The 72,089-nt window shown below is 34.7% G+C and overlaps 3 protein-coding genes across 3 annotated transcripts in view; 2 read left to right on the top strand and 1 right to left on the bottom strand.

Annotated features, from left to right (window-relative positions):
- The window catches only part of LOC123660454 (protein jim lovell), a 24,761-nt gene extending 161 nt beyond the window's left edge, over positions 1-24,600 (top strand). Inside the window, exons 1-4 of the mRNA XM_045595533.1 lie at positions 1-563; positions 11,384-11,398; positions 22,166-22,294; positions 23,875-24,600. The exon at positions 1-563 is cut by the window's left edge and continues 161 nt beyond it. Of these exons, the coding sequence (XP_045451489.1) occupies positions 1-563; positions 11,384-11,398; positions 22,166-22,294; positions 23,875-24,527 (1,360 nt within the window). The 3' untranslated portion in view covers positions 24,528-24,600. The remainder of the gene's footprint in view (positions 564-11,383; positions 11,399-22,165; positions 22,295-23,874) is intronic.
- A 10,142-nt stretch (positions 24,601-34,742) lies between these two features.
- Positions 34,743-64,125, bottom strand: LOC123660175 (ATPase family AAA domain-containing protein 2-like). The gene is made up of 28 exons (XM_045595277.1): positions 63,657-64,125; positions 62,762-62,847; positions 62,161-62,238; positions 57,795-57,922; positions 57,234-57,403; positions 56,753-56,839; positions 55,757-55,904; positions 53,495-53,650; positions 52,312-52,422; positions 51,132-51,212; positions 50,961-51,054; positions 50,396-50,489; positions 49,703-49,981; positions 49,329-49,465; positions 47,863-48,074; positions 47,166-47,272; positions 43,034-43,212; positions 42,066-42,237; positions 41,095-41,277; positions 39,849-40,005; positions 39,283-39,449; positions 38,766-38,913; positions 38,226-38,256; positions 37,048-37,264; positions 36,629-36,769; positions 36,316-36,503; positions 35,677-35,753; positions 34,743-35,244 (listed from the first exon to the last, which is right to left on the bottom strand). The coding sequence occupies exons 1-28, from the start codon at positions 63,747-63,749 to the stop codon at positions 35,030-35,032; spliced, it is 3,936 nt and encodes a 1,311-aa protein (XP_045451233.1). The 5' UTR covers positions 63,750-64,125; the 3' UTR covers positions 34,743-35,029.
- A 549-nt stretch (positions 64,126-64,674) lies between these two features.
- On the top strand, positions 64,675-65,647 carry LOC123660174 (BLOC-1-related complex subunit 6). The gene has a single exon (XM_045595276.1). It carries the CDS (start codon positions 64,675-64,677, stop codon positions 65,416-65,418), a length of 744 nt encoding a protein of 247 aa, XP_045451232.1. The 3' UTR covers positions 65,419-65,647.
- The last annotated feature ends 6,442 nt before the right edge of the window (positions 65,648-72,089 follow it).

Below are 72,089 nucleotides of genomic sequence, written 5' to 3'. Positions count from 1 at the left end.
GCTCGGAGCCTGCAGCCCGCTATTTAGACAAATATTCAGCGACAATCCGTGCAAACACCCGGTGATCGTACTCAAAGACTTTCAGGGATGGGAGGTGCAAGCCGTCGTGGACTTTATGTATCGCGGGGAGGTGTCTGTGGCCCAGGAACAGCTGGGCTCGGTGATCCGAGCGGGAGAGTCCCTGCAAGTCCGCGGATTGGCTGACCAGGAGGTGACAGATTGCGGCGAGTCGGAGCGCTCCCCTGCCGGCAGCCCGCCGGCTGGCGGCGCGACGGCGTCCCCGCCGGTGAGCCCGCACAGCCCACAGCCGCGAAGGAAGCAGGCGCGGCCCCGGCGCTGCTCGGGGGAGTCGGATACACCAGAAAACTTGTCAATGCGACGATCGCCCACCGGGCTGAAAGCAGTGCGAATGGCTCGCGGCCGCTCGCCTCAGAAACAGGAGTCCGAGGAGCCGGAGGCGGAGGCGCCGCCGCCTCAACGTATGTTCCAGCCTCACCAGGAGATGTTCCCGCCAGTACCACCGCAAGCTGTCTCTGCATTGTCACTAACGCCGCCTCATCACAGTAAGTACTATTATTTTTTACCACATATTCTTACGTCATTTGGTGTCACACTTGTGTATAACATAACAACAAATAGGCAAAATGGTAGATTCCATGTCTTAGTTAATACTAATTAGAACGTAGTAAAGGAACTTCAGAAAGCTGCATTACATATTGCATTAGCATGATTAATTAAGTGATAAGAAATGAAGGTAGCTTTACATTTACAGCATTACTCCGCTGATTGCTTAGAGGCAATTAGATTTTGCGCAAATAAAAAATGATCGTGGACATAACATTAGGATATAATTTAGAAAAACTTAAGGTCACCAACAATGTCGTCGTGGATGAATAATTGAAAAATGATAAATAAAATAATACCTAACAAAAACTGACCTCGCACACTCATTGTCAAATTATCTTTTACATTTAGTGAATGCTAAATATTTTAAAGACTGTATGCACAGAATAAAAAAAATAATTACACATTAATAATTTATTATTTTCTCTAAATATTTATAAAGCTCAAAGTCAATCACTTAAAAACAAAATAATAAATAAAAATTAAAACAAATGTAAAAAGTAAAAGTCGCAGTAACATTTATAAACCACTTGAACTTAATGGAAACTTATCGATATATTAAATCGCATGTAGGTTTAATGATTCGATTAGCGATCGACACAGAGTGTTAACCGGAACCTTTCACAGATAAATTAAGATCACCCATTCATGTGTCGATTTCTTATCTGCTTTATCCAAAGAGGTTTTAGCTGTATACGGTGTATTAACTCGCATATCGCGGTAGCTCTGTGTAAAATATAATTTCGAATGGCGTTCTATTCCATCCTTGCTTGCATTCCATAATCGTGTGTCAGAATAAATTTCGCTCTTCGATAATTGCTCGAGCTAACCTGGCTCGTGAAAGAGGAAGCAATCAGAGCAGACTTATTTTACGATCCCTTTTCGATTTCTAAACATGTTTATTGAGAAAATGACAGTAATTGTACTCGTCTCGTATGCATTCGTCGGGTAATTTATGTGAACAATACAATAAAGACTGTATATTTATATGAACAATGGGACTTTACAACCGTATTAGAAAAGTTTATAGGAATACCATAAGAAACAAAAAAAAATAACCATCAATTACCATATATTTATAAGCAACAAAATTTAGAAAAATACGTATATTTTAATAAAAAATACTAAATAACTTAAAACTCGATAATACAGAACTTTCGATTTTATACATCCCTGTCACTGTTTCCTCGTTTTCGTATGTGTACTGAGAGCTTGATTACGTCATAACAGTACCCTGTAATGAAGGGTAACACACACTTCGCTCACTGACGTGCGTGGGGAAAATAAATAAGGGGACTTTCTGTTCCTGCACTTGTCATTTTGCGAACTAAAAAACAAAGTCGTACATTCAGAAACGTCTTTCTAAAGACACTTACATTTTTAAACACATTCTATTTTCAAATTACGATTTTTTTTTTTAAATCTTTCGTCGAGTAATTTAAATGAGTGTTCATTTTATTGTTTTCTCCATCTCCGTGTGTGATGAGAGGTTGATTATGCTTAATGGTTATGCGTAAATGTAATGTGGGGTTGGCGGTGACTGGCAATCAAAGAGTTTCCTGATTGTGCCCACTCGGGAGCCGTCAAATTATTCGAAATTTGATTTTCCCGCTAATTTTTTTTAATTTACTATTTACGACACTAATTTACTTCTGTAAATTAGTGTCATTAAACCGTGAAGGCTGTAAAAATTAAAATGTACTAATAGTTCTTAAACCATTGCAGAAAATTATTTGTAGCAATAAAATTCTCTCGTCGTGTGTGGCTTGGGATACTTCGTGTTGTTTTAAAATAATTACAGTGCTGCTGAATAATAGTTACAGTTTAAAACTTAGACATAATACTACACTATCTTAACCACTGTTAAGCTTCCATCGTTCCGTTTTAATAGGTATAATTATTATTTTGACTACAAATATTCGACGGTTTTTTTTTTATGTTCTTCAGTCGAACATTTTATCTTTTAGCTTATCTTGCTATAACAAACTAATAATTAATTATTAATTTATAGGTATTAGGTAATGAAAGGTCTAATATGTACATTGCTTATTAGTCTGTAAGTGTCGAGTCACGCCAGTTACTATTTTGAAATACTTTAAAAAAATAGTCAGTCAGTTATGACTAAAAAAGATACAATACATATAAATGCCCTTACAGATAGTACAACTCATTTATAAACTATATGTATTTATTACCTATACACTTTATTATTTATTCATCAATGTTTTATTGCACAATATTGTTGAATTTGAGATACAAAAGACGCCATCAATTCTAAAAGCATTCTCTGCCAACATTAGGACGTAAGTACAAAAGAGTTTCTAAGCATAGCAACTTATCCTGTTAAAAAGAAACAATATCGTCTTGAACGTAGTCCCCATTCAAAAAAAAATCGTTTTGCTTACCCACTAACCGCTACTTTTTTACCTAAATTTAACAGTTCTTAACCAAAACAAATAAAACTATTGAAGGATTTAACTTGTCCCGTTAATACGAAAACAATATTGTATAGGAACCCCGTTCCCTTATACAGAGAAAAAAAAATCGCTTAGCTTACAAACAGTTATTTTTTTACCTAAATTTGACAGTTCTTAACCAAAACGATCAAAGCTAAAGGGGTTTTTACTTGTCCTGTTAAAACCATGACGTCGTTATGCCCAGTTGCCATATACAAAAAATCATTTTACCGAAATTTAACAGTCCATAACCAAAACGAATCTTTTTATATAGGAACCGGTCGTTAATCAATATACAAAAATAATTCATCGTTCAACAATGGTTAACATAAATACACAAGCAAGGTAATGCCATCGGGTACAAAGCCTTGAAGGGTGGCAGAAAAAACTTAGGCACGACATTGGCACGATTGTGCGCACGCAAGGGTGAGTAGGAGCGCCATGCGCGTGCGCGGTACATTTGAGTAAGCTATGTTTTTGTGTGAGAATTTTATGTAACTAATTCAAAAAAGGACTGAAGGTACCCAGAATAGCACGAGCTGAGCACGTGGCGTGTAAGGATACCATGCGCCAGCGCAGGACTTTTGAAACGAATGATTTGCCATTTTTTTCACAAGTAATACATTTAGATTATAGTAATATTTATAGCAAATGTTTTTGTTTTATTTATTTTTTTAATACTTAATGAATAGAGATAAACAACTCATAAATACAGAAAAAACGCATACAATGATGCCAAGTAGCACCATGCATTCACAATATTCTCGACTCATTGATAGAAATAAATTGTTATGAGAAAATAATTCTTGTAGGAATAATGAATTAGAATAAAACAAGAACAAGTCCAATTTTATTTTATTTATACATGTTTTACAACTAGAACTATTTGAAATTAATTCTTGTTTAATATAAAAAGTATACCAAATATAACATTGATTCAAATATTAAAAATAAATACCCAAGAACTCATGCGCACCCTAATCGAGGATGACAGCGAACGCAGCGCTCGCGCATTTACATTCAATTGACACTTCGGCCGGTGACCCACTTGACTACCATCGTGTAAGCTGCCCTTTGTCAATGACGTACCTTGACAAAATATAAATATAAATAAAATAAATTAAGTAAATAAAAAAAATGAGTGTGCTTTAGACTACGTGACAGAAGTAAATCTTCAGCACAACAGGCATGTACTGTGTCTTAGATATACGAAACGTATCTGACTATGAGAGAAATAGAAAAAGAAAATGTGTGCTTGCACCTCTCTCTCTCTCTCTCTCTCTTGCTACGTTCGCCGCACCCGATCACACTTTTCGTAACGCTCTCGTCACGCATTCACCAGCTTACTTCCCAAGTCCAGGGCGTCAAGAAGTTTTACTTCAAAAACAACTTTATTTTCTAGAGGATGTAGATGAAAGATGAAACCGACACCATTTCTACTATTTCTAGCCTTCTTCTTCTAGCTACAATCTGCTAACTGCATCTTATTTCGGGCAGCAGGTCTTACGTGGGGCAACACACACATACAGATCGACTGACAAGAAGGCTAGCAATTATTGTTTTGGCACTTATTGCTCTAATAAAGACCCCTATAAAATTGGATCTCGATTCAGCCTGCAATATCCCACTGCTGGGTGCCTCTTTCTCCATGTAGAAGAAGCATCAGAGTTTAGTCCACCACGCCGCTTCTCTGTAGGTTGGTGGATATATTCCCTACTATGAGTAACGATCGCTATCTGGTTTGTATGGTAACTACCGGGAGCCACAGCTTAACGCTTTCGAGGCACGGTTGGAGACCTATAAGGACAGACATGCAAACAGGAAAGAAATATGAGTAGAAATACAAATATGCAATACCGAGCGGGAATCGAACCCGCAAACCAAGCGATTTTAAGCTCCTAAAATTCTCTTATTCTTTATCTCAATTTACTTTTCTTATAAATTTCTCTCATAGACATACGTCAGCCAGTTACAATCTTATTGTATGTATAGTTATGTAATACGTATTCTAATTGTGCTAGATTACATACCAATAACTGTATTGATTGCCGATAATTGTTTCATTATACTTATGACATTACTTGCGCAACCCCGTAAATGATAATAAGACTCATATGAATTACGTTAGCTTAATTTGTTTTTAATTATATGTGGTAATAAAAAGTATTTATGACAGCAACTAAACAAGAATGTTGTCGGCCAGAACTTTTTTTTTAATTCTTAGTAAGAATATGTTGACAAATATTTAATTCTTTTATTTCTCTACGTTCTAATACAGATCAGGAATTTGACACTAGGTACACTATTTGAAATAAATGTATGAACTATACAATTATATAATGATAAATGGCACATCATAAGCGTTCTCTGTAGTCAGTCATCCAGTTTAATTTGTGTAAACAAGAACTATTAATTATTAATTATTATTAATTAATTTTATTCGCTTTCAAATACAATCAACAGTTTACCAAACTAAATCTTATATCCGAGAAATATTTGCTTAATTTTTAAGTCACGCAAATACCGATTGACTTTTCTAACTACAATTGTTACTAATGCCCGGTTGCTATTTCCAAAAAACGTTTCCTTTTGGTTACGATCGTTCGAGTAGGTTACGTTAAAGGCAGAGCTCTTGTTAGCATAATCAACTGTTCTCTAAATATAAATATTACAATCTTTTAAGACTTACATTACTAATATAAATTTGATATTGTAGTTTTGTTAATTCCGACTATTATTATTATTAATTAACTATTATACCTTAGTCCTATTTTCTAACATTTAATACTATTACACTTAATACCTTATGATTCATCATCGTAACAATAAAAACATTACCGTTTAAACTCTTCTTATCTTTTTTACAAAAGATAAACTTTTCTTTTGAACAAAGAGATGTTCCTAATAGGTTTGATTTCATATGATACCGGTTAGAAATATTTTTAAATGTTTATTCTATGATAAATTTTACCACATGAATCACTCTGCAACAATGAATTCGCTTAAAATAAATTCATTTAAATGATTCTTCAGCTAGTTAGTATTGTAGTACATGATTAACTAATAAGGTAGTTTTAATATAGTTGTGGACCTTTTGCAGGTATTTTGATGTTTGTAACATTGTTTTAGTCATCATCATTGGCCTTAGTCCGTCTATTGCAGACGATTTAGACAGTGTCAGACAGACACTACTGCCTAGGACACTCTTCAAAAAGCGCAGACTTCTCTAAACTCTGCGCCACCCTCTCGACCTTACTGGCTAGGCCCACAGAAACGACGAGTCGATACGTGTGGAGCCAGTTCGGCTGCAGGAGTCTTTCGCATTTTAGAGCTATGCCACGAATGCTTGACGGAGACCCAATACTGGGTTTCAAATGAAGTTTTCCTTCTCCAGGACACTGATGCTTTTGAGCCAGGTTTATCCCTCGGTCGCCTTTTACGACCCCCACGGAAAGAAATGGGGGATGCTATTCTACTCGGCCGACACCACGCGGCATACATTGTTTTAGTATGACACTACTTATTATACTATCGGTTAAGTTTATTTATATTAGTAGTTTATTGTTATGATTTGTAAAGATTTAATAAGTAATTTTAATTAATAATGCTTTTATATGATAGAAATAAGGAATTAAAAATGTTTTTGATAAAAAACTAACTATCATGTCATGAATTAACTAATTATAAAAAAGTAAGAAAGAATTTAAAAAAAACGTTTAACTTGGTTTAACACCGGGCTGGACCAGTGGTATCACGGCACTTACTGTTACGATAGCTGTTGCAGTTGCTAGTTGCATATTTATGCATACATAGATTTGTCGTGGTCTATTCGTTTTAAGTCACAATATTTAAAATAAAATTGTTCGTCTGAACTATTTCGAGACCCCGACACACACAAATCCATATTAAAAGGTTATATATTATTAAAATAAATATTACGAAAGCGCGTATTAAAGAAAAAAAAGTTTAAATTAACGGTATTAAAATAATTACACAACTAAAGTGATTTAAAAAAGTACACACAAGATAATAATGTTATTAATTAATGCATACATCTCGTGTTTGAGTTAATTACTGCGCCGTCCATCTATTGTCTTATAGACATTACATGTTATTGCGGCGCTTAGACAAGTGTAATTACAGATGTGGGGTTACTTGTCAATAACTAACATATTAACGTTAAAAAACAATTTTAAATTAACAAGAATACTTTTTTTTTTAATTCAAAGGTGAATAATTACCTGAAGAAACTACTCTGCCTAAATGTATAAAATTTAAATGCAATATTCAGTTCAGTATAAAACCAAAAAAATAACATCAAACAAATTAAAATATTTACATTTATTCGCATAAAAAACAAAAAAATTAGGTAGAATATTTATTTTTTACTTTGATATATTATTAACCATGTTAAATTACGATACAAAAATAAAAAGGCTAAATAATAACGAACTAATACCTCGTATCTAAATCTCATCTTGAATTATCATCGTACACCTCAATCTAGTTTAAGAACGTAATATAATTTAATCATTTTTTAAGTCAAACGTAACAGTAAAATTAATAACAAGCAACTTTAATACAAATAGAACAAACGCCATGTGAAGGTTTCCTTATAAGTTTCCTTATAAGTATTGGAGAGTAAATTGTAAATAATTTATAAATCAATTATTGTGAATGATTAACATCTCCTTCTCATGCAATTCTAATCTTCATTTTATTATGCATTACATTAATATTAGCACTATTCAATTTAGGCGGGTATGTTGCAAAAACCCATAATGATTTATTGTATTGAGACTATGAAAAACTATGTTATTAAAAGTCTAAAACTCTGTGCCATTAAATATAAAAAAATCTATATATATACTCATAATAAATTAAATGTATATTATTAATATAATACAAAATAATATTGCAAAGTAACAAAAAATCGTCGGAATAGGTCAAGCGGTTCTCAAATGATTATCCTGAATGGTATATGCGGAAATTAATTTTCATTTATTTTCATAAGGTCGACACATTAATAATTCAGTTAAAAAATTACAAAAAATACTTCCTAAAGTTTATAATCATTAACTGTTTTTCTAATCGTATTGTTCGTATATATTCAATCTACTCTTCGCTCTTACACGTATAAAAACACGAAATTACGTTAATTCAAGAGTTTCATAGATGAGTACTTTAGAAAGATATTTAAAACTTTATCCCTATAAGTTTATGTGCGTAAATCGGTCGAATTGTTTCAGTAGGTAGGTACTGTTGCATTTCGTAAATACCGAACGATTTAGCTATCATTATCAAGACACGAGATTTCTATATATCAGATTTTGGTTGTTTATTTTACAATAACTGAAACATTACAAGACTCGTCAACGGGAATAACCAAATGCCACTTTTATTATAAATGATTATATGGCCAGTGGAGATATAATAAACTATCCAATCAAATCGACTCCACATCGATACAAGATGTAAGAACGAAAGACCGATATCAATCGTCTGATATTGGAGATAACCAGTGACATAAATAGGTCCCTACACATAGGAAGCTGTAGGCGTTTCGCATTACGGTAGTGTTACTATAATTTATTGTGAACATTTCTGCCGGCTATTTATTTAACAGGTGACTTGTGAAAGGGGGTGAAACCAGAGTTGCGCGAATAGGCTTATATATTACATACAAGGTTTCATGTTTAGAAAAGACATGTCGATATCGGTAGGAATTTAATTAATTTAAAATAACTTCAATTCAGTAAAATGGAATTGATAAAAAATAACAAAGATGAAAAGTTTTATTCTATGAATGTGGCCCTTTCTCCAAAGATTTGCGTTTAGTTGTTGGTATGAAAACATTAGACTTTCAAATATAATTTTTTTGCCTTATTCTGACAAGTACGAAAACCAGCTTTTTATAAGTAGACGACGAGTGACCAGCGTCTGTAGTGTTCGGTGAAAATTTTAATGCTCACGATCATTACACTTGAATAAAATATTCATGACGGTCTCAAAGCTACGTCAATTACGTAAATAACGCCTATTGTCAACTAGAATTATATTTCGCTTACGTACTTTGAATTCGAAATGTGAGAATGTGGCTTTTAAACTAATATTATCTCGGCTGTAATGATAGCTGTAGAAAATCATAACCGAACTCCGTACGGGAGTTCCTGGTTAATTGCATGAAAATGTGCACGTGCACCGCCGTGTCCCGGTCTCTGCCATAAGTTATACGCTTTACGACGGCCCTTGGCTATCAATAATATCTCCGCATTGAAAGCAACCTAAATATCAATTTCAATATAGGACAGTCAGTTGAGCGATTTAAGATCGACTCGTCCCGCAGACGACGAACACCGGTTTAATGTAAACAAATGCCAATTTACGACATTACGCAGTCACATCATCTCCGTCGATCCCATAAAGAACAGTTAACCGCCATTCCCATCACGCAACCGGAACTAGAATCACACATTATATTTAATTTTATACGAATTTAATAACAAGCGCGATGCTCAGCCGACTATTGTCTGCCGTGACCATGTGAAACCCGATTTTTTGTCGATGATAAAGAGGTGCCGACACACAATCCCGAGCGAGATTGATGTGCACGCATGATCGTATCGGGCGCTGCGAGCTGCGCGCCACACGGAATAATTAATATTCCATAATCCATTCATCCTTAATATGCCCGCGATACGTTCCCTTTCACTCGGCTAATGCCAGCTCGCCCGCGTCACCGGTAGCGATGTGTCGTCGTCGGACGACGCCCGAAATCGATTTCGCCCGTTTAATTTGAATGAGCGTCCCGTGAATGGGAACATAAATAAGATCACGAACCGTGCGCATTCAGACGGATCGTGGGCTCTCGCCGGCAAATGACCGCGACCGGCCAGATCTCTCTCTGCGATAAACGTAAAAAACGCAACGAAAAAATTACATGTCATGAATCTACGTGTGCTAGTTGATTTCACGGCGGCCGTCGTGGGAATCGAGCGACGAATGGACTTTAGAAAGCAATTAAAATCCGTGCAGATGAAAAGCCCTATCGAAAAGCGCCAGCGACACATAATCAGTTATCAGTGAGCGATTTTTTAATGTTCGAGATGTATTTAAACGATCATTCGATGCCCACCGCTTAATTCTTAGAAGCGACTAAATGATTTTGACAAAAACGCCGCACTGCAGAGCAGTGACAAGAGCTCGAGCGACGATAAAAACTGTTTTATGCTTGCGTTTAATAAGTATGTTTTTAATAAGTCTTGTGGCGTCTAGAGACTCTTTCTATTGTTCAAACCTCGCTTCTTACGTTTTACTCGTAACAACCGAGTCTCGTCACAAAGTTTAATGATGCAATAATTATAAAAGTGCATTAGGATTTTAAACCCATTTTATTGAACTAAACGGCGTAATTTAAAAATTGAATACTAAAGCTCTTTCCTTATTTGCCGTGTAATTACGGCAATGAAGATTATTGTACGGGAAATTAATAAAACTAACTTAAAACAGCATTATAAGTATATAAATCTGTTAAACGTTACCAGAACTGAAACATCGCTTTGTAGAAACCATTCGTAACTTATAATCTCCAGTAAGTTTTCCTGATGTGGTGTGTAACAAAGGGAAAGAAGAAAGGGGTGGGACCTTACTTTACTTTTTTACGTTCACAAAAAGCTGAGTAAGAAATCGAAATCAGATTATGTACCCTGAGAACACAAAGTTTGGAAACAGATCAAAGCGCGGGAAACCACAACTTCGTTCCGAAAATACGTCCTTAACCACATTCGTTACACGTATTATTTATTATCATAATAACTAAAATTCATTGTAAAGGAAAATCTTTAGTCATTTAATTTGCGTATAGTTTGTATCCTTCCATTCAGAAATAGTATATGACATATCCGTCTATAAGGCGCAATCATGTATGTACTGTACCGAGAATTTGGTCCATGTCATATAGATGTTCTCAGTAATTTATTAACAAACACATTATAAATCGTATCAAATATGTGAGTCAGGACATGAGTCAGTAGCGCCAGTTGCCGGAGGAAATCACATTTGTGGCCAACCACACACGTAAACAGCAATTTGGAATCAATCTAAACTTTTTTGTAATGCTCGCCTCGGTATCAATAGACTTTCGAAGCTATGTATAGTTAGGGATGTCGGAACATCATTTTTATTTTTTTATATCTTTAATTTGTTTATAAAAAAATTTGATGAAAGTATTATAAGATTATATCTGCGTAATTATTCTATCGTGTAGTAGATAAGAGACATTATGCGTATTACACATAATGAAGTATTTGTGGTGCTACGTAAGGCTACAATGGTTTCCTTAGTATTTCACTGATTCACAATTACCTACAATGATACGCCAAGTATGGTACTATGTAATACCGATGCCAATTGTATTACAGCAGCTTAAGTTAGCCTTTTGGAAATACGTCAAGTGTACAATAAAGTATTTAAACAATCGGATTATGCTTTACTACCTCATAAGATCAGTCTTCTCATATAAGAAAACTGTAAATGCTTTTTATTTTTAAGGCAGTAAATTACTTATTTATTATACAACAATAATATTATTTATTTATAGTTTTTAAAATAAAGAAATCGAACATTATTTTAATACAGATTACATTTATTTTTAAATTAAAAAATATTATTTAAATTTTATAGTTCGTCATAGACAACCCTGACCCGTGTTTGATATTGCGACATGTTATATATATTTTTTCGGTTAATGAAACTGTAATTACAATGTAATGCGTATTGTCATAACAAAAGGCAGTTAATGTGCAATTACACGTCACTCTCTATTTCATTATCGTGACGTAATGTATGATAAGAATGACCACACTCACACGTAACAGGTACAAGTGTACGACCTACGTAATAATCATTTTACTTTTTGGTAGTTCTGTTGATTATCTGTATAATTACAAATCAACATCAAACGATTGTTTTTTTTATCTAAACGTTTAATACTTTTTACATTTTAAAAATAGAAAAATTACAAGTCGAAAAATAAAGAACTAAATTTTTTTTACAAATATGCTATAAATGATGCTACATTTTTTTAAAATGAACAGCCTATTAAGTGGCCATTTTGTCAAACACTTAAACTCGAGACGTATGAAACCGCACGACAACTCTTGCCATTGAAATACCATTAACGGAAGTACAAAGTACCAACCGTACTAAAAGAATAAAAACAAGAAGTCTCGTCTTTATATTCAATATGTCCAATAAGTCATAGAAATCAACAATAACTCATTCAAGGTGCATTTACAACAATTAAAAATTAACCTAATTCACAAAACACGTTTAATATCGACAACAAATCTAATTTCACATCCTTAAATAGAAAGTGCAGACATAATAATTCGAAACGAGTACAATAAACATTGTACATCGCATTATGTTTATCAAGCGACCGTCAAAAGGAAATAAGTTTTTAATCTTAAATACAGTTACACTAATTTCACACATCGAAATGCGCCAAATTGTTTACTTTACGCGGAGAAAGTACAACTAAAGAATAGTGATCGTATCGATTTTTATTTATTCGTATCATTGTTCGAATTTAAATCGATTCTCGAGGAACCGCAAACGATTTATGTACTTCTTATTTCACATGATAGATTACATACGGAGCGGAAGTTACGGATTGGTTCGCGACCACAGAATATGTCTGCGGTAGTTTTTTCCCTATTCCCATATATTCTTATTACTGACTATTTACCTGTTATTGAAGCGAGGAGGAATTAAGCTTAAAATACGCAAAAAATATAGGTAAATTTAAACTATCAAAAACACATTTTGTATTTCGATCGCTATTTTTTATATTAGAAGTCCTATAATCGCAATTGAGATTTGAGTAACTTACTGCAAACTAATAAAAGAAACTAAATTAAATTAAACATCGATTTCAAACCGATCGATAGACGGATGAAAATAATAAAAAGTCAGCAGTTTTTCAACAATAGCCAATTTCGGGTGTGAACGTCGTGGGCTCAATAGGAATAAATCGAGCATCGAAAAAAAAAATTAGATGTCAGATATTAAAACCTCCTTTCTTTGTAGGGCATAGACAATTGTTCGACCTCTTTAGTCTCTCAGAAACAATGGCTCACACGGGATGGGTAATATCTATAGAGAGTAACGAAAACACATTACGAAAGCTCGGAATCAAATTGGTTGAATAAAAATTAACACGTTACCCGCAATTCATTTGTATGAATTCTCCCAGGCTTGTGCGTGTGTGATCCGACTAATGTGATATTTCTGCTCAGGGCTACCGATATACTTGTCCGTGAGTGATTACTTTACTTTTGTTTTTCTTTCACTTTTACTAAAGTTATCTTACCTTTATATCTGTTTATTCATCAAATTTTAAGTATAATTAATTAAATTAGAATGTAAAACAAAACACTCATATGAGTGTAGTTACATAAACTATGGTGAGTAATAAATTTTACTCTCATCTTGATATCATGATAAGAAATCCTCACATAACTATTCATTTAGTGTAACGCAGTGATGGTACTTAGAGTCAGCAAGCCTTACCATGAATATGCTAAGCATCATCGACTTATCGAGAACATATAATATTACGTTTAACAGATTTTTATCTAAAAATTAAAAATCATGTCGTCTTTATTGTACCTAGTCCAGAAATCAAAAATAAAAAAATACAAAAAAAGGAGATATCTTTTTTCAAAAAAAAAATGGCGAAAATAGTGGCAAATAACAAATACAGATGTTCATTTATTCTTTGTATTTACCAAAAAGTATTAATAAAGCATTCAATTACCTTTTTTATTAATCGTTAACAATGTAAAAAGATCCAGTTTGACAGCCCTATTAATACCAATGGAGAACTTTAATTCAACAGACATGTAAGTAAAGTTATTAAGAAAGCAATGAAATAAGCTGACAATTACTGTTTTAAGAGAAAGATTAATAAACGGGTCATGCCAGTCGTTTATTTTTGAAACGTTACATTTACGAGTGGCGGTGCAAAGGTAAAAATTATTACCCTACTATAAATCAGATCTTCAATAAAACAGAAAACAATTCGGACGTATGAGAGTTCGTTACGACAAATTATAAAACCACTAAATCTTAAGTTTTCGGTAATGTTAATAGTAAACAAAATCATACGAAATTAAAGAAAATAATACGAAATTGTTTATAAAATGAACAATTCTCCATTTTATCATTTATGTTGACATACAGAATAGTTTACAAAATTTACGTTAGGTTAATACGAGTCTATCGAGTAGATTAGGTGTATTAACTCATTAAAAATTAAACCAATACCAGATATGTTAATATCGTTTTAAAATTGACGAAGACATAACGAAATATGTATGACAGAATGTACAGACTAATTTACTTTATCTACTATCTTTTTTGAAGCAAATAATTTTATTACATTTAGTTTCGATTATGATAAACAGAAAACTAAAAAAAAATTGATTTCCAATTTTGCTTTATTAACTAATTATTAATCTATATTCAATGTCCTCAGACCAAAGTAATTAAGTACGCATTAGTGCATTAGTCCATTAGTAATTTCGATTACTTTGAATACGGAATCCAACGCACACATTTCATAATAATTACACATTTTTAGTTAAAAGTCAAGAATTAAAACGAATGATTGTATTTCAAGATTGACAAAAAACCTTTTATAATCTGTTTTATACCTTATTTATATAACCTTTCGTCAAAGTCGTTTTTATTGCAGAATACCGTATATGACTGCAGTTTTTTATCGTTACAGAAACGAGAAAACGTTTTTATTTCGAATGTAATCACGAAATTCATTATAAAAACATCGTGCATACAGATGCTTGGTTTTTTCTCGCGCGATCGACTAGTCAAGGTGGACAGGTCTGATAAATGGCAGGTCTCCTTCATGAGTGTTCACCGGTATATCCACCCTTCATGATTTATGTAATGAGGACTTACACTGGACACGCGATCATTCCGAACAGAACAATGCAAGGATAGGCACCTCGCGATGACCTAGACTTCTTTATTTAATTATTCCCCACATCGATTTCTATGTATTTTTCAGAGACAATAGATTAACCCAGTTCGCTGCATATTGTAAGATAAGTCGCAACATTCGTCCCGCTTTATTACTTTCGTGTCCTTGGCGTGCGCCGCTATCTATCATGTGATCTATTGTACGCGAAGTCGACATCGGCCCTAAGATTAGAGTGATAATTAATGCTGATTCCATACGACCTAGATTCAGGTCCATTCGATAAAGTTAATTTACAGTTATAGTTGTAAATCTGGTTGCAAAATAAACGTCGAGCACGCGCGGCCTGACCATAGACAACACGCGGCGACTCCCACACGAGCTCAGTCGCACACCGCCGTCCCGCGCTCGCACCCCGCCGTGTGTGACCCATGAATGAGCGCCGGGAACCCCTTCCCGACCTAGCACCACGTCACTTGCGATGTGCGTATAACCCGACCTCGAAATATATCATCCCACCGCAAACCCCTTCCGTTCACGACGGCGACTCGTTTCCTCGCCGGGTTGTAGAGGATTACGCATGTGAGCCGAGCGAGACACAACAACACATGTGCGTGACCCTGAGAGGGAGAGAGAGGGTGCGTTAACTTTTATCTGAATGAACGGGGTGAACTTTGACAAGTCGTGTTATGAGCGCGAAAGGGTTGAGCCGAGTTTCGAAGTTTGTGAGCACTTTCGATTTCGATGTGATGCATATGGGGCGGCGGCTATCGATCGTAAACTAAGTTTGTTGTCTACTATGCCTACGTTACAATTTCGCTAAGCCATTCCGCTCAATACGAATTATCGCTCCTCCGTCGTATTACAAACTGCATAGATTCGTAAAAGTTGTTGCTAAAGTTTGATAAAAAAAATGTCCGAGTGCACACTAACGTATTGCGTTCGATCAGTGGCGTGTTTCGTAAATCATTGTTTATGGTCGAATAGTTTTGTGAGGTGTCTCAAAGACTAGAATTAGAAAGCGTCAAGTGAGCCGACGCCGGCACGACTAATTGACCGCAAGGTTTACGCTATTCTGCTAGAAATTTTACTCGTTAAAAAAACAATTTCAATAATAACAAGAAAATAAATGCGAAACGTACACGTTATGTCCATTGGTACAGTTTTCACCGTCACGACAATTTGCAATTTGCGATACATTCATATTTTCCTTAAGGTCTTTGGAACTATATAGTTTTTTGAAGCGGAGCTAATAATCAAATTTACGAGATTACAAAGGTAGCAATTACGCAACATGTCGCGTCTAACAAAACCGAACGTAAGTATACGATTAAATCCAATTGCCGACGATGCGAGTGTGTATTGATTGCGGGTAATTATGCAAATAACGAGCACCTATCTGCACCAGCCTTAACGAGTGATAGGAATTAACGGTTCGTTAGCTCGGGGGCCATAAAACTCGGGAATTGATCCAAAGACAGTATATCCACATGTCTACTTGCGCTGCCACTAGATTTACATAGAGTTACCGCTGCCACTAAAATTCTATCTTCTATTTTCGAAATTCCCTATACATGCATTGAAAAATAGTTTTTATACAATGATGTTCTAGTAATTCTTGTGTCGGTTACACCAGCCCTCGTACTGCAATATTGGATGTCGGCCAAGTTAAAGAAGAATAAACGAATACAAAAATACGGAACTAGAACACATATTATTATAATACGAGTTATTACATGGTACTCATTTTTTTTACTATTTTCTTAGTGTACTAGTAATACGAATTACTAATAAATTAATATACGCACTATAAAAAACCTTTTAAACTGCTAAATTTAGGTACATCATTGTATTAAAATTGGAAGTAAAAGCCTAGAAATATGTTTAATATGTAAACTTTAAAGAAATAAAATCTCAAGAGCTCAAAAAAAAACCTACGGGTAGCTACAACCGGTTCGGAATTCAAAATAATAGGAAATGATTAATTATGTTATTGCCGGACAACGCGACACCAATAAAAGTTCGTGCAATTTTTGTGCGAAATAAACTTGTAAACATCAAGTTTGAAGATCGCTCTTTTACCGTATTTATACCTATGTTATAACGAAATATCCTTGTAAATAAAATAGTTTTGTTTTACTCAAAGTAGGTATTATTAGCAGGTATTAGTAGGCATTATCTAGAAGCCTGTGAACCGTGCTAGCCCGTGCGTAAAAGCTGTGTTACAGGCCACAGTGTGTTCCCCAAAAATTGTATATTGTTACAAAATCAGACCGCGTTCCGATAGCAAAAACTTAAATGCAACTAATCTGCATCCAAAGATGACAACAACATAATAATAAAACGAAAAGAGTATAAACACTAATTTGAAAAAAAGGGCGACAATTATTAAATTACGGATAAAAAATTGTATTTCGTAAAGGCTGATTTATATTTGACTGACGTGTGTGTGTATGTGTGTGTGTGTGTGTGTGTGTGTGTGTGTGTGTGTGTGTGTGTGTGTGTGTGTGTGTGGGTATGTATATGCGTGTCTGCGTTTTGCTGTTATTTGGAGTGTTTGAACTATTATTTTGCTGGTACGAATAGATTTTCAATATCCTCATAGTTTTGTGCTTTAAGCCAATTAGTTTCTATGATTTTAAATCACGGGATCTTAATTCTTTAATTTTATTTTTTATTTACAAGTATAATGTTAAATAATTAAGGGTCATTATAATCGATATGTATTTTGGCAAACTGAGTTTTAAAAGGTGGCAATTGAAATATTGTAATGCTTTTGTTGTTGTCTAAATGCGTGGTTATGTGTTATGTGTTAGGGTGATATCTAGGCAAGGATTGTAAAATTTATAATTTTCTTACAGTAAGTACTCCACGTTTCTTCTACAATTCTGCTGTCGAAAATCTGTATGGTAGAACTTTTATGACCCCACATGCACCCCACGAGCTGATACAGTACATAATTAAACTTTCTGCAAGTGCCTTGTATATACGTATGGGGTTTTCGTGCACATTATCTCTCAAGTTCTTAAACACATATATTAATTTCCTTATTTTGTTTAAAAGATTAGATATTTGTAATTTCCAAGTTAACTTCTAATCCTATTATTCCAAGGTATTTAATATTATCATCACTCTTTGACAAATGTGGACTGTTACATAACTTTGACTTTAGTAAATCTCTACTCCAAGGGTAAGTGATTATTTTCAACTTAAGATAAATATATTATTGAAGATGCAGTGGCGCAGCGGTCACAGCACTTGTTGTTGCGCTTGCGGTCGCGGGTTCGATCCTCGCTCACGACAGACATTTGTATTTTCCATATAGATGTTTGTCGTTGTTTGGGTGTTTGCGCATGAGTACCTATTAGGGATTACCTAAAATCCTACTGAGTGTGAAGTGTTTATTATTATTACTTTTAGTCGTTTTTTAACCGATTTCACAAAAGGAGGAGGTAATTGAAGTCGGTTTTTCTTCGTTTGCCTGCAAATATGTTTCTCGTGATCAGGGCGTTTGTGATTGTGTATTTTGTGTGTTTCCGGACGAAAATCCTACTGGGAGCCGATGAATGTGAAGTGAATGAATGTTATTTATTTATTTACCAAATCAGTAACTATAACTATGTAAATAAATACTTAATACTTAAAATGACAAAACTTAAGTATTGACACATTAAGTTATTACACTTTACTGGATGTATATTGTTAGATATTTATATCTCAGTAGTAAAATTTTGTGCGAAACACGAAGCTAGTTACGCCTTTATTTATGTATAAAATAAAACATAATATATTACGTACTAGTAACTTAACATGTTAATACTTTCACGTCCGTGAAACTGGTATTACAATAAAACAATTCACAATTATTTATCGACACTAAAACAATGAAATTTTAAGGCGCCATATAAACTTGTTTATAACCACGTCAAAATAATAATGTGGACGTACAATTAACTTATCAAAAAATAATAATGCCTTAATTTAACGCATTTTTAAATGGGACGAAGATATTTTTATTGTAAATATTAATTTTATATCGTTATTATATTTGCATTGATTGTTTATTTGAACTTCATGACTATTTAGTCCTTCTTAAAAATTTATATTTAAGTAAATTATTTTTGACACGGATGCAAATTTTTAAACATGATAGAATATAACTTGTTTTAGTTCTAGACAATTTTCGACGTAAAGAAAAACATAATTTCAGACACTAAATTCAACTTGTCACTTTGCTGAAACGTAAACCTAAATGTAAAACTAAATATTATATATTTTAAGAATTTTATTGAATACTATACCGTATCTTTGTAAGTTAGTAATGGCTTCCAATAGTGCCATACGATACATTTATTTGTGAGTATGTAGTATTAGATAAAGGTACTTTTGCATTTATAAAAATTCCCTCACTTCAACAAAACTTTATAATTAAATGTAACGATCGCTCATATAAATAAAAAGTTTCCACGTGTAAAATATAATAAAAACCGTAAAAATGAAAGTAAAGATTACATCACACGAACCTAAATAATTATAAATGTGCTGATCCAAAGCCAACTAGTCAAGGAATATGGAGATACAAACCTCTGTCGTTCATCGTTAATTGTATGTTATTATTAGTGAAGTAGCAAGCACATAAGCCTTCCTTGGTACACGCTATGATTACACAGAAGCGGGAAACATTTCATAACACATATTAATTATATGGAATATTAGATTCGTAACATATGTTTTAATATTACGAAATGTAAAGACTGACAATCCAATAAATATAGAGCTTTAAAACAAGATAACTCTAAAATTCTTACCTCATTGTTCTATGTATAACACTTCAATTATTAGACCTTTATAGACAATTTCAACTAAAATTAGTAGATTGTTTGAGCGCGTTAGTTTTAGGTTTCGCGATTTGAAAATGATATTTTGTGTATAATCAGTTTATTGAGAACATTATTGCAGATTTTCTTAAGTGTTATAATGTCAGTAGTGTAACAAGTAAACGATCAGTAATAAAACTAAAAATCGGAATAACAAAAGCACGGGCACTAATAAGCTTGTGGACATAACTTTATATATATATAAAAGTATTATAATGTAACATGCTTATCATATTCGTAGCAAAATATATGAAAATTCAATCGCACATGTAGCGAAATACCTATTCTATAAAAGAAACAAAGATTACATAATTTAGTTACAATAATGATTAACTAATTCCCTAGTGCAACTAAAAAGTTAATTTCTGAAGTTAAAAAAATACCGTATACTGTATTGCATTCCACGTTTAATATATTTATTATTTAATTATAATTTAATAGTTTTGGTTCGATTGCAATGGATAACCTGCCTAATAATTTGCCAAGCTGTGGTTAGGTTTGACGCGGGCGTAACCGCGTGCAAAACTAGTAAATTATAACCTGCCAATGAGAGGATATATAGGCAATGCGGATTGTAGGTGTTGGGTTCACTTTTACTGTTACAACGTTGATTTTACTTGCAACCTTCAAAACTACACATTTAATATATACTTACGTACTGAGATAAATAAATATATTTTCATTTATCGACATTTTGAAGTAAATTACATTACTTTGTAATTACGAAACTGATTTATGATAGAATAAATTTTTGTAGGCGCACGAATTAAGTTATGTATGTTTAAATTACACTACGATTAACGTCTTGTTTTATTCATAGTCATTCTCGAAAAGTGTCATTACGTTATGTATGTATTGTATATTCGCTTTTTGAGAATCTAATATTTTAAATATGTATAATATTCTCTTTATTTTCTTTCTGGTAGCATTAACAAATTTAATCAAATAAATTCAGATTTTGCAAATTCGGCAATATTTCTTTCCATTTAAATTTTACATATCATTCACTACTCTTCACATTGAAAAACCATTGGACATACATGAAAATTACCTAACCTATCTAAATATATATCAAAGTTGTCAATAAACATTATTGAAATAACTAAAAATATAATAAAATAAAAACACACAAAGATAAGAATAGAAATCGGAATAAGAAATAAGATAGCAATAAAGCAGCGGTATCGATTAGTCGTTTGGTTCAACGGACGACACCTCGCCCTGTCGCTTATTTACATCCACATCCACGGACCGACGTAATCCGCCATTTATTATTACGATGAGAAACACCGCTCGAAGCTCCTCAGACTCTGGCGAATACCTTTGTATATACATCTCATTTAGCTCACTCGAAAATACTCATTTTGTATCATACAATATTGCACATACCTTCTGTATTTTAGTAAAGGTTTTGTGAATACACTGCTGTGTTGCTTTAAAAAATATTTAAAATATAATAATTACTATTTTCTTTTTAATAACCATTGTCAGAGAAATCTGTTGCTCGAGTTTATCCTTACGTTAGAAACTTCTAGCGCCATCTAGCATCGAATAGCAAAACTAAGCATGTCGAAGTTACTTTCTAAAGCTTAAATTGTTTTATATCGTAGTGTTATATATACCGCTTTATATTTCGTTATAATTTCGGAGTATAGATAAATTGTAAATAGTTAATTTTTATACGTAACATATTGTTTTTTAGTTTTTTTTTATTTTTTATTTTTTATTATTTATTATTTTGTGCAATTTGTAACAACTTAAGCAATCAACGGAGTATTGAAGTTCTAGGTATATCTTATCTATCTTACTTCACATGCTAGCCGTTTTCATGCAAACAGATTTTTAAAGTCCTTAAAAAAATTTAATGTAAATTTTAGTCGTAAATTCGGTGCTTAATTTACTAGAGCTTATAGCTAAAAAAAGTTTAGCTTAAAGGATTAAAAGTAAAATTGATCGATTTCCTCACATAACTGATATTTTTAAATTTTACGAAAACGAGTGACCACACGACTGAAGTAAAACTTCCGAAACGTAACTCTCCCTCTCTCTCTTTCTATCTTCACCAACTTATATCTCCCTCTCAATGTCTGTTCGCCTCGCCCGATCACAATTTTTGTAACGTTTTCGTCACGCATTCACCCCAAGTCAAGCGTGTGTAAAGAAGTTTTACTTCAATAATGTATTAATGAGTTTTGTGTTTGTTGCAGTGTTTGGTATGGAATCGCCGCTCGGACTGTTTCCGCCTGCCATTGACCACAAGCTCTACCCGCTCATGGACGTCGAACACCGCGGACCATCTCTAGACGCACAACTTTTCACAAACGCTAAGAAGAAATGTATGTAGTACAAGAATATTTTTTTTTTTACATTTATTTTGATATACATGTTATAGACAGCAGAAATCATCATCATCATTACAGCCTATACAGTCCACTGCTGGACATAGGCCTCCACAAGTTGACGCCAAAAATAACGTGAACTCATGTGTTTTGCCCATAGTCACCACGCTGGGCAGGCGGGTTGGTGACCGCAGTACTGGCTTTGTCACACCGAAGACGCTGCTGCCCGTCTTCGGCCTGTGTATTTCAAAGCCAGCAGTTGGATGGTTATCAGCAGAAATATATGTTAAAAAATCAGACAAGTTAAGATGTTGCTCCGTTAATTCTTGATGAAAACATTTTGGTTCAAGAAACTTTTTGTATTGTTATTTGTTGTTGAATTTACTACGTTTCAACGAAACTTTAATGTACTGTTTAATAATATTTTAAAAGAGCACATTTTTAAAAAATACGCTTATTTATAAAATAAGTTGATTTCGAATATTATTTAACAATAATGAATTATCTAAACAAAACTTTATTTTGAAGTTTAAATAGTTTCAATAATCTTTAAATAGAAAAGATATATTTTAACAATTCAAAGACGTATAATTTTTATATTTGTTACATCAATTAAGCGATTGCTATAAATTAATATACAAAACTTTATATAAAATATCCATCTATTAAAACATTTTAACTTAAATAAAATCGTAGTAACAATAGAACGAGTCAATATTAGCAGAACGCAGATAGCAACTGCATCCCATCACACATCTAACTCAAAGCTGCAATCGCATCGCGCAATGTTAAACGGCCATTGTTTCCCGGCGAATGTTTATTAAGAAGATCTGATAGCGTATCTCATAGGGGAACGACGGCGAGTCTAACGTGTGCTTTCAATGCACCTCCCGCGCTGGACCGCACGCCGCTCGGTGTCGCACACAATAGTCCCGATCGATTAGCGCCCATCGATCGAGACGCCGTTACATGCATGCTGATGTTTTCTTGTAAAATACTAACGAGCTTGAACACTAAATGGAAACGTCTTTAATTTCCGCGATGCGGCCGAGCTCGCGTGATCCGCGATGACTATTAAAAGAAAAACTAATTTCCATAATAAAATATCATTCCGGCCGTAATCCGAAACGTTCCTCGAATTATCTGATCGGAATCGAGTTAACGTGATCCGTCGAAATTATAAAACTGTAAAGTTACGTAGGGCGACGTCGCCGGCATATGCACGTCCGCTTTTCTTTTTGACAAAACCGCCTTAATAGTCGCGTGTCCGCGTCGAATTAATGACAAATCCCGGCGTGTCGCCGTAACCCGCTCATTTCGCCGTGTGTCGACTGTCGCTACCGAGTTATTGCTTCGCCGAAACACGGTTATTAGATAGTTGTGCATTCGGTAATGTCGTGGCGAGGGGCGGCGGAGTGAATGCTCACGGCACATGTCGTGCGCTGCCGTACACCAACTGCTTGCATTTCCTTTCGCTCACTCGTAAATCACCAAACACGACCTCCTTTATATAATTATATTATTACATGTTCTAAATTTCAAGTCATTAAACTCATTAATTATCCTTTTTTCTGCAGGGCGACCGAAGGGGCAACATAGCGCACCGCGCGGCGGCCCACCTCGATCATGGACAAACGCAGAACTAACGGAAGCCCTACAACACGTCTGGAACAAAAAAATGACAACAAGCCAAGCTTCAAGAATATTCGGTATCCCGTACAATTCATTACTTATGTATGTGAGGGGAAAATATGGCAAGAGTTTAAAGTTGGAACAGTTAAGAAAAGATTGCATCGGAGGGCCGCTGGAAGTGCTAAACTTAAATTCTGGCAATAATAACAACAATCACTCATCAAGCAAACAACACGAGAAAGACGATCAACACCAAAACGCGAGCCAGAGACCGTCGAGTTCAGAACCTGATATAACGTCAAATCAAATGTACGCCCCATTTCCGCCAGGAGGGTACTTTCCAGAATTTCCTCCCGGGTTTCCGATGCATCTGAGTATGTTGCACCTTTTACCACCAAATGATAAAACGAGAGAGATGTACCAGTCTGGACCGATGGCTTTAGATGCTCTCTCTGGAATGACGAAAGAAGAGGACTGTAAAAGCGATCGGTCAAAGGAAAATTCGGCGGACGAGGAGGGCGACACGTATCGCGCGCCCACGCGGCCGCCGCTGCCGCCCGACAGCCGTACGCTGCTGCACCACAACGGACAAGATTAATAAAGCAGCTTCTTCCAATAAATTAGTTAAAATTGTTTAAGAAATCCCCTTAAATATAATTCGTCTTTCTGTATCCGCTGAAGTTTTTAGGTCTAAAATACCTACCCTAGTATTTACCAATATTCGACGCCGGCGTACCGGAAAATGTTTATAGGAGTGCACGACTGAATCGGATTCCTTATAATTTTTGGACGTAAAATAATTGCGTTGGAGTCATGCTCGGGTACAGTATGATCAAAGACGAAACAATTTTTTTTTTAGTATTTACCTATATACAGAAAAAAAAAAACAATAATCTTATCTTGTGTTACACTCTTCGATCTTACTTCGATTCTACTTCTTCGATCTTATTCGATCTTACTTGTTTGTCGTGAAATACTAAGCGATACTAAAAGACTTTCAATTTCATCAGGAGAAATATCAGACACCGTAGCGTGTTGGACACCTCTACAGCACTAGTGAGCGACGTCCACTCTTAAAAAATAGAAAAATTTATATTAAAAGATGTGTTAATATTGTAAATGTATATTTAAATCGTTTATAAGTTGTAGACGAAATGTGTTCGAGGGAGTGCAATAAGTGTGAAAGACAATGTGATTGTTAACGTCAAGTCGTATCATTCCGCACGGCGACGTATTATTGACATTCCATGAGTACATTTAACAATATTATTTTAACGTTTCTTATCATTATAGTTACTGAATACCATTATTAAAATCGATTAATTCTTGCCTATAAATCCTATGTTAATACTAAACTAGATATTATTACGTTATACATGCGAGTTGACTTCTGCATTTCACCAAAGTTTGTAAAATATGTCTTAATGATAATTTATTCGAAGATAAACAATTTTAAATGTAAATATGTAATGTAATATTTTAATGAAGACCGCTCTGGTATAACAGTGCGTGTGTCTTGTCGGCAGCGCCTAAACACGCCGTAACCCGCGCGGTAAACGACGCGAGTCACAGGTTCGATTCCCTCTTGAAGTGGATATTTGTGTATATACAAATATTGATTTCTTTGTCTGGTTGTCTGTCCTTGTGGGTCTCCCCACCGTGCCTCGGCGAGCACGTTAAGCTAAGCGGTCCCGGTTGTTATCATATACACCTGATAGCGATCGTTACTCATAGTATAAGGAATAAATCCGCCAACCCGCAGTGGAGCAGCGTGGTGGATTAAGGTCCGATTCTTCTCCTACATGGAGAAAGAGGCCTATAGCTGAGGGATATTACTGGCTGGATCGTCAAATGTAAATAGTTATTATAAATATTTGGTATATTAATTTGAATTAACCATTAATTAAGAAGACATTTCGTGTCTGAAATGGTAAATATTAGCGTATTTGTAATTGTTGTAGAATTAGTGAAGTGATTCCGTGAATTGTTGACTATCGACGTCTCGAAATGTCATACGAAGGTCCGCGACGCACTAGTCACATTACATTCAGAAACAGAAGAACCCAAAAATTATAATTAAAAATTGTACCGATACTTTCATTATCCGAACGGCCCTATCAAAATTAAAACACTGAAAAAAGAAAAAAGAAAACGAGACATGTTAACCATAAAGTTTAGCATGACACGTAGATATATCACGAGCTTCGGAGCGCGCTGCGGAATTCGTGATCCGAGCTCGGGCGAACCCGCGACCGTTCGGGTGGTCCGAATAGCATCGTGACGTCAGCAATTTTGTGATTACAAAGATTTCATTATCAATGACCACGCAATAGCGACAGTGCGCGCCAGGTTTAGACAAACAAAGTATCTGCACTCAATGTTCAAATAAAAAGGAGCTTTCAAAATTTTTAGTAAATAATATGAAAGTTAGAATAAATCGAGGTTCAACACTACCTGGCTTTAGATAATTTATATACAATTATTTCGTATCGAATTAGTGATACGAGACCGCGTGACGCGATATCACAAAACGTAGGATATTGACTTAACCGTGTAAATACGATTTAGTTATACCATACTACTTTATAGCTGTGTTAAAAGTATAATGTTTTCATTAACGGTCTATGAACATTCTCAAATATCTTTAATAGTATTTATAGTTACTCGTTTTGTAGACGTCTATTTCAGAATCATTACACTTATCTATGCGATTGCCGCAAATGGATAGTAAAACACGTAGGTATCAAAAACATAGAGGTATCTACTGATTGGATTAATTGTAGTCGTCGATACACATTACGAAACTGCATAACTCTTAACAGAAGACTGAAAACTATTTTCGACTATATTTTGTATAAATTAATAACACATAATCACAGTACCTACTCAGCAACGAGCGGTCGCATAACACGCCGTAGTTAACACAATAGTGTCACGTCATTATACAATATATCATTACAGGGATTTTATATATTAACGAATTGTATAATTGAATATGTACTTATAGTTTAACAGATTGTGTAATTATATTGCTTTTTTAAGCCCATATTCGTTTTCACCTTCTGTTGCTTTTCTTGAGACAATCAGTTAAGCTCTAGTCAAAATCCAGTATGTACCCTATTAATACAATTGTTAAATTATCCAATGCTTTTAAATAGTATCTTAATTAGCGAAATCGCTGGCATATTAAGTGGTTGTTGCCTACTTTTACTTGAGTAAAAAAAAAACACATGTGCCAAATCAAAGTAATCATATCGGCAAAAATCGTTGTACTTGTTTTGTTAACTATTGCTTCTTTTTTTCAATTTCTTTGTGAATTATTGTGTTGTATGAGACTTGTGATCGAACAATGTGTCGTCGATATAAAGAGTTTACCTTATCCGTACAAATTCAGCAGTATTAAAGTGATTTTGTTAAAGTTTTTAATTGAAAAGTTTTAATTAAGTTTGTTATTTGTTAATGCGTGCAGCGAGAGATAAAATTACTATAATTATAAAATAATTATTTTTTTATAAGCAATAGGAATATCACGTTTCTTTCATTTAATGCGCACCTAGTTTTCGTTGTAGACTACAATGTATACCTTGTGTTAGTTGTTCAGTTTTATAATGTTAGCTCTGTCCGTGACTACATTAGTAACCGTGTCAGCTCGTTTCGATATTTTCTTACAATTGCCTGTCCCTACTGTGTACAGTCGATTTTCATCAGCAGCCAAATGTAAGGACGTAATTTAATAGTTATATAAATTTAAGAAATTCTACATGTTTTTAGTTTATTAAAATGTGATTGTATGATTTAGAAAAGGTGAAATGTTTAGTTCCTTTAGTTTTGTTACTCGTATTTATACATTGTATTTGAAATGTTTTGAGCTCATAGTGTAATTGTTCTACTGTAAAGAATATAATAAGTTGTATAATTTAATTTGTTGTATTTTGCCTAATATAATTACAAATTAAATTAAATAATATCGTTATACTAGAATGTAAAAAAGATTATCTATTTGATCTTAAAATAAATTACGAAAAAATATTTATGTTCTAGTACCATTTTATCGTGTAATTGAAAATGAAATGATGGTCGATGTAGAAAAATTCGTTTACAGTCACCGAAGTAAAGTGTAAAAATAAAAATATGAAATACCGCTAGACGTTTCATTGCAACCGCCTTTCTCCCACCGACCGATATTGTACGAGTACTACGACACACCAAACAATTTCAAACCCACACCATTTTAGTATAATTTAAAACCTACACTATATTGATATTACTCTACACCTTGCAATTAAAACTTAATGATCCCGCACTCAAGTACAACGTTATCTTTGTTTTATAATGAAGTTATTTAAAAAGAAAAAAGATAAAACTACTTGGTTTACACATCGCATTAATTGAGATAGGTAAATAAGGAAGAAATAGTTCCGAAACGGAACACTACAATAGAAGTTATAAACCAAAATTATTGAATAATAATATTAGTTATACGAATTGTATGAAACATCGGTCTTAAATCCGATCATTCGGACACATTGTCCAATTTCATTAATAAATAAATAAATAAATATTTACACAATACACACACGGTCGTCTGTCCCTAAAGTAAGCAACTTAATGCTTGTATTATAGGTTACAGCCGACTGGTATATAGCTACATTTTTTTTTTTTCGATAAACATACTTATAAATAATACATATATAAATATATAAATAAATATTTATATTACACCCAGACTCGGGGTGGGAATCGAACCCACAACCTTCGGAGCAGAAAGCAGGGTCACTACTAACTGCGCCAACGGGCTAGTCAAATAATTTCATTAATTGCAGCGATTCTGCTAAAAAGTAGGTACATTTCGATTTAATTGTATATACCTACTTATATAATTAAAAGGATGCTGGAAAATAATGGACGGACGTACCAAACGTTATGATATTCCAGCGGAAATTCTCGACAGAAATGAAGATAACTGCTGAAATTACGATACACGTATCTATTCAGTTTTACATTCTAGCAGTAAAGCAGAGAGGTGCGTTATCCTTCCAACGTTTCTCTTTCAGAATACTCATTAACGCAGCAAGCGGCCATGGACGACTTTAGTATAATACAGTTCAATCACATTTCTTTTTTTCTTTTTTTAATTGCCCATGTGCATTTTCTTCAAAAGCACAAATAATTATCTCACAAATAACATGTAGAAATAAAAAAAAGACCATCTTTAAATTACTTAGGTATTCGGGTATAAAAAATAAAACAACAAAAATCATTATCACATGAAGGTGTACCCTTTTTATTTTTAATTAAATACGATTTATAAATACATTTTCTTTATTATACACTAATAAACGGTGGATGTTGCTTACATACTTCAAACATGAAATTGAGCAAAATGCAAGCAGATTCTTTACAAATAGGTTGTTTAGTCACACTTGCAACACCCAACATAGAAACACATCAATTATTAACCCTGAATGAACAAAAAAATATATAATTCGTTACATGTTAATTTCGTACATTTTGATTAACAATCTAATTTGCTACTAATGTCCATGATATTAGTGTAACACAATTTATTCCGTGAAAGAAATAAAATCAATGAAAATATTATTAAAACCTTATAATCAATCAGAATGAGAAGAGAAAGCAACAAATGAAATTGCAAGGGCCGGGAAGTTCATTACCTGAGCATACAATACCTATTATTTATTACGTTATAGATTCCAATCAAAAAATTCTAATCTCATCTAAATAAAGAGTGCATACCTGTATTGATTAAAAACCTTTTTTTTTGCTCCTACTTTTCCATACTCTCTCAAAACAAAACACGATCAACTCTGAAGAATAGAATTAGGGCACTTTATAGATGGAAATTGCAAGTGTTACTATTTTTTTATACGTATAACTACAAATTCGTTTGAACAGCACATTGAAATTCGATGTTCATGTCTTTCTAAGTTGTACACTAACGTTATTTTAAAAATTATGGTAACAATGATGGGTTCAAACTTTTTATTCGAAATAAATCCAGAAAACGATTCAGATTATATTTTGAGAATTGTTTACAGTTGTTAGTAAAAATTATCTAAAATTAAGAAAACGCTCCTTTATAACATAATTTAAATACGGAAGAGACAAAATTCATACAACAGTTTAAACACTTATGAAAAATACTAAATCGTCAAAAGAACAGTCAATAAACACTAATCATTATAAAGACAAAATATGACGTTTGACTCGACCATCGAATTTCCAACAAATATTCGCCACCTGAACATCAATACATGGCGATATCACCTAACATTACATAATGCGTATATAGGTATAATATAATTAATTCCTAACTGGAACGAGGTAACTATTTTCATATATATATTTTATGTGCCTTTTATCCGTTCATATCACACTGTCGCTGAGTCGTCCACAGAGGTGTCTATCGATGTACAAAATTTTATTAAAAGATATGTATTTTATTTAAATATGCTGAAATTAATCACATATGTGAATGCTGCATTGTTCAAAATTCAATGTTTTATTTATATTTCAAATTATACCTATGTTATCTGGACGTATAAGTGATAAAAATAAATTATTTCGTTTATGTATGTTTTGTTCGTGAAATTGAGCTGTACACGCAATCAACTCGATTTTAATACATAAAAGTAAGTATTAAGTACATACTTAAAACTGTTGTTAATGATTTTATTACATTTACTAATATATCTAAATTTTTAAGTTCAGATCTAGAACATTTCTGATATCAAATACTTTCAAAATATACGAACTATTTAGCCTATTGTCTATTAGCGGTAAGAAAATAGTGACTCATCGCTGTCACTTAGCTGAGCCACGCCCCTTGACCAATTAAATCATATAAAATTAGAACAGCGCGTTCAAATTGACCACTTGAAGTAAGTCCTTCAGACAGACGTTTTAATTTACTACAAGCTAATTGGGCGACTGCCACGACTCCTTAAGATTTTTTTAAAGCGAACAGACTATTAACAAATAATAATTGATGCTTCTTCATAACAATGAATACAAAAACTCCGATATATTACGTGTGAACACGAGAGTAACAAAAAAGAAATATGACCCACAAACTGTCAGCTTGCATTCTATCAATCGCTCGGGAAAGCTGTGTAAACATATTTCGAATAGAGTGACAAAAAAACCGAAGCAAATAAACGATTATCAAATGTCTAGACTTTGCACTCGATGTGGAAATCAATTCGAGAAAAAAAACTACTTTTAGTCTATTAACTTGTCGATTTTTATACATTCAACTTTATTCTTTACTGTCGTAACAATGGGTGCTTCAATTGTGAACTGTCTGAAAAAGTATTAATCGTGTATTAATAATATTCAGTTGATTAACTTGACCATCCAATTACACTGAGAGTTATGTTTTATAACTAAAAATTAATTTAAGTTTTTTCTCAAATATTTTAACATTCACAAACTCAATCGTTACATATTTATTCCTTCAATTTTATTTAAATCTTACATAACTATTAGTGCTATGAGATCTTAATGTCCAACGAAATATTTTGATAGTCTTGTCTTAGACAAAAAAAAACATTAAATGAATTATAAAAAAAACGACTTTTTCGGATCTTATCACGTTTCGAATACTTTACAGCAACCATTGTCACGGTAGGACCTCCCGTCGGGCATCTAAAAAACTTAATAAAAATAATAAATGAGTGAAGTTCGCGTAAACATTAGAAAACATGAAGTGAATTAGTAAGCATTTGATATCAAAAACGTTCTCTTAATAATAGTGCATACATTTCCGGTGCTGTTAACATCTCAATCGCCATCTTATTGTAGGCATACAGAATTAAGCTCGTAGGTAACTGATATAGTTATTACTAAATACACTAACAATCGCGGCGCGAGTCTACTACGATTGTGTCATAGACAGATCAACGATGTAGCATCGACATCACAATCTTAGTTTAACAGCTATATAGTCTATTCGCGTAAAGAAAATAGTGACTCATCGCTTTCACTCGGCTTAGCCACACAACACGCGCCTATCTGAAAGGCTTAGTTCAATTGGTTTATATGAAAACAACATTCTAATTTACTTTAATCTAATTAATCAAGGGCCATCGCTGAACTGAGTGACAACGATGAGTCACTATTTTCTTAACAAGAAGAGACTATAGTAATCATAACGGCGTGATTGTGACTGAATTAGATCAATAAAGTGTTAAAATAGTTAAAAGAATATGATGTCAAACGTTGAATCATTATGACACAATCATGACAGAAAAACGCACCACCAGGGCAGTTCGTTTAGACAATGTAACATCAGCCTTAGCTCGATAAGACAAATACAATAGTGGCAGTGATCTTAAATATGTCTATAATCAAACACGGGGACTTATTTGTAACCGAAAAATTTTATGTGATATTATATTTAACATTTTAATTATTATATTATACAAGTTGAGAGCCCCGATTTGTAATTTAAAAAAAAAAAGATTTTAAAGTAGTGAAACTTAATTATTTCCTGTTCATTTTATTTAAAATCATGTTACCTAAAGAGCCAAATTGTTTTTAGTCGTTATATTAAATTCTCACAACCGATTCCTATTTTTAATGTCGTTTTAATCTATCTATTGTCTATTTTAGCAATATAAATAATATACATATTATCCGAATTATTTATTTTCTACTGAAATTTAGTGTTTTAAATATTATTGTAAAAACTTTTTGTTAATATTAACGACTGCTTGACTTTATTGAAACCCGTTCGTTACTTTTGTAATTTTACATTTTTCACAAAGTACATCCTATCTACGTGACCCCTTGCCGGGATATACACACAATATAACTAGTAAAACGGTTAAAAGTTAACAAAAAATTAGAAATACATGCAAAGTAAATAAGTGAGTTAATTTTTTAATTATTAATTACAATCTAGAAAAAAAAAAAGAAATTTGAACACATTTTGTACAATGATACTTTAGAGGTAAAACTCAATGTTTATTATTATTAATTAGTCTTATAACAATATAAAATAATCAAAGTACCCTAAATATTTATTTATAAAATTAGCAGTTGCTTTACATTGCTAAAATTACTAACTGAACTGGCAAATGAAGTACCGCCATATTTTTTTAATTTTGCAATAAAAATATCGCGGTCATTAATCGAAATAAAATATAGCCCATATTTCAAGTGGGACAGAGCTATACATCTGTGCAAAATTTCAATTTAATCGGTCCAGTAGTTTCGGAAATTAGACCGGACAAACGTCGTAACAAGAGATTTATACACAAATAGATTTCATTGAAACGCATAACATACAGAACATAAAGTACATCCAAACGATGTTTTTTATTGAGAAAATCTTTATCATATTAACAAAGAAGAGATGTCACAGAAGACACAAGATTGCCTAACACAACCTTACCTATACTATCGCCTGACAAGACATAGACCCCAGAATTTTGGGTGAATTTAGGTATTTCCCCAAGACACCGTCAAAAAAAAAATATTAATTCGTTTTATTAAATACTAAACCCATACCGAACTCTCTAAACTAGGACAATAGTAGGACAAGCAGACATCAAATTTAAAAACAAAATACGCCCCCAACTCCCAACAAGTAAACAACATTGGAACACACACGCGATTTTCATATTTTTTTTTAAAACTAGTTTAATACATCAGCTAAGTTTGGCTTCATTTTGATAATATTATAAAAGCTTAATATATAACTGGTGAGACAAAAAAAAATCTTCCACACACGTGATATACGACATAGTGATAGACGATTGAAGTCTTAATATTTATTTTAGGTAACAAAAATAAATTATTTTCAGATGACATGAAGATGAAAGAATTTAACGGATTAACATTTATCACAGACCAAAGATCTAGACGAGACCTAGACTTCGTACTCACAATTTGGCTGTTTAGGTGATCTTCTACAAATCCATTCGATATAATCGATTCAAACTTCAGATTTGTTATCAGAATTAAGTAAGAATATATTTAGCAACCAAATTTTAAATAAAATAACTAAGCACACGACGTTAAAAGAAATAAATTATTACATAGAACATGTAAATTTTGTTAGTAACTAAAAATTATGTACTAATTTATTAGAAGACTAAAAAAGAAAAAAAAAATTAAAATAAAATTATATTTCCTAAATATTCGCTACAAAATTTTCTAACTAAATTTAACAGATTATCTTTTCAGCTTCAATATGGAATGTATTATTCCACTATACATTTCAACCTGTTTCAAGACAGCCTTCTGTCAAAATCTCAACTATGCAAATGACTGGTCTCATAAAAAACACTTTGGACGGCTTTGAAAAAGTTAAAATCCTAGGCTATTAATGAGTTACCATAGATGCATAACGTAACGTCATAATTAGTATGTTTTTTTTTTTATTATTTTACTCATACGGCTCAACCGAATAATTTGTATATTTTTTTTATTGAACTGAAAGAAACGTCTACGTTCACATTATGCATCTACAGTTTTAAAGGGAGGATACTGTACAGATAAATTCTGGTTAGGAATATGAGTTGAGAAAATATTGTCAGCACTTATATTGAACCAACTTCAAAACGGGATGTTATTTATACATTACCTCTAATTGGGTTGATGACTAATTTTCAGAAACGGTATTTTAATACTTTTACAGGCCTAAAGCAATCTAAAAAATTGTTGTTGCAAAAGACGTTATCACATAATTACATTTTATATTTTTAATCGTCTTTTAAATTATCCGTCTAAGCGCTCGATGATGTTATGGTGGCAGTTATGATATCACTTTTATGACAGCTTTTTGAATGAATCCTCTGAAATGAAATCATTCCTAAGGTGTATAAGTGGTGTTTAGTCTCAAATTGTACAAATACGAGCGCAAAATATTATGGATTACCGAATTAATTAACGTCTATTTACATTATCCCATGACCTTGGCTTCTGTAACGTCACCAGTAGGTCAATAATGTTTAAAAGGACAATCGCGCTATTTATAAAATTAAGTGTTCTTAGTGAAAGTTTAAATACTTATAAGGTTTGAAGTCGGTCGGTGTGGTAATAAGTTTGACGGAAGGCTGGCGAGTGAGGCCGTCACTTGCGCGCCAGCTGTAGGTAACGCGTCACGATTACTTGTATATCTTGAGGTAAGCGAGTGCGGTCGGTGGCGTTCATCTGTGCCCTCACAGCACCAGCCAGCTGTGTGTATAAATCCAATAATGCCTCTAAACCGATCCCGCGTAGCGCCTTCGCATTCTTATACAGTATGTTTTCTAGCTCAGTCTTATTTATCACTACTTTCTCTGCGTCTGAAAAAGAATCGGATTATTTATTTATTTCACTTTGTTATACGAAATACGAATTTAAAGCTATACATGCAGCTTTACCTACCAATCAACCTTAAGACGTATAGGAAACATTATTGAGATTATACATACACATGTCAGTTTTTTTTTTTTGTTTTTTCTATATACTCGTAAATAGATTAGCTAATATGAATTTGATGAACTCTAAGTGAAAAAAAAACCTACTTTATTTGTTTAAATCAAAAAGTACAGACAATTAGTTCAAGGTGTACATTGGTGTGACGTGAATATTAATTTATTACATATTGCTTTAGCACAAGTGAACGCTCTTTAAATATTTTTTGAACATACTAACTATCCATTACGTATGGATAAAGATATTGGATGACTTAATAAAACCCTATAATATATTACTATAGCAAAATGACCGTTTACCTGCGCTAGTGGCCTCGTGACCTGAGTTTCGTTTCTTTGGTGTTGTCTTTGTTGGTGCCTTCTCCGTTTTTGCAGGACTATAAATAAAAATAAATAAAAAAGTTTACTGTAAAATATTAAACAATTATTGTTTTGCTTTATGCAAATATAAATCAAGGTTTCTTTTCACAATACTTGATATATTCGTTTACCATCTCGTACAGTCTAGTGAGTAGAACGAGGTAAGACTGACCTGTCTAGCATATGGTTGATCTGCGAGGTGCAGGTCGGTCAGAGAGTAGAGCGAGGTGAGACTGACCTGTCGAGCACGTGGTTGATCTGCGAGAGGTGCAAATCGGTCAGTGAAGTAGAGCGAGATGAGACTGACCTGTCGAGCATGTGGTTGATCTGCGAGAGGTGAAGGTCGGTGAGTGAGTAGAGCGAGATGAGACTGACCTGTCGAGCATGTGATTGATCTGCGAGAGGTGAAGGTCGGTCAGTGAGTAGAGCGAGATGAGACTGACCTGTAGAGCATGTGGTTGATCTGTGAGAGGTGCAGGTCGGTTAGTGAGTAGAGCGAGGTGAGACTGACCTGTCGAGCATGTAGTTGATCTGCGAGAGGTGCACGTCGGTCAGTGAGTAGAGTGAGGTGAGACTGACCTGTCGAGCACGTGGTTGATCTGCGAATGGTGCAGGTCGTTGAGCTCGTCGCAGTCGCGCGGTCGCCTCAGCGGCGCGTCGTCGTCAGAGCCCGACGAACTGCACGACATCTGCAGCGGCGTCGATGTGATAGGCTTGTTTTCCTTTGACTCCTCGTCCGTTATGGCTATGCTCGAGTCCTTAAAGCTCTGAAATTTTAAATTTTATGATTCATATATACTGTAATGTCCATTATAATTTATTTCAGTTTATAAAGTCCACTTATCACGTAGACGGTTTAACTAGTTTAACGTAAAATTATAGATATACTAACTTTCTGTGCTGTTTTCTGCCTTTTCACAACCAAGCCTTTTGACCAGGCGTTCATCCGTCTGCGTTTGCGCTTTGCCGAATGTGTCTCGCTCTTTTCACCATTCTGTGGCGTTCGCACCGCTTTGCTATCGTTCGTGGAAGTCTCCAAGCTCTCTGTGATGATGAAAGTTTACTGATATTTAATAACGTACAATTATGATAAATAGATATTATTACTCCAAATTTACATTTCTAGAAGTTCTTAAAATGTCCAGTAACAGAATTGTTTTTGTTAATATTTCAACATGGAAAAATTTGTAATAAGTTGCTAAAATATTTTCATACCCTCGAAACGTTATCCTATTATAAGACGATTGGACTAATTTTACTGTCGAATTTAGTGACGCTTAATATGGGCCACTTTTACCAATGCAATGTGACAGATAATGCTAATAAAGTAGTCAGCCACTCACGCAGGTTGGAGGCGGTGTAGATGAAGTCGGGCAGGTCGTTGTCGGCGGCGCCCATGTCCCTCCTGCGGCGCGCGATCTCGCGACACTCGAGCTCGAAGTCACTGTCCATCTCCACGTCGATGAGCGCGTGCGCGTGGTCCCGCAGCGAGCACGCCTCGTGGCGTATCTGCTTGTCTGACGACGTTCTGTACACACATACATAGTTCACATGTTTAGAGGTAAAGGTGTCGAGGGCAAGAATAGGGGGAGAGCTCTTGATTTGACCAATTTACGCTCGTCAGATTTTGTTCCAAACTTATAGGTTATCTGGAAATGGTTCACACATTCTATTCACGGAATCATCGATGCCTCTTCCCAATCTGATATGCACTTAATAATGTAATCAAAACACATAGAGCACTTTTAGCGTATAGTAACGTTTTAGCGCAGTCTTAACGCGATGTTAGTATTTTGACATTCATAATGTACATATTCGGTTTAAAAAAGACACAATTCTTCTGAGGATTGAAATATACATTATATTTATAATAGCCTAAAAATAAGAGGAAGATTTCAAATTGACTGTTTTTATTTATTACTATTGATGTTTTTTTTTTTTTTTCATCTTTTTCAAAAAGTCATTTCGATTTTTCAGTTTAGTATATTTATGAAAATCATCGGACCGAAACAACGTCAAAAAAAGAAGCCTGTAACAGTTAAAACGGAAGTAATTTTTATTCTTTACAATTAACTCACTTCTCAACTAAAATAAAAAACTTGCAAACAAAATGAACATGCTAATAGCCTATAAATAAAATATAAAAAGCCTATATTTCAAGCGCTTGCAACGAAACAACAAAACTTCAAACGATTTGTCATCATTTATTCCAATTCACAAGCAATTTATTCATTACGAAATAACTAAAACTAATATACTTACAAACTCGAAGGCTTCATCTACTCAAAGTGTTTAAATAACGCTGAACCTAATCAAGACAGTCTTGCTAACAAAATAAAACACCGTTAACAAACTCCATGCTAAATTTTAATTAAATTAATTTTACCCGACCTCTAAAACAATGTACTACAAAAGGTTAGAGGATGTAAATTTAATTTATGCTCACATTTCTTCGCAACAACTACATTATTAATACGGTTCACTCATACCTAGACATCCCTCTAGCCCTTTGAATGGCACCCGGAAATATGAAAAAAAAAATGTGAATGAAAAATGAAAATTCACACCAATGATGGTTATAATAAAAAATTTGAAAAGTTAGATATATGTAGTACATGCTGTGAATTTTTTTAAACCCATTTAAAAGATTAGACATAAGTGGAAAAAAAATAGATGGATGAATGAAAAAATGGCTATTATGATGTATTTTTTTTTTTGAAACTCGTTCCTTTTTTAAATACTGAAGCCCTAGAATTGTGTAAATCTGAATGTGAATTGTGTAATCTCTTTTAAGAATTATTTTAATACATCATTCAAGTCACCATTTTGATAAACCATAGACGATTTTCATGACATAAAATCTTGACTTAAAACAGTACAAATTATGTCAAAATTCTATATCACTATGTATGTATATATTTATACAGAGAGATTATGAAGACACGAGTAAATAGCTTTTAAAGGTAAAAAATTAAAACTTTATTATATAATAAGCAAGGTATGAGAAAAGAGAAATTAAAATTATTACCTGTCCGGATTATATTCCAGCGCGTTAGCGCATATCAAATCGATATCGTCCAGAAAGTCCTTGGCGCAATTATATTTGTGCATGTCTACCTTCGTCATCATAGTCTCGAGGTCCATAGGCTGTTTGATAATGTCCAGATAATCCGTCACCTAACAAAGTAAAATATTATATAGTATATTTATACTATCAGTAGTGATAAACAGTTCGAATTTACTCTTTAAGAAACAATATAAGGGAAACAATGAAAAGATGCTAGAGAGAGATGCTTTACAACGCTTTTAGATGTAAAGAACCAAGATCTTAGTAGCATATCTGACAGATACGAAATTCAAGCGTCGATTTAAGTGTTTATTTTAGAGTTTCATTATTTTATTTATTTAATTAATTATAATTTGATTCATGTACTACAAAATTTTAATTTTTAAATATCATGTTAATTTAATTAGTACACTCCAATCACGTGTCGGACCACACACTTTTATAGCTTCACTTTATAAATGTGACTGGGTGTCACTAACCTCTTCCAAGTCGACGGGCTTAGTAAATTTATAGAAACGCCTATTCGAAGCCAGCTTTCTACAAATATCACGGAGAAATATTCTTAATTCCCTAAGCTGATAATCTTCTTTTCGCTTTCTTCTCGCCATCTCTTCTTTACTCTCTCGAGGAGGCGGGGGCGGTGGAGCTAACGACAAATACACGTATAAAAAGAAAGACAACAAGATAATTTTATATATATATTTTTTTTTAAACTCTGGTAGCAAACAAGTGTAAAGTCCACCTGATGATGCAGCAATTACCGTAGCCTATAGACGGCTGCAACACCATAAGCATTGCAAGCGCGTCGCCGACCCTACCATTCACTCTCTTCAAAAGATCTGGCCATCTTACTCACCACAGTAGCACAACACAACTTCAACGCAATATTATTTAGCTGTGTGTTATCTTCTATAAGCTCGAGGTACTTCCTCAGACGGGCTGCTCCAGATTTTGTGCAGGAGATACCCCGCTGTGCCCTATCTAAATGAATGATCATACTATTCAAAATATTATAATTATATTAAGAAAAATAATTAAAACTTACCTCTTGGTAGTGGAGGTGGCGGTTCATTATTTTCAATTACCGGTGGCTGTAATGGTGCTTCTGTGATAATTGGCTTTAAGAAGTTGATAACTTCAGAGACAGTCGGTTCTCGTACCGTATAAAGACAGTCTTTGTATGGTGGGAATAATTCTAGAAGCTGAAGGGAAAAAATAAATTTTTACCATACTAATTACATAAATGTACTCAACACAACAAAGACATACAGACAGTTTAAAAAGCTTTTTTTGTAATGTGAACTTGCGCAAAGTGCAAAGCGAATTATAAGCGCCACAGTCAGTTATTATGAATGCTTAACTGTTGTGTATCGAAAATAAATTATACAGAAAAATATAAAACGAAGTTAAGAACATGAAGTTCAATATATATAATAATTTTTTCGACGACCGCTCTGGTATGACGACCGTTGTAGTGTAATGTGCCGTGTCGGCGGCGTCTAAGCACCAACGGTCGCGGATTCGATTCCTGCTCGGAGTGGATATTTATACAAATATTTATTTCCGGTCTGGTCGTTAGTCTTTGTTGGTCTCTCCACCACACCTCGGAGTGCACAATAAGCTGTCGGTCCCGGTCGTTATCATGTACCCCTGATAGCAATCGCTACTCATAGTTGAGAATATATCCGACATAGATATCCATATGCATTGGAGCAGCGTGGTGGATTAAACTCTGATCCTTCTCCTACATGAGGAAAGAAGCCCAGCAGTGGGATATTACAGGCTAAAGAGTGAAGCGAACAATTTCTCATTAATTTCTGCTTAAATACCAATAAGCGATATAGGTCAAGGGTTTTAAGTTCTCGAGTAATAATAATAATAATAATAAATACTCTTTATTGTACACTACAAAAAAATGTTACAAAAAGGGATACATACGAAGAAAGATGTACAAAGGCGGTCTTATCGCTAAGAGCGATTTCTTCCAGACAACCTTAGGGTATAGGACAGGGCATATAAAATAAGAAGCGGTAGGGAAGTGTACAAATAGTTGATAAAGAATTGGCATGGAGTTTAAAAGCTATATGATATAAAAATAAGTAAATATACTACATATAATACATATAAGTAAGAAGTAAAGTAAGTAAGTGAAAAGTTAGTAACGGGTCAGGTCATAACGGTTTTCGTATTATTGTAACTGAGGGCATAACGGTTATCGTATTATTGTAACTGAGGTCATAACGGTTTTCGTATAATTGTAAGTAAAGAGAAAGGCAGTAGGGACGCGCTACCGGCGGCGGCAGGTCGGCGCGCGGCGCGGTGGCCAGCAGCAGCGTGCGCTCGCCGGCGGCGCGCGCGCGCCACAGCTGCAGCAGCAGCGCCGCGCCCGCGCCCGCCAGCGCGCGCCACACCGCCGCCACGTCGCGCACGAACAGCACGCAGCCGCGCGCGCAGCGCCGGCACTCCGAGAACAGCTGCGCACAGTTGTGGGGCTTCAGTTTTATTGCAGCAATTATTCAAATATATCAACTAACAATTATCAGCTCTCCCGTTAGATTTATACCCCTTAATCGCCTATTAGTTAAATTCGATGATTCGAAAATGTAGTATAGTAGAAGGGAACTCGCCCATTTGGCAGAGTTTGCAGTGACCCTGCTTTCTGCTACGAGGGTTGTGAGTTCGATTCCCTCCCTGAGTCTGGGTGTAATAAATATATATATATATATATATATATATATATATATATATACATATAATAAAATGGTAGGAAAGTCAAAACTGTACATTGAATATTTTTTTTTAAAGAATACTTGGGGTGTGATCTACAATCGATACTGAAGCTAAAATATAGTTTTTAGAATTTTTGTCTGTTTGTCTGTATGTATGTCCGGGATAAACTCAAAAAGTACTGCATGAATTTACTTCAAATTTGGCACGAATATTATTAAGAAGTCGGGTCAACATATAGGCTACAAATTATCATGCTATCACCTATGGAGAACGAGCAGTGAACCTTATTTCTTCAACGCATTCTGTAACAACGTGTAATCTAACGAAGCATATTTACATGTTGTTATTATGTTAACATGCTATAAGCTAGCTTTATACTATAAAGACATTCTGTAGTATATTTAGTATCAGCATTGCACCCGTGCGAAGTCGGGGCGGGTCACTAGTAATTTATAAGAATGTTTATCGAATTTCGCGCTTATATATTATTTATTGCGCTTCAGCTGCGCCGACGAGCGCTACGAGCACTGACCGAGATGAGCGCCTGCTCCTGCGAGTAGGCGAGCGCGGAGTGCAGCGCGGCCACGCTCAGCTCGCGCACGGGCACGCGCTCCAGCTGCGCCAGCAGCGCGGGCGCGAGCAGCGTCTCCGCGCACGCGCCCGCCAGCAGCAGCACGTTGGACGCGGCCGGCGTCGCCGTCGACCTGCGGGGGGCAACGCGTTATGGCCGGTACGTACCCCGACGAGCTACAGGTTTACACATGTGGGTTTTCTGGAAGAGATCACTATTTAGTGATAAGACCGCCCGTTGCATGCGAAGTCATTTTTTTTCCCTTTAAGCTTTATACTTATGTAATTGTTATATGTTACTGTGTGCAATAAAGTTATTTATTATTATTATTATTTACACATATTTTGTATCAATTTACTTGTAATGTCGTTATAGATATATCTATACAAATAAATAATAAAATTGGAATGTCTGTTTGTTATAACTAATATATTTATATAGTTAAATTGAGTAACGTCCTCCTTTTTTGAAGTCGACTAAAAATAACCTTTACTGCATATGACATATGAAATACACGGTACCAAAATAACATTTTTTACAATTTTGTCTGTCAGTTTGTTCAGGCTAATCTCTGAAACGGTTTGACCAATATTAATAGAATTTTCCCTGGCAGATACTGATTTAGTAAGGAGTAACTTAAGCTACTTTTATTTTAGAAATTTATTTATTTTATAACACTGTAAACTGAACAATAACTTATTTTGTTAACACACGCGGACGAAGTCGCGGGCACAGCTAGTTGATAATAAATTTATCGCTCAAGCGATTTTTTTTTTAAACCGACAATAACTGTACCTGTGTGTGATATATTTTTAGGCGAGTCTCGAGTTTATTTACGAGTACATAGATAAATGATGATGATCCCAGGAGTCTCGCTACGTCTGGCGCGACAGAGCCCCGGTGGGGTGAGCTAAGAGCTTGGGTCTCACCCGGTGAGGCCGGCGGGCGGGAAGGGCTCCGGCAGCAGCGCGGCGGCGGCGCGCAGCTGGGCGCGCAGCAGCGGCTCGCAGTAGGGCGGCAGGCGGCGCGCGGGGGCGGGCCCGGCGCGCGCGCCCGCCACCACCAGCCCCTCCATCGCCGCCTCCATGTCCTCCACCGTCACCTCCACCTGGAGCGTTTTTGTCAATTCAGTGTGGTAATATAATATGGTTTCTAAACATTTTTGAATATCATATCAAAAATTGACCGCTCCGGCGGGATTCGAACCCGCGTCTCCGACTGACCGTGTCGGTGCTCTAGCCAATTAAGCTATGGAACGATATACCCGCTGGATCGAAATTTTTGATATGATGATTTTTATATTCGGTTTAAGCGAAGCGTAATGTGGGGGTGGACACAGACAGGATTGTGGTTCTCAATATGCAGTTAGCTGGATTCAAACAACCGATATCTATTATTCAAACCTATGCACCTACAGAACAAGATACGATAATAGTAAAAGAAAAATTCTATGAAAAATTAGCTGGAGTACTGCAAGGGATAAATAAAAACGTAATAGTGATGGGAGATTTTAACGCAAAGACAGGCAGCAAATCAAACAAAGACGAATTCGTGTTAGGAAAATACAGTAGCGGAGAAAGAAACGATAATGGACAACGACTCATCGACTTTTGTTTTACGTTTAATCTAAAAATAATGAACAGTTTTTTTAAAAAGGGAAAGATGAGAAAGTGGACATGGATTTCTCCAAATGGCAAGCATATGAACGAAATTGATTTCATTTTATCAAAAGAAAAACAAATATTCCGTGATGTCAGCGTAGTAAATATTTTCAGTTTTAATACAGATCATAGAATGGTAAGAGGAATTATAAAATGCGAAAAAAGGAATTCAAGAAAACATATCTTATCAAATAAAAATATAGGCACTTCGTTTCCGTTATCAAAAACTAACTTAGATGAATTAAATAAAACACTACTAGAAATTAAGACGCATAGAACTTTACAAGAAAAATACGATTTTTTAGAAAAAGCAATGAAAGAAGTGAATAGATTACGGACAAAAATAGAAAAAAGGGATAAATTAGCAGTAGAGACAAAAAAATTAATGGAAGAGAAAAAAACTACTGGAGAATCGTAAAGATAATTTCCAAAATATAGCGAACATCAGCAAGAAAATTCAGATATCAATAAGAAGACACCGTAAAGAAGAAAGACTAAATAAATTAAAGGTACAGATAGAAAAAACAGGAGGGATAAGGAAAGGCCTGAAACAACTAAAAGAATATACACAATGGATACCTAATATCAAAAGTCAAAAAAAGAAAACTGGTCAACAGATTACAGGAAGATTGTCAATAATTACAGAGGCAACAAAATTTTACAAAGAATTATACACAAATAAGAATAAAAATATACTGATAAAAGAAAAGAGATTTGAATTAGAAGAAGAAATACCATGCATACTAGAAGCAGAAGTTGTTAAAGCTATTCAAACACAAAAAAGTGGTAAAGCACCTGGTGACGACAAAATTTCAAATGAGCTATTGAAGGACACAATAACCACAATTGTTAAGCCCTTGACCTACTTATTCAACGAAATTCTCTTTACCGAACAAATACCAACTCAATGGACAAAGTCGACGATAATTCTTTTACATAAAAAAGGAGATAAAACAAATATTAACAACTACAGACCGATATGCCTTACATCTAATATTTATAAAGTGTTCTCAAAAGTTATACTTGGAAGAATAACAAAGCAACTGGACGCAAATCAACCAAAAGAACAGGCGGGTTTTCGCTCGATTTTTCAACCATTGACCATATTCATGTAGTCAAACAGTTAATTGAAAAATGTAATGAGTATGGCAAAACTTATTATTTGGCATTCATAGATTACAGTAAGGCTTTCGATTCACTAAGTCACACCTACATCTGGAAGACGCTAGAAAACCAAGGAATAGAAAGTAAATATATATAAATTATAAAAGAAATATACAAATATTCCACAGCGAAGATTCAACTAGAACGAGTAGGAGATGAGTTTACCATCGAAAGAGGCGTCAGACAGGGGGATCCACTTTCGCCGAAGATATTTACAGCAGTTCTCGAAAATATATTTCGAAATATTGAATGGGAGCACTTTGGCATAAATGTAAATGAAACCAACCTAAACCATCTAAGATTTGCTGACGATATCGTACTATTTGCTGATACTCCGGAAATGCTTCAAACTATGATATATCAACTGGACCAAGAAAGCAGGAAGGCAGGCTTATCTATGAATCCAATTAAGACTAAGCTAATGACAAATGCGATAAAACATAACATAGAACTAAGGCAAGAGCCTATTGAATATCTCGACGAATACGTATATCTAGGACAAATCATATCTACAAAAGACCAATATTCAAAGGAGATCGACAGAAGAATAAGCAACACTTGGAAACGCTATTGGTCTTTGAAAGAAATATTTAAAAACGAAACAATCCCAATGACTGTAAAAAGCAAATTATACAACATCTGCATTCTTCCATGCCTTACCTACGGGTGTCAAACTTGGCCTGCTACGTACAAAAACAACGCAAAACTTGTAAGTTGCCAACGTCACATGGAACGAAGTATGCTTAATATAAAGCTGCGAGACCGGTGGACCATCGCTAAAATAAGAAGCAAGACAAAAGTGAGTGATATTAGCAAAACAATTAAAAAACTGAAATGGAACTGGATCGGACATATTATGAGAACAAATAAGGAAAAATTGACCAAAAATATTATGGAGTGGTACCCTAGAAATGGAAAGAGGCAAATCATTGCAGCCTATACAGTCCACTGCTGGACATAGGCCTCCACAAGTTTACGCCAAAAATAACGTGAACTCATGTGTTTTGCCCATAGTCACCACGCTGGGCAGGCGGGTTGGTGACCGCAGGGCTGGCTTTGTCGCACCGAAGACGCTGCTGCCCGTCTTCGGCCTGTGTATTTCAAAGCCAGCAGTTGGATGGTTATCCCGCCATCGGTCGGCTTCTTAAGTTCCAAGGTGGTTGTGGAACCTTGTTATCCCTTAGTCGCCTCTTACGACACCCACGGGAAGAGAGGGGGTGGCTAAATTCTTTAGTGCCGAAGCCACACAGCACAAAGAGGCAAAGAGGGCGTCCAATAAAAAGATGGGATGACGATCTACCAAAAGGATGGAGAAGATTAGCTCGTGAAAGAAAAGTGTGGGAGCAACTAGGGGAGGCCTATGTCGAAGGACAACCTGACAAAAGAACCAGTTACTAAAATAGTAAAAAACTAAAATTGTGTAGTGCTTGTTGGTCAGTGAATAAAGGCTTTATTTATTTATTTATTTAATGTGGGGATAACAAAAAAATAAAATCGTAGATATTTAGTAATAGCATGGTGTCGTCTCCTGTCAAAGATTTTCATTGTAATATGAAACTTTGAATAGTTACGGGTTTTTGTAAAGAGCTCACTATAGACGGCGCCACGGTTCACTTAAACCGAATATAAAAATCATCATATCAAAAATTTCGATCCAGCGGGTACATCGTTCCATAGCTTAATTGGCTAGAGCGCCGACACGGTCAGTCGGAGACGCGGGTTCGAATCCCGCCGGAGCGGTCAATTTTTGATATGATATTCAAAAATGTTTAGAATTCCTGATGTGGGGGTAACACAAAAATAAAATCGTAGATATTAATATGGTTTCTAATAAAAATCACAAGTATCAAATTATTTTTTTTTTAAACCCCCTCCCCAATCCCCCAGGAACTCTGGTCACCTCACTCGCCGTAGAAAAACAACACTTTTGAAAGCAGTAGGTATTATTTAGTTGTGATCAGAGCAGAATTTTTTATCCTACTGTGCTCTACCTCAGTTCCTTTATTCGAAATAGGCTTAAAAAGAACTTTTAAATCATCTTTTTCTTTAATTTTTAAATACAAAACATTTAAGAGGTGTTACGATACAGACTATTGCGTTTAAATTTAGGTGGTGGTTTTACGTCAGTGTGTAATAACTCAAAAATTATAAATGCGGTATTTATAGAAAAGTCGGTACATAACATAAATAATGCTATGACTACTAAAATATGAATATGAAACTGAATGATACTTACATTTTTAGGATCAATAACTAAAGCATATTCACTATCGTAAACTTGTGGATACACCCTTCTGAGCGCTTTTAATACTGCTTCGGAACACAACGCCTTTAAATCAGAACCTGTAGAGAACACAAATATGTATTAGCTTACAAATGACTATATATTTGAATGGAAAATATTTCCTCTATGTTAATGCATCTTTAGCAGCTCGTCAAATTCAAGAGCAAAAATAAGGGAACAAGCAGAATTATGTCAACTTTATCTCATCCTTACTCCACCTTCTTCACATGGCACTCTATATGACGTGTTTGTATGTATTCATATGTATAAACATAAAGTATCGGTTACTGACGTACTTTGTCACAAAGCGAGACATCTTCAATTACATTATAAATATATTTTAAAGAAATATGTTACAACAGAATTTGTGTAGTAATAAATAATATATGAAAATAAAAATTCCCCCTTTCTCTTAGTCACTTGAACGTTACTTGAGAACGACTTGCGATTTCATTCAACTTTTTTTAAAGATATGTAATAAGAACTAGAAGAAGATTCTACCATAGTAGCGTAAATTAAGAAATTTGTATGAAAATGAAAATTTTTTGAATATAATATTGTTATTTAAACTTCAGCAGTGAACACAGAAGACAGTTAAAAGGTCAACGACTCTCGGGTGAGGTGATAAGTAACAAAACGGTCAAGTAACCTCCGTATCCGCCAGTGATGTCCGCTAAGTGGTCCAGCGTGTCGCCGCAGGGCCGCGGCTGCCAGTCCCGCGTGTAGATGTCCAGGATGTCGCGGCGCGCGGCGGCGTGCGGCGGCGGGAAGTGCAGCTCGCGGTCGAAGCGGCCCGCGCGCCGCAGCGCCGGGTCCACGGCGTCCAGGCGGTTTGTTGCCCCTATCACTACCACTTCGCCCCTGGGAATCACAGATTGGGTTTTAAAAACAAATCTTCTCGGGGGGTCTGCACATGAAAAAAAGATCGTGCATATTTTTGAGATATAATTGTGTTTGCTCGCAAACGAAAAAAAAACCGACTTCAATTACATCGAAGAGTAATACAACGTAGATCGACGAAAAAATAGTCAAGTAACTACGCGTTATCAAAGATTACTCAAAAAGTAGTTATCAGATCTAGATAAAATTTATATATGACCACATGATAAACATTAGCTTTCGATTAAATTAAAAATTATCAAAATCGGTACACCCAGTAAAAAGTTATTACGGATTTTCGAGAGTTTCCCTCGATTTCTCTGGGATCCCATTATCAGATCCTGGTTTCCTTATCACGGTACCAAACCCCTACCAACTACCCCTACCAACGGTAGAGATATCCCCTTTCCAACAAAAAAGGAATTATCAAAATTGGTACATCCAGTAGAAAGTTATGCGGTATAATACAACGTAAGTCGACAAAAAAAGCGTCAAGTAAAAACGCATTATTAAATATAACTCGAAAAGTAGTTGTTAGATCTCAAATAAATTTAAATGGGACCAATTGACACACACCACCTTTAGATTAAAAAAAAAAAATTGTCGAAATCGGTCCACCCGGTCAAAAGTTCTAATGTAACATACATAAAAAAAAAATACAGTCGAATTGAGAACCTCCTCTTCTTTTGGAAGTCGGTTAAAAACATTAAAAATCTATTTCGTTGTTTGTTTAAGCTGCCACAATAGTTTTTACTTTACTTTGTAAAAACTATTAAATATGGTTCTCGCACACGTAGATGCAGTAGCCGTGTCACGTCTCGCACACGTATAGATATAGTTACGTATCACCTCTCGTACAAGTATAGATACGGTTAACGTATCACCTCTCGCACAAGTATAGATACAGTTAACGTATCACCTCTCGCACAAGTATAGATACAGTTAACGTATCACCTCTCGCACAAGTATAGATACAGTTAACGTATCAACTCTCGCACAAGTATAGATACGGTTAACGTATCACCTCTCGCACAAGTATAGATACAGTTAACGTATCAACTCTCGCACAAGTATAGATACGATTAACGTATCACCTCTCGCACAAGTATAGATACGGTTAACGTATCAACTCTCGCACAAGTATAGATACAGTGACCCGTTTCACCTCTCGCACAAGTATAGATACAGTTAACGTATCACCTCTCGCACAAGAATAGATACAGTGACCCGTTTCACCTCTCGCACACGCCGTCCATCTCTGCCAACAACGTGCCCACGACGCTGGTGTGCACCTGCTCCTGCCGCACGCTCCTCACGGGTGCCAGTGCGTCTATCTCGTCGAAGAAAATGATGGAAGGCTTCATCTTATTTGCCTGATAAACACACATAAAGACTTATTTATCATATTAACCTTGAACCACACATTCATAAAGTCTTGGTGATAATTTGTCTTTAATGTTGTGAGACACATTTGATAGACAAAGAGATATTTATTTATTACTCCTTACTTATTGTATAGTGGACACAATAAAATCGTCTCTAAATAATCCATATTATAGTATTATTAACAAAATCCAGTAACATCAATTAACAAATATTATAATAGTTACCTGTTGAAACAGCAACTTCAAATGCCGCTCGCTCTCTCCCACCCATTTCTTCAAGCAGTCTGCACCTTTCCTCATGAAGAAAGCCACTTTCCTTCCACTAATTAACTGACATTCATTAGCTAACGCTCTGGCTAGTAACGTCTTCCCTGTACCGGGTGGTCCATGAAAAAGAACCCCTTTGGCTGGCCGAGTTTTGAACTTTTCAAATAGTTCTGGATACATCAGTGGGAATATTACCATTTCACGGAGACATTTTACGTGTTCTTCTAAACCTCCAACCTAAAAGATACAGTAAAATTATTTAGTCTGTTCCTCTTCGTAGTGCTTTAATACAAATAATTAAATAAACTAATTGTTTTTCACAATGTAGCGACATCTTTTTCTATTTTCTTCTCTATTCTCCCGCAATTTTATTTATTTATAAATTTTATTTACTATGTTTGTATTTAATATATAATAAATCTGCGTGAGATTCTATATTATATAATAATATAATAGTTTATAGATATGACTGACAGTAAGCCGCATAAGTATATTACTATCATATGAATTGCTGACTTTATGTACCGGGTTATTACATCTGATTACGAATATCATTATCGCTAAAGAATAGTCACACATTGCCAATACTCTGACAATCTAAAACTTTAGTTATCATTGCAAAATATATTAAAATCATGTCCACAAACTTACTGATGAAAATCTGACACTGCCATCTACTTCTATTGGTTGTATGTCTCTTAAAGCTCTGTCAGTTTTCTTATCATCCATTGATTTGGATTTTTGTCTGAAAGTATTAACAAGTTTTTTTCAATTTACTAAAAAGCTATTCAACAGTAGCAATCAAACCTGTCTTTACAGGTTAATTCATCATTGTTTAATTTATCTTACCAACCCCCTGTAGGTAAATATGATGGGTTACTTAAGATGGTTAACTATATATCCAACACTATTTAAACACCACTCATTCTAAAATAAAAATAGAAGCTTAGTAGAATTTTCATGATAAATACAAAAAAAAAACCTTCAATTACTTGCACTTATTGTCTCTATGTTTATATCTATGGAAAATCGTTTAGAAATAAATAAATAAATTATTGTCTGATACAAGAAAGTAGAATTACAATTTAAAGTTCTAAAAAAATTACATTATGGATCGATATTTTTAATTTTACTAAAGTCTTTTATACACGTTCTTATCTCTTCCTTATACTACTCCATATGTAAATAATATACAATCAGTTTACAATTTCCTTACCTCCCTTTAGTCTTGTTCTTCATAGACACATTAAGATCTTCCTCTGTATCTGAACTAGATGTACTACTCGTGCTGCTACTTGAAGGCGATTGAGCTGAAATATTAAGAGAGATGTTATTAAAAAAGGAACTATATGTAAATATAAACCATTAATAGACTTAAATTGCTTACATCTTATTGTTTTCCTACGTAGTAACTTTGGTTTCCTCTCCCTCAAACTATAAGGTTTTTTTCTTAACGTGAATGTTTTGCCTGAAACAAATATTTGATATGTAAATCATTGACAATTACCACAAGTTTAGTCTGAGACGGTAATTTTGTCAGTTCTATACGTTAGAAATATTGTTGACGACGCGTTTGCGCAACGGTCATAGCGCTGAATTGCGGCTGTTGTAGGTTTAATTTCCGCACATGGGAACCATTCTCGCCGTCAAAGGCGGACGGCGCGCGCGTGCGGCAAGAGCGCCGCGGACGCAGCGAGCTGCCCGACTCCGACGGCAGTAGTAGTAGTCAGTAGTCAGTAGTTACCTCGCGGGCGCGCGTCGGGCGGCAGCTGCACGAAGGCGGGCGGCTCGCGCGTGCAGCACGAGCGCCGCGGACGCAGCGAGCTGCCCGACTCCGACGGCAGTAGTAGTTAGTAGTTAGTAGTCAGTAGTCAGTAGTCAGTAGTCAGTAGTCAGTAGTCAGTAGTTACCTCGCGGGCGCGCGTCGGGCGGCAGCTGCACGAAGGCGGGCGGCTCGCGCGTGCAGCACGAGCGCCGCGGACGCAGCGAGCTGCCCGACTCCGACGGCAGTAGTAGTTAGTAGTTAGTAGTCAGTAGTCAGTAGTCAGTAGTCAGTAGTCAGTAGTCAGTAGTCAGTAGTTACCTCGCGGGCGCGCGTCGGGCGGCAGCTGCACGAAGGCGGGCGGCTCGCGCGTGCAGCACGAGCGCCGCGGACGCAGCGAGCTGCCCGACTCCGACGGCAGTAGTAGTTAGTAGTTAGTAGTCAGTAGTCAGTAGTCAGTAGTCAGTAGTCAGTAGTCAGTAGTCAGTAGTCAGTAGTCAGTAGTCAGTAGTTACCTCGCGGGCGCGCGTTGGGCGGCAGCTGCACGAAGGCGGGCGGCGCGCGCGTGCGGCACGAGCGCCGCGGACGCAGCGAGCTGCCCGACTCCGACGGCAGTAGTAGTTAGTAGTCAGTAGTCAGTAGTCAGTAGTCAGTAGTTACCTCGCGGGCGCGCGTCGGGCGGCAGCTGCACGAAGGCGGGCGGCGCGCGCGTGCGGCACGAGCGCCGCGGACGCAGCGAGCTGCCCGACTCCGACGGCAGTAGTAGTTAGTAGTCAGTAGTCAGTAGTCAGTAGTCAGTAGTTACCTCGCGGGCGCGCGTCGGGCGGCAGCTGCACGAAGGCGGGCGGCGCGCGCGTGCGGCACGAGCGCCGCGGACGCAGCGAGCTGCCCGACTCCGACGACGACGACGACGACGCTGACAATCATTATATTTTTTTTGTTAAGTTTGTTACGCTTAAATTTTTAATTTCAAGATCACTATGAACATTTTTTATTTCACGAGACTTATAACGATTTTTACTTTATAACTGCAGACCCTCGACGATGCCGCCTGCAACGATGCCGAAATATCGGGAGTTTCAAAATAAAAATCGCGATATTTTTTTTTCGCGAATCGTGAATTTTACTACTCAAAACAAAAATCCCGTGACTTACCGGCAATTTCGTTCTGAATTCTACGGAGAATAAAGTGTTTTTAAACTTTATGTAAACAAGCATCAAAGGAGAAGTTAATATAGTAAATACCTACAAATTAACAAATATACACAATTTTAACCATTATTACAAAGTTACAAAAATAAAATTGTAATAGATAAATAACAACAATATACGATAACAAAACATCCCAGCTTCCCGCAATCCTTATCCAGCCTCTACCGAAAATCTTACGTAGATCGTCAGTCCAGCGGACTGGAGGTCGTCCCACACTACGTTTACCAACACGCGGTCTTCACTCTAGGACAACTCTGCTCCAGTAGCCATCGGTCCTGCGATACAAGATGTCCAGCACACTGCCAATCCAACTTGCTAATTCTATGGGCTATATCGGTTACTTTCGTTCTCTCGCGGATAGTCTCATTTCTGACCCTATCTTTGAGAAAGACCCTCAAGCATAGCCCGTTCTATTGCACGTTAAGCTACTTTTAAGCTTCTAGACTGGTCCCTTCGACAGTGTCCACGTCACGGCACTTCAAAGAGGCGGAACGCATTGCTGAAGACTTTTGTTTTCAAACATTGCGGAATTTTCGAAGTGAAGCCTCGACGAAGCCTGTCAAAAATTGCTCAGCCCAACCGTATCCTCCGATAGGCTTTCATTTCGATGTTGTTTCGGTCTAGTTTAATGGTGGGTAGTTTAGTTTGATAGTGTGGCCTCGCTGGACATAATGCTAAACAATTTCGGGAAGGGTAACAACGACCGATACCGTTCTCAGTATGACTTATTTGTTAAACATAACTTTCGTTTCGTTTCGTTTCGTCTAAAATCATACCTAAACCTACTGGTCTTTTCTTTATTGAGGACTCCTTTTGGCCACCCAGCATTTGACCTAGCTTGGCCAACGACTCCGCAACGATAACGATATCGTCCGCGAAACGAACGTGACAGATGTATTCGTCGTTTAAGCTGTTGCCTCGTCCCCTCCAATCTGAGGTTTAAAAGACATCCTTCAGTGTATTGGTAAACAGTATCGGTGATATTACATCCCCATGTCTTACCCCGCGCCCAAGGAAAATGGGTCTCGTTCGCTGGTCTTGGATATGCGTCGTACACCTCGGTACATTGATATATCCCTAGTCGATACATCTCTACAGAGAATCCAAGACAGCCTAGATCTCGACAGAGCCAAAGGCTTTCTCGTGGACCACAAATACCATATACTGCGGCTTATTATACTCTACAGTATTTTGTATAATCTGCCATACGGTATAGGTGTGGTCTACGATGCTGTAGCCATTTCGAAACTCAGCATGCTCGTCGTCGTTGTCGAGTCCTCCGTCGGCCCTCCCAAAACAGCTTATAGAATCCAATGTAAATCCTCGAATACAACTCAGTCGAAATAATATCAACTTCGGTAGACCCAGTAAAGAGTTATGAGGTTATGAAAGCTTTTTTTAAGTCGGTTAAAAATTGTAAAAATTAAAAAAGGTTTTATTTAATTAGCTGTGAATGCGTAAGAACACAAAAATAATGTTTACCTTAAAAATTAAATCATTCATTTAGACTAAACAGCGACAAACAAAATTTTCATATCTGGACTATTCATACACGACACGACATTAAATAATTTTTCAATTAAATATCAAATAATCATGATAAATATAAAAATAACAAAAATTTCGAAAAACTGGATATTTTATCAATTGTCATCAAAATGCTAAAAACTGATAGATTTCATAAACAGTCTTCTATTGACAATGACTTTTAGAACTGACCCACAAAAAAGGTTTACTTACCAGATTCTTGGTCGACTTTTTTCTGACTCCGCCGACCTCTTCCTCTTGTTGATCGTGCCGGACCTTGATTACTAATTATGAAAAAAAATTAAGAATTTTATAATCTATTTCGTTCTCATAATTATGTTTTAACTATGTGAGTATATACTACGTCATTCTTCATTTATTTATTTTTGAAGTAAAACTTCTTTACACACGCTTGATTTGGAGAGTAAGCTTGTGAATGCGGGACGAGAGCGTTACGAAAACTGTGACCGCGCGAGACGAACAGTACTTAAGAAGGAGATATAAGTTAGAGAAGATAGAAAGAGAGAGTTACATTTCGTAAATTTCACTTCAGTCGTGTAGTCTAGAGCACACTTGTTTTTTTTTTATTTATTTATGTATGAGAATGTTATTTATATTTAAAGTCTTTATTCTATATATTATTCTATATATTTATTTATTATATTATTATAAAATTCTATATTATATTATACTTCTATTGACTTTGCTTCCAAATCCCGTAAGGTTGTCGGGAAAAGATGTAATGAGACTACCTTATTGTGTGGCTAGGTTTTTATAATTATCTTTATGTAATAGTGTTGTATATAACTTTCTCACTGTGACGTGCAATATAAATATTATTATATAGGTGTTTGACTCCTAACTGCATTCCCTTAAATGGTGGTTCTGTATGTGTTATAGATGACATTCCAATTGAAAAAACACTTAGCCCTTTTTTTAAATTTGACTTTGGTCTTAATAAAAGAACTATTCTCGCAAGGTACTTCTGATTAACGTCCAATAATATTAATTTTTAGTACTAAAAAACGTTGATAAAGTGAAATATTAATACTAACTGCCTCATACAACTAACGAACCGCATATCACTACATTGTATAAAACAAAGTCGCTTTCTCTGTCCCTATTTATGCTTAAATCTTTAAAACTACCGAACGGATTTTAATGCGGTTCTTTTTAATAGATAGAGTGATTGAAGAGGAAGGTTTATATGTATAATACATGCATAATATAGTAGAGGAATACTGGTAGATTTTGCAACCGTGCGAAGCCGGGGCGGGTCGCTAGTGGAAACTAATTCTTTTTCTCGTAAAATGTATTTCATAGTAAATTATAGCCGTGCTAAAACACTCACGAAAGGTATCATGCCGAAGCAGTTTATCATAGTAGTTCATTTATTTAAACAAAGTCAACTTTAAAAATGGGTTAGGAATTTTTTTCACACGGATTTCCATTTGAAGGAACGCAGTTGGGTGTCGGAGAACTTATCACATCAAGTATTATAGACCTTTCACTGTCTGGTTCTTGGCTCTTTTCTTCTGGCTCTTTCTTGGGCTCAATCTCCTTGTTGTCTATTTTCTCATTTTCTATTTTATCTTCAGTCTGTTTCTTTTCAATTACAGTCTGATTGTTCTCATCCTCCGAATCAGATTCTGAAGCATCCTGTTTATTTAGAAAAAATGGGTTTTACTGAAAATAATTCAGTAACATAAGTTAAAATCAAAATATTATACTTATTCGAATAGTTTACCAAAAATGGATTTTTGAATTAATAATAAATTATAGAAAGTTACGTTTTGTGATCGTTTTAAGAAATAAACATTATTACGTCAACTGCAGTGAAAGTTGTTATCAAAGACTGCCATAAGCCCAAGCTAAAAATTCATTGAGAGCTCTAACAAAAGCATTTTTCACATTAGTTACATACTTAAACTGTATATACTATTATCATGTAAAAAGTTATTAAATTGGGCTATATTTTTAAATGCCGGATAGTTTTTCAAGATATAATTCTGTAGTATTGTATGTATTTATATGTATGTATTTATATGTATGTATTTATATGTATGTATTTATATGTATGTATTTATATGTATATATTTATATGTATGTATGTATGTATGTATGTATGTACGCCGCATTGGCGCAACGGTCACTGCCATGGATTGTGCCAATTGCGCTGGCGGTTGCGGGTTAGATCCCCGCACATGACAAACATTTGTATTGGCCATACAGGTGTTGCCATGGTCTGGGTGTTTGTGCAGTCTTTGTGGGTCTCCCCAACGTGCCTCGGAGAGCACGTTAAGCCGTCGGTTCCGGTTGTTATCATGTACACCTGATAGCGATCGTTACTCATAGTAAGGAAAATATCCGCCAACCCGCATTGGAGCGGCGTGGTGGATTAAGCTCTGATCCTTCTCCTACATGGGGAAAGAGGCTTATGCCCAGTAGTGGGATATTACAAGCTGAAGCGTAATGTAACTATGTATGTAATATGTGGTTGTATTTACCTTTATATTTCTAAACCTCGCTGAAGTTCTTCTCTGGCGCGCCAGCTGTGTGTCTTCGTCTGTATTCGTCGGAGGGAGACTGCGAGTCTGCGTATAAAACGTAATATTCATATTAATATTTATATTAATATTTATTTTTATATACTACAGCAGATCTACACTAAAAAACATACTATGAAAACTGCAATTTTACTTCTCAAAAATGCAGAAACTATTTTAACCATTATTTTAATATTAAAAATATACAAAAATGAACGAAATATATTACATATATCCCAAAGTACACAACACTGCAAGTACATATCTTGGTGATAAATGTCATAGTAGTGGGACAATAAACACAAATCACAAGATAAGTAAAACCACTGCAGAAATCTAGAAAATAATAAAATGGTAATCTTATTAACTACCTCAATTAAATGTATAACTTTAAAATATATAACAAAGTTAGAAAAAACTAAAATAAAATAAAAAACAGTACCGATTTCTTAGTTTCTTTAGCTTCATCTCCTGAAGAGAACTCATCTGAAGAACTTGTTCCAGGAAACCCATACAAGTCTGGATAGCCTTTTACTTTTAACTCATTTGTAATCCAACTTTCATTGAAATTGTGATGCAAGAGTTTGCGCTTTCTACAACTTCTTCTGACATCTGAAATATAATAAATTTAAGTAATTTTCAAATTCGTGATTTTAAAAAAAAATAAACAAACCTAGCGGTAAATTTGGATATTTCTTATAATTTTATAATTAACATGTCATACATGAAAGGAAAAAAATTGTTTTATAATACTGGTATCATTCATTATGTCATTGAAAAATTGTTTATTGAAATAAATTCTAATTTTTTTTTTTTGTTTTTTTTTATTTTGATACTCATGGATGGGAGTTGCAGTAAGTTTAAACGCGAGCTTAAGGGAAGGCCTATGTCCAGCAGTAAGATAGGCTGGAGTGTGATAATTGAAAATGTTATGATGAATGACTTAAATGTAATCCATGTATGACAGTGCACATAGAAACTACTATACAATCGAAAAAATTACTTTGCTGTATTGGTTTGTCCTCACTATCTTCCATATAATTTTTCCTTGGTCCACGATTACGACGAATTTTCATACTTCTAGTTGTTGACTCATTCTCTTCAGCAAAGAATACTCTTACTTGACGAGATCTAGACAATTATATAGTTTCAGTACAAGATATCTTAAGTATAAACTAAATTTGTAGTGATAGCCTTTAAATAGAAAATTTTTGTATGCCTACCAGACATAGTTTTGAATAATAGACATTAAACTCATAAAAAAATGTTGTACCATAATGTCGAAGAAAAAAAGGTAACAAGGTGTTAGAGTTCCCCTTTATCACCATTAATATTTAATTTCTTTGTGGAATGCATTACTAACAAAGTAGTAGCCTATACTCCGTAATGGTATGTTACGGACTGAATCAATAAATCAATCAACAATATCCAGAACAATACACATTAGTCCTTAATACGTAAATTTGGTAATTTAGATACTTAGATGGTCTTATTTACATTAGATATTTTGAAATCTCAGTTAGCTATCAGCTATAATCTTTGATAACAATAGCTTTTCATAGAAAGAAATATCTTTCTACAAACAGGAGTAAAGAAAAAACAATAATACAAACAAGGTAGTTTCTATAAAAATGTATGTAATGCATATGATGTAAATCTGAATAAAAAACGTGAAAATGTAAAAAAAAAAACTTGAATTAGGGAAGAGTGGGGAAATCCAATGATTTGTTGGCTGTGTTAGAAAAGGGTTTTTTTTTTTATACAATGATATGCTTGCGTTTGACATTACGTTTATAGGTGGCGTAACGCAGAGCGTCTGATAAAAGGGTAAAAGATATTTCGAGTGATGCAATCGTGAGTCGATGCCGAACGTAGTGCTGAACAAAGAGTGGTGAAGCAACAACGCTCTCGGTGTACGCACAAGAGATGTTAACGCACAGTGTGTATATTAGCGTTTTTTTTTTTCAAGAATTTCATAAATTTTCGAGCAAAATTGAATAGATATATAGTATTTGAGATGTGATATAATAATTCCCTATCTTTTTTAATGAATTAACGTCTAATTCAAGAATGTTTTTATATCACTAGTTCGGCAAATAAGCGTACGGCTCACCTGATGGTAAGAGATTACCGTAGCTTATAGACGTCTGCAACACCAGAAGCATCGCAAGCGCGTTGCCGACCCTATTACCCAATCCCCCCCAGGAGCTCTGGTCACCTTACTCACCAACAGGAACACAATACTGCTTGAAAACAGTATTATTTAGCTGTGGACTTCTGTAAGGTCGAGGTACTACCCCAGTCGGGCTGCTCCATATTTTGAGCAGGAAATTCCTGCTGTGCCCTACCTCAGTTAAGGACTTGTCGCGTATATCACGCTATTCTAACCTAAAAAATATAAGTATTGCCTTTATTTTATAATTTATATTCAGCAGTTGATTGCGTTTGCGCCGATGATAATACTGATGAATTTAGATAAAACACATTTATGGTAGTTTGTTTGTATGTTTCTTTGGTTACGGTCCTGTACCTTCAGGTACCTACCTACCCAGTGTCACAATCAATAAATACATAAGCTTTCAGGAGAAAACATTCAGCTATAATAACTATATTTTAGAAGAAAAAGAAGAAAGAAAGAAAAATAAGGAGCACACGAAAGGAAGTGAAAAGGCAGCTAGTTCCACTAATGGATCCAACATAATTGTGTTTGCTCGCAGACGAAAAAAAACCGACTTCAATTACATCGACGAGTAATATAACGAAGATCGACGAAAAAATAGTCAAGTAAAAACGCATTATTAGATATAACTCGAAAAGTAGTTGTTAGATCTCAAATAAATTTAAATGGGACAAATTGACACATACCACCTTTCGATAAAAAAAAATTGTCGAAATCGGTCCACACGGTCAAAAGTTCTGATGTAACATACATAAAAAAAATATACAGTCGAATTGAGAACCTCCTCCTTTTTTGGAAGTCAGTTAAAAAGTGTGAAGAATCGTCAAGCATTTGCAGATAATTCTTATATATAAAAATGAATCGCAAAATGTATTGCTAAGCGCAAAACTCGAGAACGGTTGGACCGATTTCGCTAATTCTTTTTTTAAAATGTTCCTTGAAGTACGAGGATGGTTCTTACGGAGAGAAAAATTCTAAAAAAAAAAAAATTAAATTTCCTGAAAAAGTCTAAAAACAACACTTTTCTATACTCCCATACAAAAGATTTGTGATAATACTTAAAAGTCACTTGTAGGCGATACGAAGTTCGCCGGGTCACAACACTTTTATAAACTCCCATACAAAAGATTTGTGATAATACTTTAAAAGTCAATTTGAACTTTAATACCATACGATAAAGTTTGTGTTAGGCGATACGAAGTTCGCCGGGTCAGCTAGTACGTAATATTAAGATAAAGGTTCAAGGAAAGGACGTACCGCGCAAGAAAAGAAGGCCAAAGAAGGAGATGCGAAAGAAAATGAGTATTTTTGCTTACAATGTGATGAAAAATATGAAGATCTTCCACATGAAAATTGAATAAAATGCTACAAATGCAATTTAATGGCCCATGAAAAGTATACGAGTGGTGAAAATACATCAAAAGGATTTATACATATGTGATTTATGTGATGATTCGATTATGTCCGTGACTATCCCACACACCGTTCGTAATTACCCCCTCGTACTGTGGGTATATCGAGGTACTGAAATGTATGTACGACGAGGCGACGATGACCGTTCATGTCCAGAGAACGAGACCTATTTCCCTCCGGCGTGGGGTAGGACAGGGAGATGTAATATCACCGAAACTGTTTACCACTGTGCTGAAAGATGTCTTTAAGACCTTGGATTGGGGAGAACGAGGCATCAACGTCAACGGTGAATTTATCTCTCACCTTCGTTTCGCTGACGATATTGTCATCTTTGCGGAGACATTGGATGAGTTAGGCCAGATGCTGGCCGGCCTAAACGAGTCCTCTCAGCGTGTCGGTCTCTGTATGAACTTTGACAAAAGGAAAGTTATGTTTTACAACCAAGTCATACCGAGACCGGTATCGGTCGATGGTACCCTTCTCAAAGTTGTTAAGGATTATACTTACCTAGGCCATACTACCCAACTAGGCCGCAATAACTTCAAGAAGGAGGCCGATAGGAGGATTCGGATGGGCTGGGCGGCGTTTGGCAGGCTTCGTCGAGTCTTCACTTCGAAGATTCCGCAAAGCTTCAAGACAAAAGTCTTCGAGCAATGCGTCCTGCCTGTGTTAACATACGGAGCCGAGACGTGGACACTGACGAAAGGACTGGTCCACAAGCTTAAACTCAACGTGCAATGCACCGGGCTATGCTTGGGGTTTCTCTCAAAGATAGGATTAGAAATGAGACTATCCGCGAGAGAACGAAAGTAACCGACATAGCCCAAAGAATTAGCAAGTTGAAGTGCACTGCCACTTCTGGCTGGTCATCTATGTCGCAGGATCGATGGCCGTTGGAGCAGACGGGTCCCGGAGTGGAGACCGCGTCTTGGAAAACGCAGTGTGGGACGTCCTCCGGCCCGTTGGACCGACGATCTACGTAAGATTGCCGGTGTAAGCTGGATGAGGATCGCGGAAAACCGGGATGTCTGGCGCGAACTTGGGGCCTATGGGCCTATGTCCAGCAGTGGACTGCAATAGGCTGAGCTGATGAGCTGATGATGATGATGATGACTGTGGGATAATCCCGAACCTCATAGTTTTGTTTTCTTATTAATATTTGATTTGATATTGAAAGTTAATTTATGTTGCTATCAGAACTTAAGGTTGATTATTTAAAGTAAACATTAAATAATAAATGACATTCGTAACTTAAACTGGTTTTGTTCAATTTCAATATTCCCTTAAGTGTTCGTAATTATCCCACTCCCTATGACATAAAGAGACAGTGAAAGAATTAAGGTGTTTGAAATATGGTGCTAAGGGAGAGTAAAATAAATAAGTTGAACCCAAAAAGGGAGCAATAACCATGTTGCAGAGTACATGGAAAAAAATAGTATTTAAAATTACAGATGTAGAGAGAGGAGAGTCATTTGGTCCCTTTATAAGAGATTATGAGTTTATCAAAACCAAGGGAACATTGATAAAGAGAGTATGTGTAGACAGACAGAGAGTATATTATATGTAGATCTTATTTGATGATAACGCAAATGTAGTAGAGTTTAACAATGTATCAAGCTGCTTGCAGGAAATTGGTAAAAAAGCGAGAAACTCCACCGACAAGAGAACAGCCCCTAAATACTAAATGCAACTAACAAATCCACAAAAACATTAGACTAGAAAAACAAACTACATAACATATTGTGTAATTTTTGTATTAAATTAAAATAACTTTTACCTTCTTGTATATTTTTCTGGCTCGGTATCACTTTCGGGAAACATTATTGTCCGAGGCATTTTTATTGCACGAAGTCTACTTCGGCTGTCTAAAAACAAATTTCCCTTTCATTTACAACTTTTAATTTACAAAATACTTTCATGTATTATTAAGTAAATTTTATACTTATTTTAACTTATAATGGTTGTGTAAAGATCCTTGGGTCTTTAGATAAAAGATGTTTAGGAAATTTTTTGGATGACATTCATAATGTGATACTGAAGCTAAAACCTATTTTTATGTTCTTCACTGTTGTGTTTTTTATCTGTATGGTGACTGAGATCATTTCGAAACTACTGACAGGATTGAAATAAAACCCGCCATAATGTGAGTACATACTATAAGCTATAACTCTGTATAGTTCATCCTGAAATTAAACACAAATCTCTTGGCAGAGAGATTGAAAATCAAAATGTCTACAACAAAAAATGTAGCAAAATTTTGATTGATATAATTTTTACCTCTCTATTGAAATTACAGGTTATAAAAACCAGCTTTTAACAGTACAAATATAAATAATATAAAATATCACTTATTATACATTGGTCTATATACATTATACTTACATCTAGTTGGCCAACGTTGTATCTTTCTTGCTACCTTATATTGACTACTTCTCAACTCCCTTTGAGACCAGTTTGCAGATGCCTATAGAAATAACCAATATTAAGTGTCTCTCAATCATATATTTACTTATCATTTACAAACACTAGCTTATTGTATCTAGACATTAATAACTAAACTACATCTATGAATCTTGTTAATCAATACCAAACAAGTGATAAGTTCAGATCTAGGCTAGCAATACTAATACTTTGAATTGTTTTATCTTCAGTATATCTATTACTCGATACTGAACAAAAACATTTAAAATTGTTTGTTTCACACAAATTTCTGTGAAATAAACTATTATCAACCTAAACTAGAGTAGCATAGCAGATTCAAGCAATAGTCTTTTGTATTTTCAAGGCCTTTCTACCTTTACCTTTGCCCAGCAGTGGAGCTCTTTGAAGCTGTTACAGAATAATACAGTATATGAGAGATATCTAAATAATAAAACATTATCTGAAGCAGTAACCTTATAGCCTCTTTGAAGCATCCTTAAAGCTCAAGATAATGTATGTAAGACTAAACAGTGGCATTAAAGCTTGGAAAACATGCTCTGACCTGATATTGGACTCTAAAAATTGCTTAAATTGATACTAAAATCCATGATTTTATATAACAAAGACAGTAACTAACCTTTTCAATTAATAAGTGCCTGAGTCATGGTATTACCTTTAGTAATACTGAAAATATCAGCTATTCATGCATTGCATGCACTTTTAATACTGAGGAATAACTACTGAGGAAAATGAGGACAGGAAGTTGGTACACAAAGAAAACACCCATTCAGGCACACAAAGCGTGGAGTATATGCATTAGAGAAGAAATTGATATCAATCATAACTCATCACCTTCTCGTCAGACACGCTCCCAACGTGGTTTATCGAATAATTTCCTTCGTCAACCTCCCCATTCTCTCCGTTACTACGTCGGGTTTTCACCATTGCGATGCCCGTATATTATGTCGTAATACTCATTCAAGCTCACGTATTGATTATATAACAATTTTAATACTTTATAAAGAATCCAAAAACAAAATATTAGCCACACTTGATTGCTTGAGTAGATTGCAATGCGACAAAGGACGAGCGTTATCTTCCGCACATGTCGTTACAGAGCGCCATGTTAAGCGGATGTTCACCAAGTTCCTACGCTTACAATATATCCAATATCATTAAATTCAATGCCTAAATTAACATTAAGTCATCTCTTACCTCACCTAAGAAATAATTTTCATTATACACTAACTATTAATCTTTGTAACCATCTATTACATACGAGACTTGGGAAAACTATTTCACGTTTGCGATGTTTTTATTGACAACTGTCAAAAATTCCCGCAAACTTGACATTCATCGTTATATCGAATACTTTCTAGAGAAATATGTAAGAAAACTAATAAAATATTAAAAAATTAATAAAAAAAAAATTAAAATTATTATTGATATTTCAGGACAAAATTTAAGTATTGTGAAATATAAAACATCATTTTTTTAGAAATTAAGTACTGCATTTACTTCTTTTTTCTTAAATCTTCTAAAAATGACTATTAATACAACAGACTGTACCACAGAGCACAGAGGACTGTACTATTCATAGTTCTGTTAGTATATAAGTGTATAATCTATGGTTCTGTTTTTGTTAAGGGTTTTGACATTTACTAGCACAGTATTACTCAGAGTAAAATAACTTGTTTGTATTATTATCAAAATAACAACTCAAACAAACTATAAATATTGCTTTTGTATTTTAATTTTTTTTTATTTTAATATAATAACATAAAAACAAATAATAGACTAATAGAAATCTCGTCTCAAAAATATTTATTTTATCTGAAATCATCGTAAATTAATGAAAATTTAAACGAAAATGAGTAATAAAGATTCTCTTTCGCCGTTCGATCCTAGTAAAGCTATCGTCGAAGATAAAACAAATAAAGACGGCGATGTAGAATTGGATGAAGACATGTCTTCGCGAATGACCGCCTCCTATAGTGAGATATCTTTTCACTCTGATAATGGTCAGAGTAATGGAGAGCTAAGCAGGGACACCGGCCCATCTAGACCTTACGATCTACCTTCAGAAAACCGAAAACAAGATAAGATACCCTTAGATATAGATGGGCATGTGCGCTATGAAGGAGATATGACTCATTATGTTGCTGACGATTTAGAATTTCAGATTAAACTTTCCAGTCCTATAGCTAAGAGAGGAGAAACCCCAATATTCGGCAGTTCTAGTGCTTCCAGGTCTAGTACACCTTCCGGCAAACTCTACCGACAAATATTGGCTCCACAGATTGGGCAAATAGATATAACAGTATTAAATGATCTCGAATACGAAGCTCAAAAAATAGCACAATCGGTCGATAATTTGATTGAAAACTTGTCAAGCATTCTACATTCAAACTCTTCACTCACAGCGGAAAATATGGAAGTTTACAGAGATGCAGTTGGTAAAACTTGTGACGCAATGGATAATAATATAAAGAGTATGTATACAATCCTTGCCAAGGGGGAGGAAGTCTCACAAGCAATGGTGCCAGTTCAAGCACAGGCAGCCAGAATAGCGGAAATAAAAAGACTATTACAAATATTTGAAAGCTATTTCTAAGTCAACTAAACTTAAATTTAAACATTAAAAACAATAAAAAAATAATATATAGAGGCAATTAGTGCATTACCCTTATTGACTCCATACATTATTTCAAAATATGTAATTCCTTTAAGATAATTTTATGCTCCGACTTACTATTAGGCCTAGTGCAAAAGTTGTAAAAATGTTGTTTATTTAGTTGTTATATTTTTTTACAATTTAAATACAAATATTATAAAATATTTATAGATATGATACAAGAATTAATAAATATTTAAAACAGACATCTGCAGTTCCTTTTTTTTTTCATAGAATATAACTTTGTTTTGTTTTTTTCCTTTTGGGAAAATGTATCAAACATTACTTGGATGTTTCACTGTAATTTATAAATAAGAATTATTTTTCAAATATATTGTGCCTATGATATTGATTTCAATAACACAACTTTACAAACAATAATGGTGAAACCTTTGTATGTAGAAACTTGTAACTTGTAATGTATTTTCTCTCTGGCTATATTGAAAAAATTATTAAAGTATGTAGAAACATTTTGTGAGGTATAACACATTTTAGGATTATATATTAAATATCAGCCAAATTAAAAATAGTGATTTTATGTTAAAATTTAATTAAAATATTTTTTGTCTGTACTAACACTAAAGGCCTTTTACAATAGTTGTGTATAAAGTTTGTCCTGCACATATGATGCGAATAGACTTTAACAGCAGAAGATAGAATAGAGTAATAGGACCACAATTTATAAACTACAAGTTTTAGGTTCATATTTGGGAATAGAAATATCTCATTAATATTTATGAGAATACAATGGTGAAAAAGAATAATAGATCAAAAACTTATCTGTTGGATATCGTCATCTGTCAAATAGCATTATCCACAACTGGTGAAATAGGCCCCAAGCCTATCTTTACTTTCATTCAAGTGATGTAACCTATTATTATGGAAAGAGGCCTATGCCCAGCAGCAAAACGTTTCACGGTGAATCGTTCCGATCGTTTCGTATCTCTTATTTCTATTTCATATTAAAATGATTTACATACACCTATTTACTGTGGGAATTTAGTAGATAATTATATAAACAAATTTCTAGAATACTTAAAACGATGTTTACAATAACAATTTAAAAATTATGCAAAAATAAAAAGGACCCTTAATAGAAAACGATGAGTTGCTAGAGCCCTTACTTTCATTAAATATAATTTGCTTCCGCGTGGAGCAAGCTAGTTTATTAATTTATGACAGACAAAAAACTATCACCATTCATATTATTTATTTAAACAAAAAGGCCATTATGAGCCATTTCACAAAAATCGGTAACAATCCGCGAAATTGTAATATTTTGACGTCGTTAATCTCAGTGTTGGATGCAATAATGTAATTTATATTCTTGAAATATAATAGAGCAACCTTTGTTGTAGTCGATAGTCAGATCAGAATTTTGATTTACATTATGTGTATAAAATTATTAACCTTTCCATCAGCCTCCTCCCTGGGTAAGCGGTCGCAATGTATACTTTGAAGTCCTACTTTTCAATAACCTCTACGTTGAAACCATTTTAAAAAAATACGTAATATGTGGAATATAATTTTGTTGAATAATAGAATAGAGTTTTATTCCATTTGTATCTCTATTAATCGATAAAAAAAAATTAAAGTTACAAATATTTTCCAAATAAGTATAATTTTAAAAACGATATTTTTCTTAGAAAACTAAGAAATTTTAACGAACTATCTTCATCAAAGTAAACTTACATCATTAAGGAATACAAAAAAAAAATAATTAAAGATGTAATCGTTTTTAATACATTTTATATTAAATAATAAAAAAATAGTATATATTACCACGCATCAAGCCCAGTAAATCAGTCGAGCGCTAGTGCTCTTAGAGGTAAGGTTGTTTATGCAAGTTATTTTACTCTTTGAGGTAAGGTCCACGCCAAATTCTGCGCAGCCGTCTCTTTCGCTCACACGCGCCAAGCGCCTGTTGTTATAGCGGATAAACCGCATTTGATACTATCGTAATAAAATAAACATATTACGAAAATGACTGTAAAATAATATAATGATAATTTCTGTAAGCAAATGTATAATTTAATTTTCTTTTCTCACATTATCAATACAAATAGGCATTTCAATCTGTTTGTCTTGTCATTTGTTAATTAATATGCTTGTCGGTGTCGATGTCATAAAATGCTATTTTATTAATATCGTAAATATTAGATTCATTCGTTAACTGAAAAAACTAAATCAATTTAAAAAAATTGTTTCATAAAATTGATTTTTTATTTTTAATTTAAATTTATTGACTGTTGTTATATAACATACTTGAAATTTTTAACAAATTAATTATGTAAAAAACATTTTATACCATAGTTATTAATTTTTATTAAACATTAGAAAATGATCAAGATGGTCTTTTGGTTGTCACACTATACTTACTAGCACAAAGATCGCGCGGCTCGTACGACTCGCGCGATGCGATCAAATTTACCTAAACTTGCAGAGCGTAAAATTGTGAAATGGCTCTGAATTATTAAAAAACAGTTTAGTCTAAGCTTGTACTACATATTTATTTAAAATATTGTAATATAGAACTCATTTCATACGATTTGAAAAATATAATATTCAAATTCGAATTTATAATAGGTAATTAATAAATGCCCGCGCATGGATTGGAGTAAAACGTTAACCTTTTGACCGCCACGCCTCAAAACCGTTCCCGTGCCCTGTACGCCAAGGCATAAAATAAACAAAAATACCTACGAAAAAAATAGTGCTGCCAAGAGTCGTTATCGAGTACCACACAGTGACTTGTTTTTGCTGGTTTTTATGCAATAAATGACTACTTATATAATCTAGGAAGGTTTATTTTTTAATATTTTTCTTGCATTCGTTATTTATCTTGCATTCGTTATTTATACTTACAACAACAGAAATAAAAAACAAACATTACAAAAATAATAGTAGTAAAGCACAACACTATTTTCCATCGCCATGACGTCATTGTCACGACTGGACGACTACGGCGCAGCTGACCAACGGTTATGAAACTCTCTTTAGAGACGTGCTATGTCGCACGCAAGGAAGCCGCAGGCTATATATCGATTTCGAATCGAATCGATATATAAAAAATTAACCGAATTCAAATTTGTAATTTTTTAACCGACTTCAAAACAGGAGGAGATTACTCAATTCGACCGATTCGATATATATTTTATATTTTTTTATTTATGTTCGGGGATAACTGTCGTTTATGAAACGATTTTGATAATTCTTTTTTGTTGGAAAGGAGATAACTCCGGTATAGTACCATGCTAAGGAAACCAGGATTTAATGATGAAATCTCGAAAATCTGCATAACTTTTACTAGGTGCACCGATTTGATGATTTTTAATTTAATCGAAAGCCGATGTTTATCATGTAGTCACATTTAAATTTCATTCGAACCCGATTACAACTTTTTGATTGATCTTTGATAATGCGTATTTACTTGACTATTTTTTCGTCTACCTACGTTGTATTACTTGTCGATATAATTGAAGTTAGTTTTTTTTCGTTTGCCTGCAAACACAATTATTATCTTATCAGATAATAGTTTATTATCTAAGGTTCATTAGAACAGTATTCCACTGTGCCCCGTTCCATAGTGCCCCATAAGGCCAACGTTTTAAAGGAGTTTTAGAAAAAGTTAAGTTATTTTTTGAACTTTCCACACAATTGTCCCAAATAGACAAAATGATTAAAATTAATGAAAAAAAATATCATTTACCTATTCTTTAAACTTTTTTACTAAAAAGAAAGTACTTTGAAAAGAAATCTCAACTTTTGAACAAGAATAATTGTGTTTGCTCGCAAACGAAAGAAAACCGACTTCAATTACATCGACGAGTAATACAACGTAGATCGACGAAAAAATAGTCAAGTAACTACGCGTTATCAAAGATTACTCAAAAAGTAGTTATCAGATCTCAATAAAATTTATATGTGACCACATGACAAACATCAGCTTTCGATTAAATTAAAAATTATTAAAATCAGTACATCCAGTAAAAAGTTATTGCGGATTTTCAAGAGTTGCCCTCGATTTCTCTGAGATTCCACCATCAGATCCTAGTTTCCTTATCATATATGGTACTAAACTAAGGATATCTTCTTTCCAACAAAAAAAGAATTATCAAAATCGGTACATCCAGTAGAAAGTTATGCGGTGTAATACAACGTAGGTCGACGAAAAAAGCGTCAAGTAAAAACGCATTATTATATATAGCTCGAAAAGTAGTTGTTAGATCTCAAATAAATTTAAATGGGACCAAATGACACACACCACATTTCTATTTAAAAAAAAATTGTCGAAATCGGTCCACCCAGTCAAAAGTTCTGAAGTAACATACATAAAAAAAATACAGTCGAATTGAGAACCTCCTCCTTTTTTGGAAGTCGGTTAAAAATGGAATATTTTTCTATTCACAGTTCCATCGTTGTCACGCCGCCATATTTCACTACGTCCTCGTTTGACGCAGGACGCGCTGTAATTGGTCGAAGCGTTACCACACGAATTAGTTTAGAATTCAAATTTTTATCGACACTGTTCCATAGTGCCCCGTGTTCCATTGTTCCCCAACTCAGTAGTTGATCCGATGAAGCAAATTAATATAATCGGTGCGGTTGATGCCAGCCTTAGTTTAAAAGAAATATTTACATGCGTTAAATGTTTTTTTGCTTAGGTAGCAAATAGTACTAAAACAGTACTGAGTAAGTAGCAATATTTCAAATCAAATATTTCACGATACACGACACGACATGGGTCTTAGAAAAAAAGCTTTTATGAGAGTGGGGGTTAGAGATGATATTGATGCTGCCAGATGATTTTGAGAATGAGAAAGAAAATCGTAATTTCGCTCTTAACCTTAGATAAAAAAAATGAAAAAAATATATTTTTTTTTTATTGTATATTATTTAAATCATCGACGCCTTCCAAAATGCGACGATGTTCTAAGGTATCGCTCGTCTTGCACTTCACTAGTTTTCTCGCTATTCGCTTATGACGTCATCAGCGTGTCGTCTATACTTGACAACGGCGTGTAGAGAACGGATTAATGACTACGCGCTAGAGATGCGCCAGATTTTAGTTGATTTGATTTTTTATTCATTTGTTATTTATGTGTTTGCTGATGATAGTTTTATGTTTTTTACCTTTTGTTTTATTCAAATATCAAATTATTTATAGAAAATATAAAACGTTTGAGTTGAATTTTGAATAGCTAATTGCAAAAATGACTTGTAATTATGATTTTTTTAAAGTGCAATAAAGAATATATAAATCATCTATACCATTTTGACTAGCCCATTGGTGCAGTTTGTAGTGACTACAGGTCAGCAGGTGCTTTCTGCTCCGAGGTTATGGGTTTGATTCCCACCACGAGTCTGGGTATAATATATATTTATTTATATGTGTATTATATGTATGCTTATCAAAAAAAAATATAGCTATACCAGTCAGCTGTTACCTATAACACAAGCATTAAGTTGCTTACTTTAGGAACAGATGACCGTGTGTGTATGTTGTAAATATTTATTTATTTATTATTTATTTATACCTCTTGCGTCACATCCCTAGCGGTCAACTATAGACGACTTCGGCGTTCTGGACATATCATTTACGTGGAATAAGAATGCATGTTTTTATTTCAATGTTTCTCAGTACGTGTAGCTAAAAGACTTGTTTTTTATACTCAAATGTTGCGGGGATATTCTATTTTCATAAATGTTGAATTAAAATACTAGAAACATTTTTTTAATAATTTTATTTAATATTTTTGTGGTCCGGGTTTTTTGTCACCTATAGACGTCGCTGGCGCACAGGACTCGCGAGCCCTTGTCAAGTATAGGTGACTACGGCGGTCAAAAGGTTAATTCAATATGGATTCGCGTAGTGGAACGCACTGATTATTTCCCGATAAAAAATATTAAATTTAATAATTTATTATTGAGTTATTATAGCTCATTAATTCTTTCGGGTGCCATCTGCGCGTGTCATGCGCAGTCGATATGTATAAATAAAAATATTCAATACTGCCATTTTTAAGCAAAAAGTGGATTTCATTTTTGGGTGCTGGCGTTGTAGCACTCAATTTTAATTTTGATTTTTCTCAAAAACGAGGACACGCGCAAACAAACGTTATTGATCCTTTTTTTCATAAATTTTAACGCGCAAACGATTAAGTAAAACTAAATTATCATAAATTATAAATTCATAATTCTGGGTGCCAACTTCATGAACCTAAAGCCCTATTTCTTAGCATCTATAACCTATTCCACTTTTTATTAAAATTTTGTCTTTCACTCGGAATTGATAACTGTGGGAAGCACCTACATTCCAAGGACAATAATATTCAATCCTTATAACTTATGAAATACAGCTTAGATTGGCTTGTTTATTAAGTGGCCTATATAAAATGCCTCCGGGAATTACCATTTATGTACAGTTAAATTTAGGTAATAATTATGTTACAAACCTCAAAACTCGTATAATTTATGTTGCATGTGCTAAAATAGAGTAAATCGGAAGATTATACACTAAATATATTTATAATTTAATTTTATTACATTTTATATATTTCGTAATAATGTACAATCCCGGCGAGAAATTTAGGGGTTGGGGGGAAAAGGGG

Source organism: Melitaea cinxia, chromosome 15, assembly GCF_905220565.1.
Source record: "Melitaea cinxia chromosome 15, ilMelCinx1.1, whole genome shotgun sequence".
In the NCBI taxonomy this organism is placed as follows: domain Eukaryota; kingdom Metazoa; phylum Arthropoda; class Insecta; order Lepidoptera; family Nymphalidae; genus Melitaea; species Melitaea cinxia.
The sequence above is the reverse complement of the archived record's forward strand: the minus strand, read 5'-3'. Positions and strand labels throughout refer to the sequence as shown.

Excerpts from the sequence above, each read along its gene's own strand:
- LOC123660175 (XM_045595277.1), bottom strand. The coding sequence starts at position 63,749 with ATGGTGAAAACCCGACGTAGTAACGGAGAGAATGGGGAGGTTGACGAA. Across the intron at positions 62,848-63,656 it reads GGAGCGTGTCTGACGAGAAG|GCATCTGCAAACTGGTCTCA; the intron begins GTGATGAGTTAT and ends TTATTTCTATAG. Across the intron at positions 55,905-56,752 it reads CGAGGTTTAGAAATATAAAG|GATGCTTCAGAATCTGATTC; the intron begins GTAAATACAACC and ends CTAAATAAACAG.
- LOC123660174 (XM_045595276.1), top strand. The coding sequence starts at position 64,675 with ATGAGTAATAAAGATTCTCTTTCGCCGTTCGATCCTAGTAAAGCTATC.